The 72,089-nt window shown below is 35.8% G+C and overlaps 4 protein-coding genes across 4 annotated transcripts; 2 read left to right on the top strand and 2 right to left on the bottom strand.

Moving 5' to 3' along the window:
* The first annotated feature begins 16,480 nt into the window (after positions 1-16,480).
* On the top strand, positions 16,481-32,549 carry LOC132543634 (carbonic anhydrase 2-like). The gene is made up of 8 exons (XM_060207149.1): positions 16,481-16,804; positions 24,480-24,564; positions 27,723-27,872; positions 28,262-28,455; positions 30,425-30,517; positions 31,178-31,259; positions 31,721-31,857; positions 32,391-32,549. Exons 1-8 carry the CDS (start codon positions 16,481-16,483, stop codon positions 32,547-32,549), a joined length of 1,224 nt encoding a protein of 407 aa, XP_060063132.1.
* A 5,647-nt stretch (positions 32,550-38,196) lies between these two features.
* Positions 38,197-48,680, bottom strand: LOC132543663 (transcriptional regulator ERG-like). Its single transcript, XM_060207177.1, has 5 exons — positions 48,323-48,680; positions 42,850-43,053; positions 40,873-41,019; positions 39,773-39,820; positions 38,197-38,642 (listed from the first exon to the last, which is right to left on the bottom strand). Exons 1-5 carry the CDS (start codon positions 48,678-48,680, stop codon positions 38,197-38,199), a joined length of 1,203 nt encoding a protein of 400 aa, XP_060063160.1.
* A 12,146-nt stretch (positions 48,681-60,826) lies between these two features.
* Positions 60,827-62,990, top strand: LOC132543632 (uncharacterized). Its single transcript, XM_060207148.1, has 2 exons — positions 60,827-61,475; positions 62,563-62,990. The coding sequence occupies exons 1-2, from the start codon at positions 60,827-60,829 to the stop codon at positions 62,988-62,990; spliced, it is 1,077 nt and encodes a 358-aa protein (XP_060063131.1).
* Positions 62,991-67,515: 4,525 nt separating this feature from the next.
* LOC132543631 (uncharacterized) lies at positions 67,516-68,777 on the bottom strand. Its single transcript, XM_060207147.1, has 2 exons — positions 68,723-68,777; positions 67,516-68,171 (listed from the first exon to the last, which is right to left on the bottom strand). Exons 1-2 carry the CDS (start codon positions 68,775-68,777, stop codon positions 67,516-67,518), a joined length of 711 nt encoding a protein of 236 aa, XP_060063130.1.
* Between the last annotated feature and the right edge of the window lie 3,312 nt (positions 68,778-72,089).

Genomic DNA, 72,089 nt, shown 5'->3' with positions numbered 1-72,089 from the left:
AGTTTAGAATTAGATACAAGGATTCATATAAAAACTGTTTTAAGGGGAGTTTGTACATTTAAAAATGGTAAAATTGAATTAAGGAAACACGTCCATGCAGACCACTTGTTTCAGCATCAAAAATGAGTTATTGCTGTTTTTAAAACATTGGTTAAAAAGATTACCTTTATGCTGTTTGCAAGATAAATACAAAGTAAAAGGAACATTAAGATATCTGGAATTAAGGGAAAACGGAGTGTATAGAAATGTTGAAATACTCTTGAAATAACAATATCGAGCTACAGGATAAAATAGTATAGATTGATCACTAATTCCATTCCCATACCCTAGGTGCCGGTGACTTTTCCTTTTCCTTTGCTGAAGAAAAAATCTCAAGTAAAATTATAAAAACAGTAAGATACTGAATACTGTAACAAACTAAAAGAAAATACCAAGATATCCATTTTATCATAATCCAAACTCAAAATCAATCAAACAAACGGAAGATTTACACAGACACTCTTGAGAAATGAGAAAAACAATACCAGGTGTTCCGGAAGTGTAAGCGTCTTCTGCTTCTTTGACGACACCTGCCATGTAAACCATGGTCATTACATGTAAGTAATGTCATGTTCTCAAATGAGAACAAGGCATACAACAACGGAACCAACAAGAAAATGAGAATCAAGCACTCCCCGCTTCATATTGCAAAAAGATCCTGCCGTTTAAGAGTAAATATGAAAATCTAACGTTCCGGAAAACTCCGTAAAGGTGTCTTGTTTTACCAGACAATGCCCCTGTTCATAAAGCCTGTTTCACATCAGCCTTACGACAGCCGTACGGAAATTTTTTTTGACAAATCGCAGGACTTCTTGCGAGCTGGTTTTTCAACAAGCTCATTTTCTTACCGATTTCTTTGCGATTTTTGGAGTTCGCACGGCACCTGTACGGTTGCCACACGGCAGCCGTTCGGCTACCTTGAGACCATCGCACGTCAATCGTATGATTTTATACTTGCGTTTGTCTTGCGAAGGCTGCACGGTGATCGTAAGAATATCTTGCGGCTGACTTGCGAATGTCTTGCGTCAGGTGAAAGTGTGTCTAAAGACTGCTGCGGAACGTACGAACAACATATAGATTCGCATGGCTGCCCCGCAAATGCCTTGCGAAAAGCATCATCCCTCCTATTTTAAAATGTTTGTCTGTCTTGTTTGACATCAGTCGCTGTCGAGATTTCAGGAAGAGAAGGTCATTTATCCAAAACAAAGACTTCAGAATGGAAAGGGGAAGGTTCCGGTTGCTGAACCTCCCATTATTTATTTTACAACAATTGCGAAGCAAGTTATGTCAACTTATACTAATCACTCTTGTTGGCCCGGATGTAAGCGCGCGAGGGGTCTTATTGTGGGAGGAAACTGGAGTACCCGGGGAAAACCCACGTGGTCGCGCAAGTGACCCCTTACCTTTTCACGTCCGTGACGGGAATCGAAACCCGGTCGGCTAGGTGAAAGGCAGTGCGTTACCATTGCGCCACCCGACCACCCATTGAACCCGAGACAACCGAGGTACCACCTACCCAGGATTCAGATGAAGAAGGCACGTGGTTGTACAGGAGTGACAAGTATGCCTTTACTTCACAGCAAGAGAATATACTTGTGCAGTGGTTTAGCGAACATCCAGAGTTTTACCAAAAAAGTAATCGGAAATACACCGACAATCAGTATAAGGACAAGCAACTAGAAATCATCGCTGCACAACTGAATGAGCCCATGAAGGTCTACTGCAGAATGAGGCTGTTGCTGCATACCATTGTGTATATATATTCCTCCTCCTAATGGCGATCGCACGAACACCGTACAGCTGTCTTGCAAATTCGTCCCATTGCTCGTCGCGCTAAATAGCACCTGGTGTTGTCAGGTTGTGTTGGTGAAGATGCGGTGCGTTGACAAGTTGCAATACAGAGTCTATGTACCGTTGAGCTGTTAAAATGCCTTCGATGACTACCAAAGACACTTTGCGGTCACTACAGATACCACCCTTCACCATAAAACTACCACCGTCAAATCTGTTGCATTCCATCATGTTGTTTTCACTATATCGATCTCCACGACGACAAAAACATGCCGACGTCTATCTGAGCGGTAAAGTGTAAATCTTGACTCACCAGACAAAAACATGCCGACGTCCATCTGGACGGTTCAGTGTAAAATCTTGTCTCACCAGACAAAACACGCCGACGTCCATCTGGACGGTTCAGTGTAAATCTTGACTCATCATACAAAAACATGCCGACGTCCATCTGGACGGTTCAGTGTAAATCTTGACTCATCATACAAAAACATGCCGACGTCCATCTGGACGGTTCAGTGTAAATCTTGACTCACCAGACAAAACACGCCGACGTCCATCTACATATCAATAAGGAAATAGACAAAGTTTCTATTTGTCTTAATTAATTGTAACACATTTTTAGCATAGAAATCTAATGATTATCATGTAAGATTATGTTTAATTAATAAATAAAATTAATAAAGTCACGGTGGTAAGGCGTCTGTCAATGTTGGCGTATTTCTTCTTCCGGGGTTGAATGGTGCCTCCTGCATCTCTCTGATTCCGGCTGATGTCATTCGTGTTCTGTATGTCCTTAAGCGTCTAAATGATGGTGTAGATGTTGAGGTGGGCATGCAGTACCTTCTTCTTCAGTTTCCCGTGCCAAGCTTCAAGATGGTTGGTAGTCCGGGGTCCCTCTGTTGAGAAGTGCTTCCAGGTTGTTTGATAGATGCTCGGCCAGGTTCTCTGATGTAGCGAATGCGATCATCCTGTTGTTCTATTCACCGTCGTCAAAGAGGGAAAATGCTTGCGGTGAGCACGGTAGAGAGACGATTTGGCTGTGTAGAATGTTGGCAGTCGCTGGACCACGGCATTGGAAGTGTCATCCCAGTCGTTGTCTCGGAGTTGGTTGAGCTACTTCTCAAAGATGGACGGAATGGGTTGGACAGATTCTGCGCATTTATTGGTGATCTGGTCCATGATCTGTTTAGCTACAACACTGGCTGGGTCTGAGGTGTGGTTGTGTGGATTTCTTCCAAAGTTAGCTGGTATGTTTCTACTGTCGAGAGGGATGCTGAACATCTCCAGAATGCCCTGGTACCGTTCCTTCAAATATGTCTGTAGATGAATCCATTATGCGAAAGGTTCTGCCGGCCTCTTCTGTTGGTGATGAACTTAACGTTGATCTGGGCGTTAGCTATCCTGAACTTGTATCAACCGACACAGAAGATAATATCCCTCAAACTAAACACACTTTACACTACGCTGAAAAAGTACAATATTAACATATGTGACAAAAGTCAAGTAATAAATGAAGCAATGAGAAATTGATACTTCAAAGTGCAGATTGAAATATGATTATTCTCCAAAATGTGTTGAGACTTTCTACATTTCCCATTGAACAGCTTGGGATTGGAAGAGTTTTAACAAATATATTTGATTCCTTTATTTTACAGTTATTGACAGTTTTCTGAACAGTTATCAGAACTTGATTATCTGATTTACATGTAAAAGTTACCTGTACAACAATTCTGCACCAGACTGTAAATGTTTATTTTGTTTATTTAAATAATAGGTTTTACATGACTAATTTTGCCCAGTCCTTTCTCTGTTAAATTATCTTTTTAATCTTGTAAGTTTATCTCATTCAGTCTGGGTAATACTTTAGGTCAGCTTCCTTTAGTCACGTGATCGATCAGTGGTTATTGATCCTTAGAGGGGTCTCCAATTAGGGGCATGCGCATCGGTCAGTTTTAATTAGTGTAAGAGATTAACCACTAGTCTCTTTGATCTTTGCACCAACCTGCCGCCCCTGCTCCAACATTTTTTATTTTTTGTTTTTTGTTTGTTGTGTTATTATCAGTTTTGATTTGTCTTTTTTGTACATGTATTATTTTATTGTATTGTCATTACTTGTATCCATGATTTTCTTGTTCAGGTACATATCATATAGCTATAGGTTAAGGCCATGAGACAACATTCGGCCGCATTGGGTAAACCTACCTCCCTGACCCTTCTGGGAAGGTTGGGGTAGCCAGCTCGCAGCACAGTTTCTTCTTGTTTTGTTGCTATGTGATATATATGGTTTTTGCTCCATTCTCTTCTACATTTATAGTTTTTGGGCTGCTTACTTGCTAGTTATAGGTTTACTTTATTTGTCTCATTATTATGTTCATGTTGTATTTTATATGCAGATCATATTGTTATAGCTTTCACTATTCTGTGTACCTGCCGGGATTCATCCCTGTAAGTCACGTACATGGCATTTAATTCTGGGGAATTATACCCCCAATTCATTTTATGTTTGTTTTTTGTACTTACATTTGTTACATCATTTTATTTTCATGTTGTTCTCAAGTCTATGTACTTGCCAGGGCTTGCCCTGTAAGCCACATGCATACACTTTACTCACAATGAGTTATTACTTACACAATTCCGGGATCGCTCGGTGACTCGCAATGAGTTCTTACTTATCACAACTCCGGGATCGCTCGGTGTTGCAGTGGGATCGCCCACTTCACCTTATAACCTTCAGGGTCGCCTGGTGGTTGTGTTAGCTTTTGAGGTTGCTCGAGGATCGCCCCACTTTCACTTAATTATGTTGTAAGTAATTTTGCTTATTTGTAATTAGATAGGTTTTTGTATCTTTGCTTTGTACCAGTTTATATTGTTTTTTGTAATTTTAGTAAGAGGGTTAGATAGTGAGCAGCCCCTAATATTGCCAAAACCTAGTTTAGATTTTTATTTCTATGTCCTGAACAAGGTAAAGTTAGAATTTTGATGTTTTATAAATTTTCATTTTCTCTGTCAACTCCTGTTTGTGTCGTGTATAAACTCACTATCATCACAACTGACCTCCTATGTAAACATGTTGTCATAGGCAGAGTTGGTGTTCAGGGAAGACCCCGTCTCGCGAACACCAGAACAGGTAGCGGGACGGCGTTTAATCAACCGTGAATTTCAAAGGTATGGCAATGGTGCGTTAAAGTGACATACAACAATTCCAAAAACAAATTAAAATATTAACATTTAATTGGGATTGCGTGTCAGTATACTTAGTTGCTGATCAAACGTAGACAGGAAATATCGGGAAAATCTGATTTGTATACTAAAATAACTCTTAAATATATTGTCAGAATTTGACATAGTGACGTTTTGAAAGTCCCGTTTTCAGACAAAGACACTCCCACCGTCCTCCATCAGATGTATTTCTCATATTGGTTTCATGAAATCGTCTATGTGGGTGTCATTTGCATACACGGTGCAGTTGCACTTACAATTCAATGCAACGAATAAAACTAACATATCGATAGGTATTTGTAATTACAATAACCAATTACGCAGCAATATTTTTGCAAAACGATATGGAGAAGAAATATAGGGAAATTTTGAAGCTGATAGGTTCTGGTGTAGCGGATCTGTTTTACGTTTATCCAATATACGTCACTTATCTCGTGATACACAAGGATGTCATCTAAAATTAATTAAACGTTTTAAAGCATTCGCTTGATTTGATCATGAATCGTGAAAACAATAAAACGATAAAGGAAATTTAGACACTTTATAGTAATAAATGATGTTTTGTATTCACACATACACACCCTCACACCCTCACACACACACACACACACACACACACACACACCCTCACCTACACACACACACACACACACACACACCCTCACACATACACGCACACACACACACACACACACACCCTCACACACCCTCACCTACACACAGAGAGAGAGACAGAGAGAGAGGGGAGAGAGAGAGAGAGAGAGAGAGAGAGAGAGAGAGAGAGAGAGAGAGAGAGAGAGAGAGAGAGAGAGAGAGAGAGAGAGAGAGAGAGAGAGAGAGAGAGAGAGAGAGAGAGAGAGAGAGAGAGAGAGAGAGAGAGAGAGAGAGAGAGAGAGAGAGAGAGAGAGAGAGACACCCCCACACACACACATACTGACAGGCGGACAGAGTGACAGACAGACAGACACCATTGTCTGTTGTTGTTTATGAATATGCATTATCCGACCGTCGGAGTACGGACCTTTACAGTATCGGACCTTTTGAATAAAAGATTTTCGACATATATAAGTCGTTCACGTTCCATAGACAAAGGGAGGAATATGAACATTTTTTTGTTTTATTGTCCTGACTTATGTAACCACATGTTTCCAATGACACGTGACATTGAAGTCAGTTACATAAATGTAATGATATAATTATAAATCCGACAACCTCGGTGACTTCTCAAACGTTTGATCTTTTGTTAGATGCAACAAAATACCGCATAACAAGGTGTCAATTGTTTAAAATAAAGATATTTTTGAAACAATGCATATATCAATAAACCAGCGAATCAATCAATGCGATGTGCTTATAGATTAACACCTTTTCATTTCCGTGAACTTCTTTCATGTTGCCTGCTTACGTAAGAATAGATTTAAGTGTTAGTGTTTAAATCGTAATAACAAGTAAATAATCCTAACGAATATAGAAACCTTTGAGGTGTTTATGGGAACTCATTAGTATAATACATATTCTCCTGATGTGGCCCGTTTCCCAAGAGAACAAGTACATGACATCACAAGGAACAGAGAGGTGAAATGTACTATATAAGTATGTTAAGTGAGTAAAAAACGATATCATTTCAAAATATAAATGATTTTATTCAGCTTACAGATGTTTCTCTTTGGCAGGTTCACGTCTTTTCGTCATTTCGTTTTTTCGTCTTTTCGTTTTGGCGGATTTTCGTCAATCGTCTTTTCGTTTTTCGTCTTTTCGGTTTTTTCGTCATTGCGCTTTTTCGTCTTTTCGTTAGTTTGTTTTTTCACCTTAGCGGGTTTTCGTCTGTTCTAATTTTCCTCGTTTCTCTTTTTCGTCTTTTCGTTTAAACCAAATATTATCCATTTTAGTGTTTAGAATAATTTTTGACAGGGTTTGAGCTCGTTGATATAGCTCTATTCTAACACAAAGTGAAAATATTTTAACATTTAGCGGGATCCGAATTCTACTTTGAAATAACTGGATTCTATTAATTAGAAGCAGTACTTTCAAAAAACATAGTACACCGATCCACACAGCGTATATTCCAGATAAAAATATGTCTCTTCAGTATAACGGTACCATTCGTTTCGTTGGTAACAGAATGAGTCTTAGATTTATCTTCAAATTATCAATATACAACACAATACCATATATCTACATATATATTTATTTATGTAGATATATGGTATTGTGTAATATTATACACTTATTTTATCAGGCTGTTACATATAATACATAAAAAAGGCAAGAAAACGAATTAACGAAAAGACAAAAACTCATCAAAGCTAATGAATGAAAGACGCCAAATCGGAGCAAAAAATGTGACATTTTAACTTAACGCTTTAGCGGCATTTTTTACTTTGGTTTGGCTCGTTTTGTTAATTTCACTTCGGCGGATTTTCGTCTTTTCGTTTTTTCGCTTTAGCGCGTTTCCGATTTTTGTTATTTCGTCTTTTCGCCCGACGTTTTTTTCGCGGGCAACAAAACGGAAAGACGAAATGTCAGTTATAAGCCACAATATGAAAGCGACACTACTAGAGATATGTTGAACTGCATGTACAGTTCATGTAGATTAAAATGTACATCCGGTAAGGAACCCGGACGGAACATGCGGTACGGAAATATTTGATAGGACACAGGACTATTGCCGCATCCCAGGGAAAGTGAGGGACATCCAGCTACGTTGGAGGAATATATCTGCTTAATGGCAGAAGTTGGGGAAGGGAATTGTGACATGATGTACAATTTCTGTAGTGGTTTGAGTGATGGCAATGATATGGTCACCGGGGCAGGGAATAGGGAGACAAGGGTCCAACTCGGGACAGGATAAATGGAGACGACAAGGGTCCCACTCGGGGCAGGTAAAAGGAGACAAGGGTCCCACTCGGGGCAGGTAAAAAGGAGACAAGGGTCCCACTATCCAGAACATATATCAGGTAGCCACCGAGAAGAGGATTTATGGACGATCTAACGACCTCAGCGACTGCGCATGTCATTTGAAGGTGGACATTGACAGCACAGGAGAGCATTGTATCTTTGGCCAGAATGAAACTCAAACTAGCTCAATCCAGATGTCTCGTTCCGAATAAGGGTTGTATGACGGCATAATTTTGCTTGCGAGTGCAAAGATAGATCAGGCAACAAGATGAAGATGGGGAGTAACAGGAGAAGGAGGAGAGGAAGATGGACAGAAACCTGGAATATACACACCATGACAGCTACAGTTCAATCTCCGGGATCGTTATGATGAGCTCTCAACCTCGGCGTCACTTGGGGGTAAAGGCGTTTAGCCGTCTTTATCCATATTCATGGCTTTTCTCTGTGTACTTCAGCTTTCCTCCGTGAGACGGTAGGAAGCGGCTGATATTTCTCAGGATGAGACGGTAGAAAGCGGCTCATATTTCTCAGGATGAGACGGTAGAAAGCGGCTCATATTTCTCAAGATGAGACGGTAGAAAGCGGCTCATATTTCTCAGGATGAGACGGTAGGAAGCGGCTCATATTTCTCAGGATGAGACAGTAGGAAGCGGCTCATATTTCTCAGGATGAGACTGTAGGAAGCGGCTCATATTTCTCAGGATGAGACTGTAGGAAGCGGCTGATATTTCTCAGGATGAGACTGTAGGAAGCGGCTCATATTTCTCAGGATGAGACTGTAGGAAGCGGCTCATATTTCTCAGGATGAGACAGTAGAAATCGGCTCTTATTTCTCAGGAAGAGACAGTAGGAAGCGGCTCATATTTCTCAGGATGAGACAGTAGAAAGCGGCTCATATTTCTCAGGATGAGACGGTAGAAAGCGGCTCATATTTCTCAGGATGAGACGGTAGAAAACGGCTGATATATTTCTCAGGATGAGACTGTAGGAAGCGGCTCATATTTCTCAGGATGAGACGGTAGAAAACGGCTCATATTTCTCAGGATGAGACAGTAGGAAGCGGCTCATATTTCTCAGGATGAGACAGTAGAAAGCGGCTCATATTTCTCAGGATGAGACGGTAGGAAGCGGCTCATATTTCTCAGGATGAGACAGTAGGACGCGGCTCATATTTCTCAGGATGAGACGATAGAAAACGGCTCATATTTCTCAGGATGAGACAGTAGAAATCGGCTCTTATTTCTCAGGATGAGACAGTAGAAATCGGCTCTTATTTCTCAGCATGAGACAGTAGAAAGCGGATCATATTTCTCAGGATGAGACAGTAGAAATCGGCTCTTATTTCTCAGCATGAGACAGTAGAAAGCGGCTCATATTTCTCAGGATGAGACAGTAGAAAGCGGCTCATATTTCTCAGGATGAGACAGTAGGAAGCGGCTCATATTTCTCAGGATGAGACGGTAGAAAACGGCTCATATTTCTCAGGAAGAGACAGTAGGAAGCGGCTCATATTTCTCAGGATGAGACAGTAGAAAGCGACTCATATTTCTCAGTATGAGACAGTAGAAAACGGCTGATATTTCTCAGGATGAGACAGTAGGAAGCGACTCATATTTCTCAGGATGAGACAGTAGAAAGCGACTCATATTTCTCAGGATGAGACAGTAGGAAGCGGCTCATATTTCTCAGGATGAGACAGTAGGAAGCGGCTCATATTTCTCAGGATGAGACAGTAGAAAGCGACTCATATTTCTCAGGATGAGACAGTAGGAAGCGGCTGATATTTCTCAGGATGAGACGGTAGGAAGCGGCTCATATTTCTCAGGATGAGACAGTAGGAAGCGGCTCATATTTCTCAGGATGAGACAGTAGAAAGCGGCTCATATTTCTCAGGATGAGACAGTAGGAAGCGGCTCATATTTCTCAGGATGAGACGGTAGGAAGCGGCTCATATTTCTCAGGATGAGACAGTAGGAAGCGGCTCATATTTCTCAGGATGAGACGGTAGGAAGCGGCTCATATTTCTCAGGATGAGACGGTAGGAAGCGGCTCATATTACTCAGGATGAGACAGTAGAAATCGGATCATATTTCTCAGGATGAGACAGTAGAAATCGACTCATATTTCTCAGGATGAGACGGTAGGAAGCGGCTCATATTTCTCAGGATGAAACAGTAGAAATCGGATCATATTTCTCAGGATGAGACGGTAGGAAGCGGCTCATATTTCTCAGGATGAGACAGTAGAAATCGGATCATATTTCTCAGGATGAGACAGTAGAAATCGACTCATATTTCTCAGTATGAGACAGTAGAAAGCGGATAATATTTTACAAGGATTAAAAAGTAGAACAGCTGGTATTTTACCAGGATAGGAGAGTAGAAACGGGGTGGCTCTTTAACCAGGATGACCCAGTAGGAAGCATTTGTTTTTAATCAGTATTAGTAGAATGCGGCTAGTATTTTTAACAGAAAGTGAGGATTATATAGTAGATATTAGCTGGTATTTTATCAGAATGAGAGAGTAGGAAGTGGATGATATTTCACCAGGATGAGGAAGTTGGGAGCATTTCTGTTTTTTCACTAGGTCCATATGTTTTATCAACACTTAAACCAATAAACCAATAGAACGTAGTGAGTATTCCATTTGTAAATACGTGACGCATTATTGTGTTTTCGTAAGACAAATTAATTTTAGCCATCACTATGTGATAATTTTCAGTGGCCAAACTGGCAATTTTTTTTTTCTTGATTAAAAAATATTGAAAAATTGCTGTTAACAAGTTAACAGCTCCCCTCAGGACACAAGTACTAACGTAATTACATCGATGCGCAAATGTCTGGGAATGTTTAAGATGAATATCGAGATTGTGTAATACAAAAGATGATTGTTATTAACGTAAAACTATGCTTATTACGTAAAGTTAATTAAAAAAAAAATTCTTTGTGGTGAGTTGTCATATATCGCTTTGAGATGAATATCAATTTTCTTGTCATGTTAAGTTTTCAGTTTTAGAAATAAAAGAAAAATACAAACTTCAAGAATAAAGACATGTGGTTGTTTATAAGTTATTATCTGCATTATTAATAAGAATAGTGTGTATGAAAACAAATGTGATCGAATGTCACATCTTAGAAAAAGAAACTGATATTTAGGGGGGGGGGGACTTATAAATTGTACGGGATTTGTTTTATAGACATAATTAATATATATGAAAATAAAGCATTTTTGAATATTTATCACGTCAATACAAAAATATTCAAGGTTTATGAAAACCATAATTATAAAAATACTTGTATTTTAGTCTTTGTAGCCTTAGTTACATCATTAACTACAAAATATAAATTTTACTTTATAGCAATGCTCTGAATTATTCAAAACTCTTATGCATTTTTCAGTGAAACACATTTGATTTTCTAATCATCAATGCTACCGAGCCCTATTCTAAACTGATTTTTTTTCAGAGAAAGGCAAACGGTGGTAAAAATATATGGTGGTAAACTATATTGAAAAATAATTTTTGAATATAGGTCCGATTCCTAGCAGAAATATACAGAGGATGATATCATTAAAGTGATCGAATTCGGACTGAAAATATTTTTGTTGAGTTTGGCGTTATGAGACTGAATTTGTTGAAAAGCTTACCAAAACAGGTCATAGATACCTTGCCAATTCCTTCAATTCACAATCATATAAATTGATGACGTCTTGTCTTTAAATATTAAAAAAATATATTGACCACTTCTATTGTATATACCCAGCAGTATTAAACATAAGGACACAGCAAATTCTTCTATATCATCCGCCTACCTCGCGCTATTCATACAATTATATCAACATGAACAACTTTCCACCAAGCTGTGCGATAAACGTAATCATTTTTATTTTCTATTTGGATTTTTTTTTCAATCCTGAATCACCAACCTGCTGCATGTGTCACAGCTGATTCGATATTCAATGTCTTATTCTAAAAATCATGACTTTCATTCAAGATATCAGAAAATGCCAGACAAACACATAACACAGAGTGTTGATAGATACAAGTCTTCAGAGTGATTTCATTGAGAAGTCATTTTATTTTCTTGTATTATGAGTGATGCAGTAAGACGTGTGTGGTGATTCTTAGTTGCCTGGTGGCTCCGTTATTGTTTGAAATGATCTCATTCGAGAACATGACAATGGTGACTTGGATTGATTTACATCGCGGGTATCATCGGTGAAGCAGAAGACGTTTACCCTTCTAGAACGTCTGGTCCATATCAGAACATAGTAGTCGTTCGCCAAGAGTTACGTCCCCTTCACATCTCCGTCGTAACAGGCTTCCCATTAGAAAGATACGACATTTGGCATGTTTTTATTAAAGTTAAGGTACAAATGGTTGTTGCTACATCTATTACATTTCGTGACAACGACACAAGGATGTTTTATGCATGCTCCAGTAGTTATAATGAAAAGCAATCAAAGGAAACATCCGTAAAATTACTCGAGTTCATCTTGCAGCTTGCTGCTATTACAACGTGAAACACCATGGCGGACGAACGGGTTTCCCCAAGTTCAATATAGGTTGCTATAAATATTTATCCAATAAGCTATTACGCTCGATATGACGCATTAGGGATTTAATCCCATCTGTCAAATGAAATTGGTCAACAGAAAATCTATTTTAAGCCCGTAATTACCGGCATGACGATGCAGTGTTGATGCAAATAGACGCCTTCAGAAATAGTTCCGGGCCAAGGAAAAACGGACCAATGACAACAAAATTGAAACAGTAACTTTATTAACAACAATAAATTGACATTCCTTGTCAAATAAAGCATATATCAAAACTAGATATACATATATCCATTATCAAAAGCCATCACTCCACAACTATTTTTTTTATTTAAAACGAAGTCAGAAACACTTGCATATTTATATGTAGCCACAATGGCTTGTCTAGATAATTAAGATAATAAAAATAATTTCGAAAAGTCCCTGTGATTTTGCTACTTCTGGTTATTAATTTTGTAAATATGCTTTTTTTTCTCACATGATGTACAAAATATTGCCCCATTAGGATATTCTGACAAGGTGAAGTTAACGACGCCATCAAAAGACCATGGCTGCAATAGTAATAATGGTATTGACTTATCTGCAAATAAATTGGCAACCATACAACTTAATGCTAGAATCACTGTAATTCCTCCACCAGTATGAGTGATTTACATTATTCTGATAGTGTAACAAACAAGCTCTGTCCCGTCAGTTTATCCTAATAGGGATCTATGAAGGTATAATGGAATGCTGACAATATTCATATATTGAACAATCATTTTAATTTGTCACACGAAAAAAAAAAAAAAAAACAAGAGCCTGTTTCAGGTCACGAAATACGCCTGTGATTTTGTCTGACTATCACCTACACTATTTATGCTGTATATAATATATTGCATTTGTTTCAATGGTAATTGCGTAATACTTTGCAAAGTTATTGCACCGACATTGAAAAGGTTACAGACATTAATGGGCCGTAACTCTAAAAGTTGTGGATCAAAAATCATGGAAATCAAACTCAATCTAGCTTTGATTGTACTTAAGCTTGCAATGAAAGTTAAAAGAAATCTGTTAAGGCTTAATAAATTCCAAAATCGCTGGGACATTGAAATGTTTACGAACAGAGGGACATACGGACGGAAGATGGACGGATGGAAGACGAGAATACCATAATATGTCCTGTCATTTGACGGATGTATAAAATACATAAATATCAAACAAAAAAAAGAAGTAAATAAATGTAAAGATCATAAATCTAAAATAATAAGCAAAATCACTTGAGGTACGCATATTGTGCATAAAAATACATTGAAAAATTGATTTAAGATTAGAAACAAGAGGCCCATGGGCCTTATCGGTCACCTTAGAATCAATCACTTCACAAGCAATGGTAAGAACTGACAGTATTTCTGATATTGATTTACATTTATTATTAACAGCTAATAGTTGTCTGCTGTTTAAAGAATTATAAAAAAAATCATCACATGTTTTGTTTTTTATTTGTCTATTTCATTATATCTAGGAACATTTATCTTATAGTGATATAGTGACAGCTGTCAGTTGCTCACTTATTATGAGTCCATACTAGTTTATGGAGAAATTACTGAAATTAGCATGTCTATGTGTGCTTGATGATGAAGATAATGATGTTGACTGTGTCTAAGAATCTGCAGCATCCTTATGCATGGAAGTTAAAGTGTGTGAAGAAGCTGATAATGAGGATGTGTGATGCTGCTGATGTTGGTATATATGATGATGTTGAGGTGTGACGATGCTGATTTGGTATGTGATAATGCGGATGTGTAATGCTGCTGAAGTGTGATGATGCTAATGTTGATAGGTGACCATAATGATGCTGATGGTATATGATGATGCTAATGTGTGACGAGGATGATGATTGTATATGATGACGTTGATGTCAGATGCTGATGTTGTTTGTATATGAAACAATGCTGGAGTGCTAGTATGGCTGCAAGTTATAAATATATGTTTAGAGTGATTGTGTTACATAGTGTCTATGATAGTTAAGATATAGTGTGCAACTCAAAATGCTGTGTGTTTAGTGGTGAAAATGATGCATGACTATACTCTGTAAGTGTGTGACGATGGGAGTTATAGACTGATAGTATATATGAATCTATTTATTCCTCATGTGTTTTTCGATAAATAAAAAATAAACAAATATATATAAATAAATAAAAATAAAATTGATATTATCCCTGTTAATAATTAACATTTAAAATTACTTTTGCTAAATGATTCTCTTGGCATGTTTAAATGGGTTAAAATTTCCCTTGCACCGGTTGCAGTGCGCTTCCATAAAATTCTACAACGATACTACGCGATCTCTAAAAACTACAGCTCAAGCACCATTTCATCAATTAAATAATATTAATGTAATACAAAAAGAACTATTACTTACGCATAAGAACTCACCACAGTTCCCCTGTAAGCAATTTCTTTCCGTGAGGTGCGCGTAATACCCGCCATGCTTACATAAAAATAAAATCAAGTAGGAAAGCTCCGTGCGGGGAGGTAACTCTGCACGAACGTCAAAAATATTCTGATATGTTATTCTCCTTATAAGACTTTCTCTCATGTTCATATATTGCTTTAGTTTCACCTCATTTTGGTTTGTGTAAAAATACCTTTGGCATGTTGATATATATATAAGTTTCTCGATAATCATAAAACTTGTTGGAAAACTGTCGCTGTTTGCTTTTTCACAACGAAAGATCGAATTAAGCGTCTAATGAAGAGAAATACTAGTGCATGTCGTGTCCGTAACTGGTAACTTTGGTAGGTATGTACGATATGTAGTCAACATGTACCTTAAAGTGAAATTAAGGAATTGGCAGATGTAACAATATCTCTAGATGTCAGTATTACAAACATCACCAGAATGATGTAGTTACCGGGGATTCCTTGATTGTATGTGTTGACTAACATGTAACACATCTGCAGTAGAAATAAAGATGGCTACAGGATACAGACGCTTTTCGTTATAGTCAATTAATCGTCTCTTTCTGTAGTTATGTCAAGTAGGAAGAAAAGTCCACTAGCGACGGTAACAGCATTGAAAGGACAATAGACTGTGTCCGGCAGTGACGATTAAATTCCACGTATCTACAGACATAATACATTTATTTTTATAAAAGTGAAATTGAATGGAATAACCAAGGTCTTTTTTTCACGTGTGGATTTTTAATTTTATGCGGGAGCTTTAATATGTGAATCTGCAATGTTAAATGTTACAGAAGCGTAGATCTGACTATCTTTTTGATTGAATATGACAAGTATTTAAACAAAATGTCCAAAACCTTTCAGTAAAATATTCAGTCACGTGTTTGTTGTGCAAATGCGTTAATTCTAGAAAAAAAATCCCTTAAACAATTAATATATACAGTTTACTTGGTAGTAATGTAAATAAATTTTAAGGAAAAGGGAAATTAAATTCTGAATGTTAAAAATTTCAGATTTGCAAACTGTCAGGTGTTTAATAATCACACTCTTTTACATAAGAAACTTACTAACGTATCGAGAACAGATTATGGTTGTATAACAAATGTAGATATTTATTGTGAAATATATCATTAGTAAGTATCCGTAATACCGAAGTCATATCCTATAATTTATTCATATCTATAGCATCAATACTAAGTCACCATGATATAGAAATCAGGCCAGATCGTGTTCACGTGATGGTCGAAGAGTGCTGGCCAGGTGTGAAACGCGGGTGTACATATACATGATTTAACGCCAATTATATAGACAATGGGAAAAGTCCTGAATATGTCAAGTAGGTCATGGAATCGTCGTGTTGATAAATTTTGTGTGATAATCGTCATGAAAGTGATTATTTGTGACATTCTGCTGAACTCCTTTGTTACCCGGTGCTATATTCAGTTACATACAGGTATGACCTATTCGTACTGGTGAAATTTTTGATACACATCCTTGTGACGAGAGAACTTTTACATTATATTTATCAATTATCATGTCAAACTCAAAATCCAATACTCCTAATAACTTTGATACTCCAGTTATTACCAAACACCAGGCAGTCATGTATTGCTCACCAGTGTCCAATATGATGAACAGTGACCTTAGACGTAAAGGACTGTGTAGCCCTATATCTCTCGATGATCATCTATCTACACAACCCAAACGTCCTACTGGTGAATCTTTATTGAGTTCTCAAACTAACGTGATTAAACTACCCGAGAAATCTCCAGACCCCTCCACTGATACCCCGTACATCGGCCCTGGGTTGCGTCCAGTGCTAGATATCATGTATTCGCCTAAATTCCTAGATAAACTCGTAAGTGCATTGGTACCCGCAGTTGCTTCTATTGTATCTTCAATAATTGAAAATATCCTTGTGGAACGCGCCAAGCCGCAGATAGAATCAACTATAAATGAACTTTATGGCCAACAACGTACACTTAAACAATAAGATTGAACGTAAACTGGACGCGGTTGTTTCCCCTCTACAAAATGTTATCCAACGACAAAACGATAAACTTACACAGACCAAAACTCAATTAGCTACTACACAGCGTGAACTCAGGGAACTACAACAGTATTCCCGACGGACAGCGTTAAAATTCCACAACGTACCAATTCCGGAGGGGAGTCAAAGAACTCGACTCATACCGCGTAGTTACGTCGATAGCTAGCGACATCGGAGTCCATATCGACAGTAACGATATTTCAAGAGCCCATGTGATCGGAACACCTAAAAACCATAGAATTACTGTCATCGCGCGATTCGTTCGTTATTCCGACAGACAACGTGTCTACGAGAGTAGATTTCGTCTGGAATCTCACAGAGATCACATCCTCATCACAGGGAGCCTTACAAAACTAAGACAGACATTGGTTTCGGCCCTCAACAAGCTACGCGAAGATGGTAAGAACTACTCCTTCAGGACAGTAGAAGGCCGCATCTATTGCAAAAAAACAGCAACCTCCGGCAAAATAGAAATCCATTCACAGCAATGTATTGCAAAACTTGAAAACTCCACATCCGGTCAATCTCTTGTACCACCCGACCATCAACCCCAGATTCTCCCGACTGCACATTTGTAACGTTTGCTAATGAAACATTAATTAAATAATGTCTATACTTACGATAGATTGTATTATAACCCATGTTTGTACTTGTGTTCATCCACATTTTTTGAAGTGTTGTAGTGGTCGTTCTTTTTAATTGAACACCCATGCTCACCATTGTTTAAATAATTATTTGTGGTTAATTCAATGTCTTCATTTTTTTTTGCGGTTACAAACAATCGGGGATGTCTTAATGAAAATTCCGTTCATACACACCTAGCTGTGCCATTCACGGTCCAGCTAACTATCGCTGTCCGAAACCGTTTCTAGTCTTAGACTCCGACTTCGGACGTATATTTACATCCAAACAAGTCGTGAATTAAATCGGAAATTATTTTTCCTGACCCCTTTCTTGTCTATCGCCGTTTTTAGTCTTTCCGTCCGCGTCTGGTGTACAAAACCATATTTATATAACTCATGATATGGAAATCCGTTATACTTACCACATTCATGTCCGTTGCCGTTCTATCCTTTCGTATCGGACATACTGTAACAATGACTATTTAAAATAACTTCTTTACATCTGTCTCTGACCATGATGACCCCGATGACGTCAGACCCTACTTTAACTTTACAATTGACTCTTCTCTTACTGGTATTGAAATAACAGAACAAGATGTTTTAGACACTAGTAATATTCTAGACATTAACAAAACAGCTGTTCCCGATGGCATAAGTCATAAAATGTTAAAAATGATATCTAGTGAAATAGCTGCACCTCTTACACTTCTATTCAACGAATCGTTTCGTACTTCCGTTTTTCCTGAATTGGCAAATAACTACAGACCTATTTCTTTACTTAGCTGCATTGGCAAACTTTTTGAACGAATAATCCGTAAACATCTTTATAACTATCTTTTCACTAATAATCTTCTATACCAATTACAATCCGGCTTCTTGCCAAATCACTCTACGACTCACCAACTTATTAAATTCTACCATAATATACTTTTAGCGCTAGAGAATCACGAATCTACAGCTCTTGCTTTTGGTGACTTTTCTGAAGCGTTTGACCGAGTCTGACATAAAGGTTTGTTAATTAAATTAGGAAAAGACAGGATAAGGGGTAAAGTCTTAGAATGGATAAAAAACTATATAAGCAACAGACGTCAGTCAGTTGTCCTTAAAAAATATTGTCTCTCGAGAAGTATGTATTAAAGCCGGGGTTCCCCAAGGTTCTGTTCTAGGCCCTCTTCTCTTACTTGTATACATTAACGATATTTCAAACACTTTTTTGGCTATTACTAGACTTTTCGCTGACGATACTACATTAGCATACTCTTCTAAACATTTACACGATCTAAAACAGGTAATAAACTACGACATGGAACAGCCGAATCTTTGGTCTCAAAAATGGTTAATGAGCTTCAATCCAACTAAAACTGAAATACTCCTGATTTCTAACACACATATACTTTCTAACCCACAATTTCTCTTTGACAACACACCCATTCCTATCGTTAACAAACACAAACACTTAGGAGTAGTTATAAACAGCAATGGTACTTGGAACTCTCACATTGATGACATTTTGACAAAAACTGCTGAATACATCGCAACACTTAGGAAACTTAAGTACATCTTGAACAGAAAAAAAAAACTTATAAATATATCTTATTTTCATCAGACCACACTTTGAATATGCCTGTGAAGTTTGGGACAATTGCAATACCACTCTTTCAAATGAATTAGAAAATATTCAGTATGAAGCAGGTCGCATAATTACAGGATTACCAGTACTTATTAAAATAATTTATTTACAGGGAGCTAGGCTGGCAATTATTGGCGGATAGACGTAAAACTAGGAAGTTATCTATGTTTTATAATATTTTTCACAATGATGCTCCTTCATATCTAAAATCTCTACTACCACCTACTATGTCAAATTCTACAAATTACAATCTTAGAAACAGAAATAACTTCCAAACTCCACTCTATATGCTTCAACTTACACATTCATCCTTTATACCAAGCACTTCAGACTCCTGGAATACTCTACCTATCGAAACTAAGTCATCTGATTCTACCAAACAATTCAAAACTCTTCTACCTCATCTTACTATCCCTACAAATATTATATCATTTCTTGAGTACGGGCCTAGAAAAGTAAATATAATACATTGCCAACTCCGCAACCGAAGCAGCTCTCTAAATTATGATCTTTACAAAGCACGTCTTCGACCCAATTCTTCTTGCAGTTGCGGACATCATCCTGAAGACTCTAGTCATTACTTGCTTTTCTGTAACAACTTTGATAAATTAAGTAACATAATGCTTCAGTCTCTTTACTGGTACAACGAAATAACTGTGGAACACCTTCTATTTGGGGACGAAAATCTCGATACTAACAAAAAATATTGTCATCTGTAGGTCTGTACAATAATTTATATCTAGTTCTAAACGTTTTAACATTTAATCATCGATAACCAGGACACCTAGTATGTCAAAACTACCCCTTCCCCACACCCCTTCCATTCATCCAGTTTCATCCTTTCCTCCCAACACCGACGGCATTGTTTTATTTATATAATTATAATGTTTATTTAATACATACTTCGTAAAATATTCATATTTTACCAAAACCCTTGTCGGCAAAGCAGGTAGAGTACGGTATCGTAGACGGACAAGGAGTGATCCAGGAGAACGACAACTAAGGCATGGGATGTGACTGAACATTTTAGATAATTAGAACGCAATGTGTGTACAGTAAAGCGTCAGTTCTTTGCCGACTGGATTAGGAATTGACAGTTACCGAAACCACAGAATTACCCGTCGGTGACCCCCAACCCCCCAACCCCTAACCCCCTCTTTACCCCATTTTTGTTTTCTTTTTCTCATTTTTAAGCCTATCTTTAACTAAATGATATGAAATGTTCCAAGGCTATTTCGTGACTATCTTAATTTGTATGTTTTAATTTTTAAGCCTATCTTTAACTAAATGATATGAAATGTTCCAAGGCTATTTCGTGACTATCTTAATTTGTATGTTTTAATTTGTTATGGAAAGGGCGTAAGTAAGTTGTTATAACTTTTGTCCAATCCTGTGGTATTTTGTTTGCAATAAAATTGATTTAAACTAAGTATTTATGTCTATAGAATGAGTACTAAGTCATGATATAGAAATCAGACTCGATAGTATTGATATCTATAGAATGAGTACTAAGTCTACATTATATAGAAATCAGGCCCGATAGTAGATATGTCTACAGAATGAGTACTATGCTTGATACTGAGTACCCAGTCTTGATATTAGTATAGAAGTCAAGCGTGATAATATTTTTAGCTATTATACTTATATATATATAAGCTGTGTATACGCTATATCTGTAATATACTGATATTGTCCCAATTAAACAAATCTCGTAAAGATCAAATGAATTGATGAAATGCTTATGATGGTAGATCATGTAACGAGAACAGAGGATTTGTCTTAAAGGAGCAAGGGAGATAATTACTATCATAGAATGACCAGGTCTAGCGGTCAATCCCAAAAGCGTGTGTGCTGGGGAGTAATTGTCAATATCAAATTATTTCCATAGGAAGATGAGTATGCATACAATTTGTGTATTGCGTTTGGGAGGGGAAGGACAGCCACCAAGAATTATACAGACAGATGCTTTAAATTTATAGTTTCAATCCATAACGAAAGGGAGGCAATCAAAATTCATTTCATGTCCTTGGGTAAAATTATTTCTGTCTTTTCATCTGTTTGTAGTTGATTTGTTTATCCTCCTTATGTAAACCATGATAGTTCATCATTTGATTTAGTTTCACCCACCATATCACTGTATCAACGGTTCTAGTCACTGATGTGTTTTTGTACATATTCATTGTTTTCATCCAAGCTGATATCTCCTTTACACTTTCTGCGGTAAAGGGCTTATTCTTATTTCTAATGAAAACGTGTCAACTAAAAAACCAAAACAAAACGTTTACGGGAACCTACAGTTTACGATGTGATTGGTTGTATACAATATAATTTATGTATGACGTAGTGGTTTAGGATAAACATCCAGTTTCCAGGCAACAGCAGCATGCGCTTATTGGTAAGAAGCGAATGATACACATGTGCAGATATTTAATCTATTATGACGGACATTGTTACAGCGAGTGGAATGGACATGGGTTCAGCACGTGTTTGATAATTACCAGTTTTTAACTACGTAGTCAGTGCGGAAACTCACTCAGTAAGATACATAAATCAAGTTTTATCTTTTGTAGACTTTCAAGTCCAGTGCACAAGTGGCAACATATTAATGAAGGTGTTGATATTTTTCTTGACAGTTCATATAAAACTAGAACGTACAAATTGCAGTAGACTGAACGAAGAAAATTCTGATGAAGGTATTGCGTGCGGAACAGTAAATATTCAATCAATCAATGACGACTAAAACGTGAAACTGAAACAAACAGTCATTTCTCATATACCTGCCGAGAGATACCTCGGTACATCAATAGATTGAAGTTTGCTCCCTCACCCCAAACCTCATCCTTTGCTTATTGAAACCCTAACTTTAAAATATTTGTCCGAACATAAATTTTTAAAAACGAAAACCAATTTTTATGGTTGAAAATGTCTTTATGACATGAACAATTATGCTTATCTCTTTACAGGTTTACGCATTGTCTACTGACAATGTCACCTTGATATACAATATACTCGGTAAGGAATTATTATTGTAAAACTGTATATACGTCTACTTTGCCGACAGGGTTACATACCAACTTATTACTATATTTTTTAATGATAAATTATAAGGTTTATAGAGCCACACTGCATCCCCGTCCCACACTGATCTCCCGTCCCACACTGATCTCCCGTCCCACACTAACGTAAAGGATGGGTCGCTGGTCTGACTTTCAAATGATTGTCTCCCTTGCACCAGTCTGACAACTAAACAATTTTCCAAAAGGTAAATCTCTCGATTCAGGATCTTCACAAGATTTGGACAATCTCACTTAGATCCTGATATACAATTTATAAATAGGTGTATATAGTAAAGGACACGTGACTTCTATGTGATGAAAACGTGATGTTCATCGTGTGATTTCCTTATATATATATTAACATCTACACTCATTGTACAAATGTAACGCACACTCAATGTCATTAGGTCTCATATCTTAATGAATGATAATGATAATTACCATGGTTATATCAATTGAGAAAAAATCCTTTCACAACAATCAAAATATTTTCGAATATGAAATTTCAACGGAATATGAATACGTAATTATTCGTGAGAGGCAGGTACGTATTAGACATTTTGTGTTTAAATTCATTTGAAATTTTGTACATGAAAAGTCAACTTGTTTTGATATATTTTGTTTTTACAAAATTTATATTAAAATGCATAAATCAATCATTTGGACAATACACAATCCTTCATATTTTGTTGTTTAGTGAAAATTTGTCATTTTAATGTTTATTTAATAGAAGTGTATAATTAACACCGATGTCTTTTCGAAGCTATGTCACCTTATGTACAAAACTAATCATACTCGGGCATTTAACAGGCAGCTATATATTTGCGAAGATTGTGCCTTTCCAAGGATTGCTTCTAAAAGCCTCCAGTTTTATCAATGTACAAGTATTTATTACCTTATACGGTAGAAGATATCATTTTCTCATTACAATCGCTATCGTTGTGTATAACAGACCTCTAACGCAGAAATCTAGGACTTTACTGTCAGTACAAGTAAAACTAAAAATCTGGTTTTTCGAAATGTTGGCATTTTGAGGAATGACGAAACCTAGAAATATGACTGGTGTCAATTAGATGCTGTAAATGATTTTTATTATTTGGGTATGTTACTTAATTGTAATGGAATCTTTAGAAAAAACTCGACAAAAAATCGAGGAGTAAGAAAGAAAAGCTTTATTTGCAGTGTTAGACGTGTGTCGTAAAAAATATTTTAATATTAAAACCCAATTATCGATCTTTGACACATACGTTAATAGCATTCTAAGTTATGGGTCCGAAATATGGGGTTTTCATACAGCGTTTCTACCTTTAAGAGATGGAAATAATTTGGGCATGTTAATTGCGTGTGAAAAAAAGAATTGATATATAGACAAAAGTAAATAACTGACAATTATGATCAAAGTTTCCTGTATCAGAATTGTACAAATATCCTGCAGTATCTAACATTTGTTCGATCTAGTGTAGCAACATATAAATATCAAACGTGAATTTTAATGAATGAAAACGGTCGAGCAATATGACATCTTTGAATTTGAATTATAAATAATACGACAGGTAGATTTATAAACAACGACGAAAAATTGAAAAAAAATGAATAAATTAATCATCAATAAAATATCAGATTGGAAACAATACAACATGTAGCATCTGATGTTTATTGTCGATACCTGTACCACACAAAGTCTTGATTAGAATTTGTTTCTATTTCATTAAATTCACTTTACATGCATATGTTAATTTAACACCACCTTACTGACACAATAAGAACAATAAATACACAACATTGGAGTATTGTTATGATGTTAACTATTTGTAAGTGAATTAATAAAATGCTGATTTTTATTACAGGTCGGCAGGATGTATGATCCTCTATAATGTATGGATGGTAGTGACTTAAACAGATCACCATGTATACAAAAGAACAGATTTTTTAGACAATCCTCGGTTCTGACGATTCCGACCTGATAACAACATCATGTCACATGCTTTTTATGTGTCAATCAATTGTAAACAAACGGAGTGGGAGTGTCTAAAAACAAATAATACTGCTTTCTAAACTATATAAGGTCCTATAGTTGTGTGTGAAAGCTGACGTTTCATCTTCTCATTATGTGTTCTCTTGTGTTTCTCATTTCTGTAAGTTTGTTAAGTGTTGTAGAATGTTCTTTTTATCAGAGTGTGACTGGATCAAAGGACGACCAGTGGAACAAGTGCCCCTCCATTACCGGTTTCTTCAGTTACAATCCAAATTCACCATGTGGTAAGACATTTACTTCTATAAAACATTTTCATTTTGCCGATTATGTACAATGCATGTTTAATCATAGGACTTCTCTATGCCTTCACTGAATGTAATAGATTATAATTTACATTAGGAAACATAAATTCAGACTTTTTATTTGTATTTTTGTCATTTGAACGCATATATACTAGTACAATAAACCATTTCTCTGCGCTGGCTCTATACTCGATGACTTAATACGTTTTAGCTGATAGCTATAAACTAAACTCCAATGTCGCCTCAGATTAGTAGTGGTCTATTACAAATTGATAAATTCAATAGTTTTCCAAATAGTTACAACATTTTAATATATATATATATATATATATATATATAGCCTCATTAACTTTCATCTATAGCTACTTATTAGAGTTATACATCCAGTATTCCTTGGGCAATTTATAAAAAGAAACGCTAAAACGCATCTTGTCTCCAAACCGTTTAATAAAGCCGTTAATAATGTGGTGTATTTACAGAGCACACGTTCACTCCTCAACAGACAGGTTATTTTTGACAATGAAAAACGTTTTCAACACAAAAAATGGTAGAAGTCATCTTATTAATTAAATACAGGTGTAAATGAATGTTCATAACGCACATACTTTATTTTTGTATCTTTCTCCATATATTTTTTCAGACTGCGTGTAAATCTTTCTTTTGTTCATATTTATGCTCTAGTTTCGTCGAATTTGAATTTGAATTAAGATGCTTAATGTTTCATGTTTACCTGTCTATATTTTCCTTTTTTTTAACAATATATGTTATAATAAGTGTTAATGTTGATTTTGTCTAAAATCTCTATCGTATGTTTTAGTTTAACTCAATGTAAAGCTCGCAAGGTGTCTTCTAACAGAGAATTATAGAATATGAACATATAACCTCATCCTTTTGGCGCTCCTTTTTAATTTACAGTTTATAATAATGCTTACATGCGCAAATTAATTATTATTCCTTAACATGTTGTTTTGAGTCGCCCAGCTGTCTTAGTGACAAACCTACGTTGACACTACCGTCATATCCAGCTTTTTCTCATTCGTGCGTGTTGTTAAATAAAATTGCATGTATCTGAATGTCCTTGAATTGTCCAAACGACTTTACGGTATGACGAACAGGAACGTCAAATGTCATCAAGGACAACTTACCTGTATATATCTACAACGTCACAACTGACCTAAACTACACCTTTTCGTGATACTGTATAAATATACATATTGTAAATAGCCACAACAAAATATTTACTTTCAAATTTTGTATTTTTTTTTTCTGGAACCACATTATATTTAAATTTCATTGTCTGGCCCGGATGATGTTCTTAATTTTATAAATTGATAGATATGTATTATATTAGTTTTGTTCAAGTATACAAATTTTGACCCGCCTCGGTGAGGTTAGAACTGTCACGAGGGGCTGTAATTTTGGACAGCTGAGTGGCACTTCAGACATGGTTATTCAGACATTTTATTTTCCTGATGTCGAGGTGAATCACACATATTAAACGCATTAAATTTTACATATTTTACACAGACAGACAACAACAACAAAATCTTCCTCCTCCTCATTACCACCACCACCACCACCACCAACAACAACAACAACAACAACAACAACAACACCATCATCATCATCATCATCATCATCATCATCATCATCATCATCATCATCATCACCACCACCACCACCATCATCAACAACAACTCAACAACAACAACACCATCCTCCTCCTCCTCCTCCTCCTCCTCCTCACCCCCACCACCACTACCATCACTACCAACACCACCATCAACAACAACAACACACACGGTTCGATTATTTGTGAATCAATAACTCAAATGAAACCATCATACCATCAGTAAGATTTATGTTGTTGCCACGTGTCTAACGCCTAATGTGTAATTCCCTTATATGTTTGTTCTAGAGTTATCAGATATATGACAATTACGTATTTGATTGAATTATGAGATTAGTGCACCCCGCTATGTCGGGTTAGACTATTCTTTCGATTACTTTGGATTTTCCTCAGTCACCTCCTATGCTTCAAATGTTAGGCTCATAGCATCAATGTAGAGTCTTAGAAGATGAAACAGATGTATGGTTCAGTTTACCTCATCGGTTTGCCCCATTGTATCTCATCCTTTGTATAGAATTTTGCTATTTATTTGTGGGTCTTTTTTATCCTTAAACGTTTATTACGTTTGTCTCTGGAAACGCCTTAAGATGCATCGACTATTATATATCTATATATAGTATCCTAACGCATTCGGACATATTAACATCATCATATTATTATTACAGATAGTTCCGCGGTGTGAAATATACATTGTCATTTAATATTCATTCAAATCAAATAGACACAATTGTGTCATTGTTTGAAATGTTTAAGAATAATGTTAAGGTCGATTTAGATCAGCTGTGTCATTGTTTGAACTGTTTAAGAATAATGTTAAGGTCGATTTAGATCAGCTGAATTTCTTTGCCTGGTTTCCTTACTTTATCATCTTTCAGGGAAAAAAAGCTCCAAAATATCGTTACATCTTATTATTTGGCATATCATGTACCTGTTGCTGTACGGATACATTTTTTGAGTGTCCTTCGCAAAAGAACGGATTCTGTATGCACTCATACTTTTACAATGCATTTTGATGTCAGATATATACAGTAGTATGAACTACAGTGTCTAATGTTTTACTAACATGAACTACGGCGGCGTATAAGGGTCACAGTTTGATTTATCGTGTATGTATAGTATAGGATCTAGACTTACAAGGTAAGGTATACATACATGTACAAGATTAATAGAATCTTTCACCCCTGTGTATTATAGACAGGGTTATCTCAAACCGAGGGGTATTTTTCAAAGTTGATAGCTCGAGGCTTGCCGGGACAGATTTATCTTTCCCTACTCAAAACGAGGATAACCTTGTGAAGTATGGGAGAAATATGTTGAACGTAAAATACAATAAGTTGTCCTTAGCAAAGTTGTACATGCGAGATTAATATTCAGACAAGATTGATGATTTATATAGTTTCCTGTTAACACCACCGTAGAGTTTTCATTCACTAAATGTCATTGTTTCTTCAGAATTCTCGAAAATTGAATATTAAAATATCCGAGTTAACAACGCAAAAATACATTGCAGGTCCACAACACTGGCATAAAAAGTATCCGTTATGTGGAGGTGACAAGCAAAGCCCTATTAATATCCAGACTGGTAAAACCGAGCGAGCAAACATCAACCGTGTTTATTATAGACGGTCGAAAACAGTAGACGGAATATTTGAGAATAATGGTAACGTATTCCTCAAAACTTTAAGGTTAAATTACAATCAACGTTATAGTAGACCTTGTTCTCATCAAGTGACGTGTATGTTTTAATATAAATATTTATATGACAATGAAGACGCTTGACCTTCCGGAACATATTGTTTTATTTTCCTGTACTATTTCGAGGGTATGGGTGGAAGTCTTTCTTTCGTTCATATTGTACCATGGTTTCGTCTATTTAGAGTTTGAATTTTAATTCACAAGTCGGAGCTATTTTATATAATAAATACTTTCCTAATAATAATGATAATTTCAATTCTGTCGGCTATATCTGCTGAAAACGATGATATTATACAAAAAAATTACCACCGATTAGAAATACTGAACGACTCATTTCACATAATATCTTATAAGGTTTTGCACCAAACTTCGAAGTCCATGGACATCCCAAAACAAATATACTGATTGTCGGTAGGGAGGATGACGACGACGATGGCACCTCGTATGTATTCAAAGAATTCCACTACCATATTGGATCAAATGAATCGTCGTATGGATCGGAGCACGTTGTAAATATGAAAGGCTACAAAGGCGAGGTAAAGATCATTTTTCTTTAAGATTATCACATAGGCCCGGTATGTCTCATTCTAATGTAAGTCTCAGAGGTTTGCTCCTTGGTGACTGAATTATATTTTCTAAATTTGTCGAAGAGCTTATCAAAACATGCCACAATGACTTTCCAACGTCCTCCGTTTTTACTTTCACATATGTTATTGACTTTGGGCGTTAAATAATTAACAAATCATTGATCACGTCCAATCGTATATACCCACCAGAATTGGAAATCAAGGACACAACAGACTCTTCTGCATCACCTGCTTATCTTAATCTCTTCCTACTACAAAACCAACATGGAAATTTTTTGAGTTATATGCATGATAAGCGTGATGATTTCACTTTCCCTATTGTGATTTTTTCCCATTTCTGGATAGCAACATCCCTGCACACAAACATATGGTGTTTACATGTTGATGTCGAGTCAATATTCCTTGGCCTTTTCCAATTATCGTGGTTTTCGTGGAAGCAGTCAACTGACGAACACACGCGTTACGGAGGGTTTCAAAAGATTCAGGTTAAAGAACATTATAGGGAAGTTTTTTTCATAGTGATCTCATTGCGAAAATTTAATTTCTTTGTGCGGTATTGAGCTGAACGTGTTTGATGCTCATTAGTTTTATCTGTTGGTCCCGTTGTTGTATACCCTGTTCTCATTTGAGAACGTGACATTACTTACTTGGATTGACCAAAGTTTCCAAGGTGGATTTCATCGATGAGGCAGAAGATGCTTACTCTGCCGGAACACCTGGTTTCCGCTTAAATCTTTCTTCTGTAAATATTTCTCCCTTGCTTTATTGAATATTAATGTGGATTATTATTGTGTTGATATGTTGGTGTTTTCTTGTTGTCTTTTTGCCGTAATCTTCATTTCAAGTTTTCATTTATCCGGAAAATGGCATGGTTTAGAATACATACATGTATTTGGCGTTTGAAATTAATCAGCAGTTTTGAAACGTCTCTAACGAACCCTAGAAGGATGAATGACGAATTAAGAGGTGTTCTTGCGATTAAAAAACTTCATGTTCCTTTTGAAATTGTAATTTCATTGCATGTTTCTTCTGCTGTATATTTTGATCAAACATGTTTATAGTGGTTCTTGGCCTTGTGATACTGAAAGAAAGTATTAAAGCCCCAATATACGTAAAATCACTACGAAAAACAAACTTTATCTTATTTTCCCCGTAATATATGTAACAAAACAAATACTTTCCTTTAATTAAAGAAAATAAAACTGACTGTTTTCAATTTAAATAAAAATTAAAACAATCGGAAAATAAACAATATGGGACCCACAATAATTCATACATTACCGCTCGTAGCGATGACATTGTGCATGCGCATATTCCGCGTGTGTAAACATGGCAGACACAGTACAGACGTTCACCAGTCGCTTCCTTTTTTTCCAATCATACATCAGGCCAGTTCTGAATTTTTACGTTATAATTGTACGTCGTATCGTTTCTAAACTAATTATTCCTTCTAATAATTTCCCAAAAACTGAATGTTTATCACAGGAATACCTCAAGTCTACGACAAGACTTCGCAAACAATGTTTGTAAACAAAATCTTACTGTAGACATATCTTCATGTGCTTCCTCTATAAGTAGAAACCTCAACTCTCGCGAGACCAGGTCATGAACTTTCCGACATGGTTCGGCAACAATCGTAATTTCGATGGCGGCGTGTTTAAAATGGAGGTGTGTTTACAAATAGCGAGTTTCAACTGCTCATATATCGATACTTTATGCACAAAGTCATGGTAACTATTGTTTGAATAACTTAATTCTAACTATTTCTTAGAGAATATCTCAATAATTATGTGTGATTCTACACTAAATTTTTGGTGAATGTTACGTATATTGGGGCTTTAAAGTGATTTAGTGATAGATAATGATTTCTAATGTCCCGTGTTATTTCATTCTTTTCAACATCTAATGTAAACAAACATTTCTTAATTAGATACATCTGGTACACGAGAGGAAGACTTTTACTGGAGACGATGGGGGAAAGACAGGTGGACAAGACGTTCTGGTTGTAGGAGTGTTCTTCAATGTAAGTCCTCTTCCACCACCTCCTCCCACTCTTAGGGTGTTCTTCAATGTAAGTCCTCTTCCTCCTCCCCTGTGTTCTTCAATGTAAGTCCTCTTCCTCCTCCTCCTCCTCCTCCTCCCACTCCTAGGGGTGGTCTTCAATGTAAGTCCTCGCCCTCCTCCTCTGAGTTCATCAATGTAAGTCCTCGCCCTACAACACCTGTACGTATACAAATATATACACCTTACAAGAATTAGCATGGTTTTATATAGTGGTAAAAACATATAATTCATCAACCATAATTCCAAGTTGTGTATCATCAAATGGCGTCGCAGTGGTGACGTACTCGCCTTTCACATAGCCGTCTGGGATTCGATTCCTGAACCGGACGTGAACACGTATGGGGTCACCTGCCCGACCACGTGGGTTTTCGTCCGGTACTCTGGTTTCCTCCCACAGTAAGACACCCACACGCTTCCATCCGGATCAACAAGAGTGATTAATATAAGCTAGCAACTTGTTTTGCAATTGTTGTAAAATAAACCATATTTATATTATAATACCAAATTGAAAACAGAAAAACCGGCAGTGTATTGAATGTACTACTCCTGTTCAGACATTTCCAGTATTGAAAATTTATACTGACAGAATTTTTTTCTATTTTTTTTTGTTTATACCCAGGTTGTGGAGAAATGTGGAAGCTATGCAGATAAGATGATATCAAAATTTATAACTAAAATCCCGAACTATTTGGACGAGACAGGTAATATAGTTTGATTGATATATCAGATAGGTTAAATAATACTTACATGTAGATATATTACTATCATAAGGGTGTATGAGCAACAGACTTTTAAAAACAATTATTTGATCAAATGCTACGACGAACATGAGTTGGTTTGTGTTTGTATAGTTTCGCTGATTTTTGTGTTGTGTTTCATTGTTTCATGATGATAAAGACTTTACCTTTGGTGTTTAGAATATTGTTCATTAGTATTTTCATGTGTTACAAGTTGATGTACAGATATCCAGGTTATCTAAATAAAATCATCGTGTTGATAGAGAACCAGGTCACAACAATAACGAGCACTTGTTCTCAGTAAAGTTTGTATTGATCTATTGGCTAGAATGTATGTTGTACGTTTATGGAAAAGCTTAAGTAAATATTTTATACAGTATAAACTGATAGAAAGTAGTAACAATTAAAGATGAAATGATTTGTAGAGGCGTATGTCAAGCCAAAGCGGTTACTACCCAAGGATGGGAAATTTTACACCTACATTGGCTCTAAGACAACGCCCGTCTGTACTCCTGATTACCTGTGGATTGTGTTCAAGACTCCGACAACTGTCTGTAGGAAGGTGGGTTTTACTGCCTTGTTCTATATAATACATTGTCCGAAGTTTGAGTAATTATCAGAGAATATCAAATTTGTTTGTAATGTATATGTAATGTTAACCAATGGTTAGCAGACTACTGATTAAAGTAATATGATTGTCTCTATATTTTCACTTGATGCTTGTGGCGAATTGTGTTTAGAAGAAAGTTACAGAATGATAAAAAAATCTGCGGCAACCATGTTATAGAACAACCAAATCAATTACCATAGCAATTGGTGTTTGTGAGTACAGGGATATCCCGCGTAGTATCCCATCCTAGGGCTGAGGTCCTGTAACATCCTAACGTCGGCTAAAGCCTCGGTAGAGACTATGTTACAGGGTCTCAGCCCTCGACTGAGATACCCCTGATCTCGCTCGGTTACAGGTAACACATTTTATTAATGTGGCAAACACTTCTATACGAGATTTGTGACATGTGTAGTAGATTTTAACTGGTAAATACATCAAACAAGAGTCCAAAAACCGTTCTGAATGAATATATCTTATCTTTCCAGAATTTCGAGGTCTTGATGAACTTGGAAACATGGGAAGCCAATAATCCGCCATTAAGTAAATTTGGTAATAACCGTCCCATCCAACGCTTCGATGTGAATAACGTCAAAACTAATTTCAGAAAAACGAAACGTCATATTCGATCATATCTTATTCCGTGAAATAAAAGTGAATTTAACTCTAATAAAGCTATTCCGAGATGACGTAATTCGTCTGTGAGGTTATGACAGGTGATGTTGTCTGTCTGTCTGTGTGTCTCCTGCCAAGCGAGTTCTACGCTTAGTAATGCGTGTACATTGTATATGATTGATATATAGGTACAATTTACATATCTGAAAACATTTAATAAATCCATTTAATGACTTTTCTCTATTAATGTTGTTTTGATTCATTTTATAATCTAATTACCTCAAGGTATCATTGAACAGATCAGTTAAGTTAGACACCATGCAGACTTAACAATGTCTTCCATTTATCTTTACTTCTATTAGGATAACAACCTCGACAGTTTATAATTTCACACTTGCTGTACATATTAATCGATTTCAAATGTATTTCTCATAAAATAAATGATTTTTGTCTGTGTTTATAGTATCCCTTCTTTTCCTAACTCAAATAAATTTAATGTTTTAAAGAATGCGACGAAACTAGAAATATTTATAATAATGATGAAATAAATATCCATACACTTTGGGAACCCGAACACAATGTTACCATGGTTACAAGAAGGTATATTACAGTTATATATACAAATTGTTAGCATAAACAATAACAATGAACATGTTTGTTGTTGTTTACATTGATTTCATCAATGGGTTGTTTGATGTTGAAAAACACACAGAGATCTAATAAAAACATTGTTAGAGATTCGTTATACCAATCTGGCTATTTTTAGTCATTTCTTTCTTTCTTTTTTTGTTTTTTGTTTTGTTTTTGTTTTTGTTTTTTTGTTTTGTTTTGTTTTTTTTCTTTTTTGCCTTTTTTACAACCCTTTCGGGTAACAGATCATCACATAATATTAATTATTATTAAGTTATTACTTGGGTAATAAGAATTGGACAGAAACAATGGTCACTGCTGAGACACTCTCATTTATTACACGTGTGTCTTAACATATGTATGTATGTATGTAACGTACGGGATGACGTCATATGAACGGGACGGCGACGAGATTACGGTGGAAACATATGGAATTGCTAGTATTTCATATATACATGTACATTAGGTGTTAACAATGGATTTATCCACGTATGAAGTCGCTTCGACTACACTTTATCTAAAACTGGTCCCAATTGTGCGCGAATTTATGAGTCCCTTCATCCCGATTTATCACATTGTTTCAAAGACCTGCCGTATGAAAGGACTGGTTTTTTTTTATCCGCCACTAGAAATTGTCCTAGAGAACGAAAAAGATCTTAGAAATTGAAAAGATCTTTAGGTGCTGATTTGTTAGATCTAGAACGTATTGTTCCATTCCTTCATGCCTTCCTAGGGTTCCACCTCACGCTGGTGTTCGCCAAGACACATTCAAAATCTACCAATTTCACTGATATCAATTAACACCTACTTACGTAAACCTTCATTTTAGCACCAGCAATTGGGTCTATATCTGATGAAATATTGGGTGGTCGGGTGTCGTAGTGGTAATGCACTCGCCTTTCACTAGCCGTTGATGCATGATGCAATTTACTTAATTGTTTAGCACTTCTGTGTCTTATCCGAATTTGTGCTAAATGATTCTGTTCATTTGTGTCGTTTTATGTTATTAGGTTTACAGTTGCCCGGATGATCTGTAATCTTGATTGAAAATCGCCGTAACAATGATCGTGTTAAGGAACTTTTAATGGATGTACGTTGATTTGCTTATGATAGAGGTTAATTCTTTTAATATTCGAAGATTATCCGTTCTAGAGATTTTGACGTTTTCAGTTTTTCCAAAATTTTGAACATACTGTTGGGATCTTTCATAAATGTATCTATTATATTAGCCGTAGTACAGTCTACACTGGGAATGTCGTCCTCTAATTCTTGTATAAATACGGAAGTGAAGAAATTCGTCAGCACCTCTGTTTTTCCCTTGTCACTTTTAATGACTTGGTCATTTTATATAAAAATGATACGTTATTTCTTGTTTTTGTTTCAGTGTGAACAAAACTTCATTACTGACCAGCGTCCTAGATCGATAGTGAAAATGTGGGAGCCGTTTGTCCGATCACGTGGTTTTGTATAAAATCTAGAGAAACCATGTTAGTGTATCAAGCAGGTGATAGGTATCATGGTTTTAATGTTATTTAACTTATTATTACGGTTTTTGCCATTTCCTTCGGCCAATTTGGATTTTGGTCAATTGACCCTTACACGATATACGAATTTAGTTCTGCGTATTCCTGAGCTAGTGTGCTGGATCAGCGATAGATAATATAAGATCGAGCAGTTTCCGGGAGTTAAATCTTAAATGTGGTATGGAATAGTTATAATGCGATGTGACAGTCTGTCCCGTATTTACGGTTCCTAAAGTGATACCAGGGTAACTGACAGTCTGATATCCACGGTTCCTAAAGTGATACCAGGGTAACTGACAGTCTGATATCAACGGTTCCTAAAGTGATACCAGAGTAACTGACAGCCTAATATCCACGGTTCCTAAAGTGATACCAGGGTAACTGACAGCCTAATATCCACGGTTCCTAAAGTGATACCAGGGTAACTGACAGTCTAATATCCACGGTTCCTAAAGTGATACCAGGGTAACTGACAGTCTGATATCCACGGTTTCTAAAGTGATACCAGGGTAACTGACAGTCTAATATCCACGGTTCCTAAAGTGATACCAGGGTAACTGACAGTCTGATATCCACGGTTCCTAAAGTGATACCAGGGTAACTGACAGTCTAATATCCACGGTTCCTAAAGTGATACCAGGGTAACTGACAGTCTGATATCCACGGTTTCTAAAGTGATACCAGGGTAACTGACAGTCTAATATCCACGGTTCCTAAAGTGATACCAGGGTAACTGACAGTCTGATATCCACGGTTCCTAAAGTGATACCAGGGTAACTGACAGTCTGATATCCACGGTTTCTAAAGTGATACCAGGGTAACTGACAGTCTAATATCCACGGTTTCTAAAGTGATACCAGGGTAACTGACAGTCTGATATCCACGGTATCTAAAGTGATACCAGGGTAACTGACAGTCTGATATCCACGGTTTCTAAAGTGATACCAGGGTAACTGACAGTCTAATATCCACGGTTCCTAAAGTGATACCAGGGTAACTGACAGTCTGATATCCACGGTTCCTAAAAGTGATACCAGGGTAACTGACAGTCTGATACCCACGGTTCCTAAAGTGATACCAGGGTAACTGACAGTCTGATATCCACGGTTTCTAAAGTGATACCAGGGTAACTGACAGTCTAATATCCACGGTTCCTAAAGTGATACCAGGGTAACTGACAGTCTAATATCCACGGTTCCTAAAGTGATACCGGGGTAACTGACAGTCTAATATCCATGGTTCCTAAAGTGATACCAGGGTAACTGACAGTCTGATATCCACGATTCCTAAAGTGATACCGGGGTAACTGACAGTCTGATATCCACTGTTCCTAAAGTGATAGCAGGGTAACTGACAGTCTGATATCCACTGTTCCTAAAGTGATAGCAGACTATAGCGAGAAATCCGTCCAAAAAGTAAAAGGATGATATATGCTTTAGTGGGTAAATTCGTGGATGCAGAATTACGACGTGATAAAAAAAATGATAATTATGAAATTGAAAGAAAAAACACGGAAATTTGATCATTGTAAAGTGAGTATTAAACAAACTCACAATATAACAGTGATGTCCAATATTGACGATTTAAAAAAATCAAGGTTATATATTTACAAAATCTCATTTTATTTTACGAACATTTAGAACAGTGTTTCATGTGTAACAGAACGCATCAAAGACAAAGGAACAATGTTGACGTAGGTCTCAGGAATCACAATCCGTTTAGGCACCAAATCGACACAGAGATCAAAATAGGTTATTTAGGTCTCCGGTCCTCACAAAGATTATTGGTCAGATAAGAATCATGTGAGTTCACTTATATGTAGAAAAGCTGTAGTATAAATAAACATAAACAAAAAATATCAACATTGAAATTATCGAGGTCATGTTGCTCTAGTTCATTCTCTCATCGAGTCAAATGCTTGTTATATTTCACAAACAATCATCTTTTTCCAGAAACAACAAGAAAACCTCAACATATGAACAAAATTATAATCCAAACACGAATACAATAAAACTAGGACAAATATGAAATTTACACGAGAATCCGGCAAAATACCATGAGAATAAGACCAGGGTTTTCAGAGGAGTAAGCAATGTTTCAATTTACTGCGATATATAAACACCATAGATTGGGGAAGCAGGGTGTTGCTATCTAGAAATGGAAAATCCGCAACAGGAAAATTAAGATCATCGCGCTTATCATACAGCGTGTTGGTAAGTTGTCCATGTACGTATGTAGTAGAAGATGGAGATGAATGATTTATGTGAAAGAGTCTATTGTTTCCTTGATTTCCAATTCTGGAGGTTATATACGACGGACGTGGTCATTAAAACTCTTGATATCTACAGACATGAAATCATTAATAAATCTGAAAGCGAAATCAGTTGACTTTGCAAGATGTTTGTGGACTGTTTTCATAAGCTATTCGATAAATGCAGCCTCGTATAAAACCAAAATAAGTCCGCCATGAGAGGGACACTTACTTCGTATAGGTATGGCAATAATCTGCTGATAGATCTTACCACTGAACTCGATGAAAACGTCAAACAGAAACTCATTTTATATGTCGTCCTCGTATTTCTTCTTTCACTATTTTCCACGAAATATGCTTCAGTATAGTTCATCTCCTTGTACCACTGTTCACCTTTCTTGGAAAAGAAAGCTTTCACTGCAAGAAAACGAGGGCGTTCTGGTGAACAGAAGGAAAATTCATATTTTCTATATAGAAGAACAGTTTATATATTAACCAACCTGAAGACAATGTTTAATTATGTATTACTTACGAGGCTGAAAATCGCGAGATAAATAATTTTCCTTATCAAATGATAAATTGCTTTGTCCCATCAGATAAATCATTTAGAATTCAGAAAAAACATAAAAGTTCCATTCATGGGATTAAAATATTTACCTGTTGTGTCGTCACTAACGATATCACCAAGGGAACGAGTTGTATAACGGTGGAATACTGTAGTTGAGACAGGTGTTTAAGAATGAAGTGATTCCATATGTAATACTACTCAGTAAGACACATACATAAGCTTAACGTTGTATTGGTGTCGACAGTTTAGTTGAATGAAATAGTTCTTGAGAAAACATGAACTTGACATATATGGGTATCATTCTGACAATGTAAGGAATAGGTTTCCCGCACTCGATGGAATTTACTTCATAATTACAGCCAAGTATGAATAAGACACAATCAGTCGTGTATTGGGAGATATAACATAATATATATGTAAAAATAGCCAGTTATAATTGAACAATATGACGTCAAGCTCTACCAACAGATTTTCTTTTTTCCTGTAACTATCTTAAAAGGACACATTTCTGGTAAAAACAGTCATAAAGTGCAAAGTTAACATTTAAAACAATGATTGTTGCAGACCATAACTGGTTATCTATTTGGGTAGGATCACTATGACCCTATGACCTGCTGATGAAGTAGGTTTAGTTTAATCTAATTGTAGTACTGAGAGGTAACGTACATTACAGGTGAAACTATTTCAGAATTAACATTTAAATGTCTCTAGCAGTTATTTATTTCTGATTGGTTGAGATTTCCATGAGGTAGTGAGTTTATGAATTTGCCGGTGTATTCCAGAAATCCTTGAGGTAAGCTCCTTGAAGTTCTGTGCTGGTTCACATTTGATGTAAAAAATCCTTGAGTGTTTACGAAGTCTGACTCCTGTGTTTGTAGTATATTAGAAAGACTGTTAAAATTAAATTTGTAAGTATATCTTTTCCCGTGAATTTTGCTCATAATGTGTTTATCATAATAATAACGGATGGCTCGACTCAATTTATCATAATTCATATTTGGCTTTGACTTGCGGTCTCCCCATCTGCGCGCGACTTCATCTGGGTCTACAAGCTTGAATTCGCCGTCTGTTCCGTCCCACGTGATACAGTCAGCATTAGAACTTGATGACAGAAGTTCTAAGAGGAACTGCCAAAGCTGGATCTGACCGGAACCTGTGGAACAACAAACCGGAAATGTCATTTTGTATCCAACAGAAATGTAGAAATTTACGTTGGTGTATTTCCTGTCACAAGGTATTAAGTTCGTTACATTATACCACACCAGTCAAAACCAGTGGAGTTCGGAACCAGAAGGTAATGGGAATCCGTGTATAATTTTTTAAATTGTCCCTCTTTCTTCGGGCCCTACCTGGACCATATGATGAGGACTTATAGAGCAAATTATCAAAATTCTGAATTTGTTTATTATGACAAGACAATAGATCATTTATTCCAAGTAGAGTGTAGACCCTCGTTTCACCAAAAAGCCACAAGATCTTATCTAATTTATCATTTGTGTCTTATTTGATTTATATCAGATAACTTATAAAATATACAAGTTATCTGAAAACTATATATCATTTAGAATCTAGCTCTCGTTTCTATATCAGAATGAAAAAGAAAACTCAAATCTACCCAGGCGTCATTTTGAGCACCTTGGAATATGCGATCGATGGCGGAAAGAAATACTCTGCTCGACGAGGTGGAGAAATGTATTGAGAGGTTGAACTATATCTTATCCACTAACGGTTCTTCAGAAGGTATTATTGGTTGCATCGTGCAATAAAAACCTGATATCATTTGCTGAAAGATCATTACGATTTCTCGAAAGACACATTCAATCACCTTATTGTGTTCACAGTTTGACAAAATTTCGTTCCTGGAGAAGACAAGACTACGCACTATAACTTATATATCCGATATTTCGTCCGCTGAAAGACCGACAAGCCCTAATATTGGACATTCATTGCGTTAAAAGAAAGCCTAAATGAGAAAATTAATTGAGGTAGTCTATACAGTATGTGGTGCAATTTCTAAATAAAATATATGTTGTATAACATATCTTATATAATTGAAATTAAATATACATTAACTTTTGGATAAACATTTTGTTAATACCTACAATGTACAACTATCAAACTCAGCACTCCAGTAGAGAGGTATCACAAATGTTTATACATAAAATACATATATTCACATCAAAGGGAAATAACTCAAGCATACATGTACCCGATCTTATCTAATTAGTGATAAAAGCAAGAATTAAGTTTCAGTGTAAGACAAGGGAGCTAACTCCGACTTACCTGAGTGACATAACTTCCGGCACACGTTACTGAATATTTTGTATGGATCTGAAATAAACAGAAACACGACGTATGGAATCAAAATGATTTGATTTAACCAATATTGTTGTTGTTATTTAGTGTTTTCTGGTATATAATTCCTACTTGGTGATCAAGCGGATATGGTGGGTTTTCTAACTTAATCAATTAATACCGGAAAGCCATTTAGATTAGTATACAGAAATATAACCTGCCTACCTGTGTATCTTAAAAAAATAAATTCTTATTTAACCACTGGACCATTTACGTTTACTGACAAATACTGAAATGACTATGTCACCAAAGCTGGTATAATTATCTTAACATTTCTCCAAAAACCATCTGCCGATATCAACTGTTAGATGAAGCAATGTTTTACCCGTCAGTTAGATGTGCTTTGTGCGTCAGTCAGAGGTGTTTTATCCGTCAATACAAATCGTGTGCGTCTGTTCTGTCAGTTACTAAACAAACTTCAATATATTGACGAACATTTCAACGGAATCAACTGGTGGGTGACAAATATATAATGATACGACAGAATTGATGCTTTACGACGTCTAGCATTCGTCTATAAAGTGGTAGAAAGGCAGATACCGACACTACCAATTGCCACTCAATTACTTTGCAAAACCAAACACGTAAATTCAAGGCAAAAACATATGATAATTGTAAAACATCCAATATTGTTATATCATCAGTTAGACTTTTAGTAAATCAAAAGTCACCCCTTCTGGTAAAACTGAAAAGTTCAGAAATTCTTTCTTTGTACGCACTACAGTGGACTGGGGCCTGGAGGACAGCGCCATCTCGAATAATTTCTAGCTGGCCTTGCAAGGAGCCGTGATTAAGGCGATCTCCTTCCGTAATATCTTAGCCCTGCTGCAAAGCTATGACGTACCATTACAGATACAGACACATACGTCAGTGCTGTAGTGGGCGCGTTTGTTAGATCACAAAAGGTGAAAACATATAATTTTGTTTGGCTTTGTTGTGAATATTACCGAAAAATTTAAGCCCGATAAGCGGATTACGTAGTTGTTTTTGGCCTTAACCAGGACGACTAAGAGAGCTCGTGCACGTACCACTGTCGGCACCCGACCGGAAGTCGAGGGTTGGCGCACGGTACGGCTGAGGCCAGAACTCGCACGTACCCGGTTTATACGTGGGCCGGGTACAGTAACCTTCTGGTTTAGATTTGTAGGCGGGGCCTTCCGGTATGAAGACTCTATCTGAAAGTGAATAAATGTCACAATAAATATTTACGTCATTGATTATAAGTACTTAAAGAAGACGCCCTTTTTCCAATGACAGTTCAGCATAAAGAAAGTAATTACCAACAGCGATATCATTTCATTTAGTTTTTTTGAAATGTTTCTTAAACGTTCATGTCATTTGAATCCTATCAATATTGAGAAATGGTATCAAATGAAAGGGGGAAAACGTATATGATTTAAGGATATCTAACCTGGATAATTACTCTGAGGTAAAGAATGTATGGCCTAGATAATTACTCTGAGGGAGTGGATGTATGACCTGGATAATTACTCTATCTGAGGGAGTGGATGTATGGCTTGGATAATTACTCTATCTGAGGGAGTGGATGTATGACCTAGATACTTACTCTATCTGAGGGAGTGGATGTATGACCTGGATAATTACTCTGAGGGAGTGGATGTATGACCTGGATAATTACTCTATCTGAGGGAGTGGATGTATGGCCTGGATAATTACTCTGAGGGAGTGGATGTATGAGGGAGTGGATGTATGACCTAGATAATTACTCTATCTGAGGGAGTGGATGTATGACCTGGATAATTACTCTGAGGGAGTGGATGTATGACCTGGATAATTACTCTATCTGAGGGAGTGGATGTATGACCTGGATAATTACTCTATCTGATAATTACTCTGAGGGAGTGGATGTGACCTGATGTGTGGATGTATGACCTAGATAATTACTCTATCTGAGGGAGTGGATGTGTGACCTGGATAATTATTCTCTCTGAGGGAGTGGATGTATGGCCTGGATAATTACTCTGAGGGAGTGGATGTATGGCCTAGATAATTACTCTATCTGAGGGAGTGGATGTATGACCTGGATAATTACTCTGAGGGAGTGGATGTATGGCCTGGATAATTACTCTGTCTGAGGGAGTGGATGTATGACCTGGATAATTACTCTATCTGAGGGAGTGGATGTATGACCTGGATAATTACTCTAGCTGAGGGAGTGGATGTATGACCTGGATAATTACTCTATCTGAGGGAGTGGATGTATGACCTGGATAATTACTCTATCTGAGGGAGTGGATGTATGACCTGGATAATTACTCTATCTGAGGGAGTGGATGTGTGACCTGGATAATTACTCTATCTGAGGGAGTGGATGTATGACCTAGATAATTACTCTGAGGGAGTGGATATATGGCCTGGATAATTACTCTATCTGAGGGAGAGGATGTATGACCTTGTTAATTACTCTATCTGAGGGAGTGGATGTGTGATCTTGATAATTACTCTATCTGAGGGAGTGGATGTGTGACCTGGATAATTACTCTATCTGAGGGAGTGGATGTATGACCTAGATAATTACTCTGAGGGAGTGGATGTATGACCTGGATAATTACTCTATCTGAGGGAGAGGATGTATGACCTGGATAATGACTCTATCTGAGGGAGTGGATGTATGACCTAGATAATTACTCTGAGGGAGTGGATGTATGACCTGGATAATTACTCTATCTGAGGGAGTGGATGTATGACCTGGATAATTACTCTGAGGGAGTGGATGTATGACCTGGATAATTACTCTAGCTGAGGGAGTGGATGTATGACCTGGATAATTACTCTATCTGAGGGAGTGGATGTATGGCCTTGAGAATTACTCTATCTGAGTTAGAGGATGTATGGACTGGATAATTACTCTGAGGGAGTGGATGTATGACTCGGATAATTACTTTATCTGAGGTAGTGGATGTATGACCTTGATAATTACTGAGGGAGTGGATGTATGACCTTGATAATTACTGAGGGAGTGGGTGTTTGACCTTGATACTTACTCTGTCTCAGGTAGCGGATACTTTCCATAAAGACATCTGCGTGCTGATGACCAACAAGTTTACACCATAGGTCACGTGTAAGGCAGCAGAGATGTTTTCCGTCAAGACACCGGAAGTAGTCCATGTTTACTTGTTTCATGTTGTACTCGTGAATAATCCATTCTAGCCATTTCCGGACATCCTCGGTCCTCCATAGCAACGGATCTACAAGCAGCATAAATCTTTTTATACTTAATGAGCATGGCTGTATTAAGTTTCTCTCTCGCTCTCCCTCCCTCCCCCCTCTCTCCTTTCTCTAACTTTTTCTCTCTTTCCCTCTCTCTCTCTTTCCTCCCCCTTTTTTCTCCCCCTCCCTCTCTCTCTCTCTACAGTTCCAGCGGCGTAGCATTCAAATGTTCATTGAAAAATAAATGGAGAAAAAAACCTTGCACGCCAGTAGATATCTGAAAGTGAATAAATATCACAATAAATATTTACGTTATTGATTATAAGTACTTAAAGACGACCTCCTTTTTTTCAATGACAGCTCAGCATAGAGAAAGCAATTACCTACAGCGATATCATTTCATTTAGTTATTTTTAAATATTTTTTAAACGTTCATGTCATTTGAATCCTATCAATATTGAGAAATGGTATCAAATGAAAGGGGGAAAACGTATATGAATAAAATTTAAGGGTTTCTAAGGAAGTATTGTATGTACATTGTAGATGTACTAACATACTGCATTATTCAGTACTATATACTTGTTGGTATTTATTTGTGTACGACATCAAGTTGATTATTTTGTATCTACTGATTAACACTTGATAATTCAAATCGACCTGCTAGTTGCTTCAGAAAAACCGCCACATTGTCTTCACCACATTAAAAGGGGACATTCAGTAGATTCCCGTTAAATACCATAGATTTTACGAGCATGTCACAATATCGCCACTTCTATTGGTCTATTCTGTTTAAGGAGACACAAGCAATACCAAGCAATGTAATGCAAGGAAGGTCAAAGGTTATACATGTGAGTTCAACTCGGCGTCCATAGTGGAGGGGTCAGGGGCATTAATATTTATATATCTGAAAGTTACACACGGTGAAACCATCACTTATCAATAAAGGTCGCATGGTGTCCATGAAGGTCAGAAAGGGCAATCCTATCGTGGACGTAGCCGTTTCCGGGCTACATTTGGTGACAACCTGCTAGTAACGTACGTGTTGAACCAGAGTGGAATGTATTGGAATACCTCGTGGGGAGTACTGGCTAGACGACGGCACGTCAGGGACCAGTCCTGTTCTGATGTATGGCGTGCCGAGTCCCGGCGGCGGTAAACCTCGGTCGCTTTCACCTGCTCTCAGTCATTATATATATCCGCGTCACTAAACGAGGCTCACGAAAGGTTTCTTTAAAATGGTGTTAAATCTGTATCAAGTCCAAAAAGGATTGGGGGTGATTTTAGCTGATCAATGAATGATTGATTACAAAACAAACATAGAAAATGGTTCTGAAATGCAGCTGTTGGTGTTGTAGAGTCAAGGGCCTTTGTATCCAATCAAAGAAGCAGTAAAGAACACGAAGTATTCTACTTAGGAATCATTTGAGAGACCAACTGTTCTTACATCAAATGTATTGAAGAAATCAAATATTCTACTCATGAAGTATTCAAGTGAGATGTTTGTTGAGGAAATATTTACAGACCTCTTGTTTCACTTGATGATCAGTATTGATAAGATCAATGTATTCCACTTTGGAAGCAATGACAATATCAAAGTATTTTACTAAGAAAGTACATTATATTTGACATATTAAAGCATTCTTCTGAGAAGTGTTTAAGATATTAGTACTTTACTGAGGAAGTATTAAGGATATCAAAGCATTCTAGTTAGGAAGTATTGTATAGACCACAGTATTCTATTTAGGAAGTATTGTACAGACCACAGTATTCTATTTAGGAAGTATAGGACAGACCACAGTATTCTAGTTAGGAAGTATTGTACAGACCACAGTATTCTATTTAGGAAGTATTGTACAGACCACAGTATTCTAGTTAGGAAGTATAGGACAGACCACAGTATTCTATTTAGGAAGTATTGTACAGACCACAGTATTCTAGTTAGGAAGTATAGGACAGACCACAGTATTCTAGTTAGGAAGTATTGTACAGACCACAGTATTCTAGTTAGGAAATATTTTACAGACCACAGTATTCTAGTTAGGAAGTATTGTACTGACAGCATTATTCTGTTTAGGACGTATAGGACAGACCACAGTATTCTAGTTAGGAAGTATTGTACAGACCACAGTATTCTATTTAGGAAGTATTGTACAGACCACAGTATTCTATTTAGGAAGTATTGTACAGACCACAGTATTCTATTTAGGAAGTGTTGTACAGACCACAGTATTCTAGTTAGGAAGTATTTCACAGACCACAGTATTCTATTTAGGAAGTATTGTACAGACCACAGTATTCTATTTAGGAAGTATTGTACAGACCACAGTATTCTAGTTAGGAAGTATTGTACAGACCACAGTATTCTATTTAGGAAGTATTGTACAGACCACAGTATTCTAGTTAGGAAGTATTGTACAGACCACAGTATTCTAGTTAGGAAGTATTGTACAGACCACAGTATTCTATTTAGGAAGTATTGTACTGACAGCATTATTCTGTTTAGGACGTATAGGACAGACCACAGTATTCTATTTTGGAAATATTGTACAGACCACAGTATTCTATTTAGGAAGTATTGTACAGACCACAGTATTCTAGTTAGGAAGTAAAGGACAGACCACAGTATTCTAGTTAGGAAGTATTGTACTGACAGCATTATTCTGTTTAGTACGTATAGGACAGACCACAGTATTCTATTTAGGAAGTATTGTACAGACCACAGTATTCTAGTTAGGAAATATTTTACAGACCACAGTATTCTATTTTGGAAATATTGTACAAGGAGAGTATTCTATTTAGGAAGTATTGTACAGACCACAGTATTCTATTTAGGAAGTATTGTACAGACCACAGTATTCTAGTTAGGACGTATAGGACAGACCACATTATTCTATTGATAAAGTATAGGACAGACCACAGTATTTTATTAAGGAAATATTGTACAGACCACAGTATTCTTTTTCAGACGTATCGGACAGACCAAAGTATTCTATTTAGGACATATAAGACAGACAACAGTATTTTATTAAGGAAATATTGTACAGACCACAGTATTCTTTTTCAGACGTATCGGACAGACCAAAGTATTCTATTTAGGACATATAAGAGAGACAACAGTATTCTATTTAGGAAGTATTGTACAGACCACAGTATTCTTTTTCAGACGTATCGGACAGACCAAAGTATTCTATTTAGGACATATAAGAGAGACAACAGTATTCTATTTAGGAAGTATTGTACAGACCACAGTATTCTATTTAGGAAGTATTGTACAGACCACAGTATTCTATTTAGGAAGTATTGGACAGACAACAGTATTCTATTTAGGAAGTATTGTACAGACCACAGTATTTTATTTAGGATGTATAGGACAGATCACAGTTTTTTTTATTTAGGATGTATAGGACTGACCACAGTATTTAATTTAGGATGTATAGGACAGACAGCAGCGTTATATTTAGGAAGTATTGGACAGACCAAAGTATTCCATTAAGGAAGTATTGTAGAGACCACAGTATTCTATTTAGGACGTTTAGGACAGACCACAGTATTTTTTTTTAGAAAATGCATATTGAAGAAGACTTAGCTAGTTTTGAACAGGTCAAAGTGTCCTCTTAAGTGGTGTTCAGGAAATCAAATTTTGTGTATTGTTCCCAAAAATAATAAACACGTCTTCCTGAGGTCCAAATTCTACCTTTATCGACAATACAAGCACGTGGACTTCTGAATAGAAACCACATTGTATGTTCATAGTCGATTCAAAATCTATTTGAGCCGACTTTTTTGCATGAAATTGTATCACAATTAAGATATTCCATTTGTTTTTAAATGTTGAAAATCAAAGTAATAGTTATGCCTTCATGTCATAATAGTCACGTGACTTTGGACACGTGCCCCATCAATAACCGAGAGTCATACGTGATCGAATGCAATCAATGGTGGTTTAGCTTGGAAGGAAATCAAATGAAAGCATCAAACTTATTAAATGTCTTTTGGAATGGAACAATTTGCTCTGGAAGATTTTTTGTATCCTAGGAATATTGAACTCATACTACAAATCGATCAGAATTGTCTTGCACGCAATCGAGTCATTAAGATATTTTTTCTACTAATTAGGTGAAAAAATGTTCCTACTAGTTTGATTCCATCTATCTCCTTAAATGGAGTCACCTGTATTCGAAAAGACAATAATAATGCTTAAAGAATAAAAAAAATTCCGAATAATCTTCTTGACTCTTCATACCGATTATTTCTTAAGTAAAATTTTCAATGCAGAGAAGTATAAGATTAACTATCATCACGCGCTACAAAACAAAAAACAAAAACAAGAGATAATATCACAAAAGGCTGATTGATGTTTAATCAAGGCACACGTGCTTTCCTATTGTTTTATAGAAGGAATGATGTCGGAACCTAGTTAACCCAAGTATATAGAATCAACGCATTGTCGTCAACACTGGCGGCAGATACTGAAGACTTAGGCAATACAGTCAAATCTTTAATTTACAAATCTTACTATAAAAGTGTAATCCATACATACAAAATTAAGTCGTTCAAGATCTTTCTCGGGGTTTTTTTCCCGAAAAGGAGATATTGGAAGATTTGGAAAATATTTATACAAAAGATACACGAGTGAACAACACCTTTTGATACAACTTTAGAGGTAGATGCAGTTGAGCTAAATAATGAATAAAACTGCATCATACAGCCGTTTCGTCCATCTAGGACTCGTCAGTGATGCAAGGGCTTAAAAAGTTGCATAATGAAGTAAAAAGAAAACATTTAAGAACTCTTTTTAACAGTTATATCTCAGTAATGAAAGGCGTTACAATGATTGGTTGTCAGGTCAAATGTGTTTCATCGCAATATGTATCAGAAATTTGAAATGAAAATATATCAAAATATATATATCTTAAGATAATGAAACTAGGGAATCGATCTACTTTTATCACATCGGCACATTGTGAAAAATAGAAAAGTGATGTATTGTATTGAGGATGTATACCGACCTTCTTTAATAAATAGAAAACAAGGTTAGAAGGTTATATGTTGATAGGTGTTGTCCTAACTTACAGGACACTGTATTTAATCGTGACTGATTTTATTACGACTACGGATTGTATTTAAGGTGAACGCCATCCGACTGTGACAAACGAGAGTTGATGCTATTTGCTACCCACATTTGACTACCTTTTCTAATGAGTTTGTACTTGATGACGAATGTTTAAGAGATATATTTTGATAAAAAAGTTTTCGACAAAAATTTCAAAATGTTGTCAACTTGCTTAAGATACACATTTTACTGACCTGTTGGTATATATGACGGTAAAGCTCCGGGTCTACATTTCATTTTTGCTTGCTGACTCACGTGACCCGTTGGAGTGTAGGACTGGTCACATGACCAAGTGTCACGTGGGAACATTCTCATGGTAGGAACTTCATTATTAGATCCTTCATTCCAGAACGTTTTACTGGGCACATATTTCATCCTAGTTTTAGCGATGTAATCTTGTCGAGAAGCATTTGGTATATAACACACTGGTTCCGCGCCAAGTGTTTTAGGTGGAAGTGGCTGCAGCGATGATCCTTGCTGCAAGTTGGGATACAAGGAGTAAACCGGAAACTGTACGGATGGACTTCCGGGAGAATAAATAGCCTGGTCCATTGTAGTATGCAAGCTACTCTGTAAAAGTAAAGGTTGAATAAACATAATGATTGAAATGAGAACGTTCTAATGGTTATACTAGTAATCATATCACACTCTGCCGAAATCTTCTTTTATCGTGGTTTGAGTACAGACCGTATTCGGCGCAGTGTATTCAATTTTTAAAAACTGAAAAAAATCACAATCATTTAAAGTAACATTGTTAATATTTTTCATTTCAACGGTCAAGTGATGAGTGAAAGGGACAGCTAGTTACTTTTTTTCAATATTCACGTCTGGAAAACCTAAACATGCCGAAAAGCAGTGCATACCAATATATCTATATTATTCATAGTTTATCTCGTTATATGAGCAACTTTTCATCGCTATATTAACATATCTCTCACAACCAAAGTTTAAAGCCATGTTCACACTTTCCATCACTAGAACCGAAGCGAGGCATAAAGACCACGTGATCTTAGTCTTTACGTAGCACGAGTTAATTCTAAACTGATAACATTAACATAGACAGTTTTATATTGGATATCGTTATTGAGTCAAGGTTACTTTCACACTGGAAGATCTTGTTTACGATCTTTTACCACTTACCTGTTCATGTCCTGCTAATTTGATTACTAACCCTTGTTTCCATAGCTACACATATGTACAAATTAATTCTTGCTTTCGACGGCGATGTTGTATCGTTTAATTGAAACATGGTACGCCGTCATAACAATGAGCCCTAGTGGCGCTGTTATTAGAATTAGTTGAAATCATAAACATCTTCTTCAAAAAATGAACTACTTACAATGGCAATTTTCCACACGGTAATTTGTGATCAAAAGTGAAATTTTGGGTTAATCTTCAATATCTGTCCGACATCCTTTGTTGACCGAATTATATTCGTTTTCGTCAATAACTACCAATATTGATATTTTAATTAGCACGTATATGTTTGTAAACTATACAATATCGTGACACGGAGATACATACGTTTGTCCTGCTATTGGTAGCATTAGCGATTAGATATTCTCAAACATTTATAAAGTATGTTTCTCTTTTGATTAAGAATCCTATAACTTAAGTAAAAAAATAAATGAAACGTTTGTAGAAATACAGACTTGAAATTGACCTTTTATCGACTGTTTTCTTACGTCAATAATAAAGCCACCGTTGTTAAGGATGTAAACACGTAGTGATTATCAGTTCTAACCAAACACATTTAAACCTACCGACAAAGGAAACAAAGTATCAACTCACTCCGAGCACGTTCTCTCCCAGTTTTATTTATAGAGATTTCCAAGTTTGAGACAAATTAAAATCGAATTTAAGATGGAGAAGAGTAGATTTACTGTACATACTTCAGTGATATTTACGATATGTTACTACAGGAGAACAGCATTACAGATATTTCCGTGCTTCTATATATATATACCCCAATTAAAAAAAAAATATTAAAACTATTTTTGGCGGAATTTTGGGAAAAACAGAAAGTCTTAAAATTAATTCCTGTCAATTTTTGCTTTGAAGAACCAAACATAAAGGTCCCGGAAAAAAGTAATTAAAACAGTTTTGAAAATGTTCATTCCATATATCATTATTCAAAGTACATCTAATTATATATTTTTACACGTTTTCACAAATCCCACTTTGTACTTTAATGATTACTCTCATTGGATGTTTTGTTGATAGTTAATGTTTGTTTAACAATCAAGCTATCACGTGACTGAAACTGATCATATGAAACAATAAACAAATAAAGTAGCATACCAACAATACATATATTCCTATTTATAAGTGTCAGGATAATTGTTCCGAAAAGTATCAACAGGCTCTTGTTACGATCCGAAAATGTCACATACAACACAAACACTTGACCGCAGTTAATAAAACAAATGATCACTATTTTCTGAACATGAGTCACGTATTTCGTAAGCAGAGTGTAGAAGATATTGTTATGGTACGAATCAAATCATTTCGAATTTATTTCCCCGGTGTTTGGAAGATCTATTTTCTTGGAAACAGAAGATATTGTATAATCCTTGTTTAATGTATTGTCAGAACGGCTATCTGTATACAAGAAGGTGTGATGTTCAACATGATTCCGCCGTTACATGTTATAATATCATTTAATATCTAATGGAATCTGAGCTTGAATTATGTTGACATTTTGGTTCAAGCTCAGCATATTTTCGAAAATATAGATGATTGTATGTACATGTAAGGAATGATATGAAGAATGTTGATCAAGACGGAATTTTCATACAAACATACAGAAGCTTTAGTTTAGTTTAGTTTAGTTTATTACCAGTGCAGGATCGTTACGATCCTCTATACCGGTCTCAGTGATACAATGATAATGTTTATAATTATTGTCATTTGAGACGTCAGATCCAGGAACTACAGAATTTCTGCTTTATAATTATATACCAGTTCTTGATTTGCCCAGTGTTTATTTAATCTATTTTTGAACGAGTTTGAAAGAAGCTTGGTGAGATAGGTGATTAGATTCCTGTGACGTTTACAGGTACATTTATATGAGTAATGAAAAGTTATCTTTATCAAATCTTTAAAATAGTTTAAACTTTCGAGATCAAATCTAATTATTTTTCGACATGTACACTGATTTTCTTTAAAAAGAAAATTTGACCGTTTTTATTAATAATATTTTTTTGTTAATATTTACAACCAAAAACGTGAACATTTTGATTATATCTAATATTTTACTACAATTGAATTACTCGCATTGTAGATGACTCTCTAGATGACACAAAACATAAACAAATAAAGATAATATATAACAACAAGGACCCATTAAATCTAATCCAAGATGACAAACCCCATCGGAATTCCTTTAAATACTCTCACCAAATTAAGTTACAGTTAGAAATAAATCACTCAACCTAAGTAGAATCGGTTAGTGACAATATTCTCACCTAAATAATTAAAACCATGTGATGACGATGAATGTTTGTGTAAAATACGTATCATTTTAATTTTCGTTTTATATTCATTTTGTAAAATCAGAGCTTTTATTATAACAAGAATATCAAAACAAATCAAAAATAAAAATAAAAAATGCTCTCTCCTCGTTAGATAGGTCGTTAATTGCTACCAAATCATCAATAGACCATTTGCATTTTCATTGTTATCAATGACTAATCTAAATAATGATATCAATTAAAACGTTGTACATAATATTATATAAATATATATTTAGATATATCGAAATCTATAGTGCACGTTTCCGTAGAAACAAGATGCAGCTATATGTTACCTGAGGAAGTTTGTCCATTAATTGAGTGTTAACTTCCTTACCTTTAGCCCGGGGACTTCCTACAACCTCTGCTTCCGACTCCAGATCAACTCATCGGAAATTCCAATAAACCCGGGATGCCATTAGCTCCGGATGCTGAACCGTCAATCATCAGGGTGCCCTTGTCTTGGAAACGGAAGCCACGCCCACTTCATCCATTACCTGACACGTGCGGTTCACCTATTAATTGCTCAATATAATTACAATCATGCCATTTCGTCTTTTGATTTGCTAATCGTTTTATTTAATTGTTTCCTTTCCTGATAAAAAGATTAAATCTTTTTAATCAGAACATTTAATGAAACATAGACATGAAGTGATTAGCTATATACAGACCGGCCTAAAAGTCTGGTTTGAATTTGCACAGTGTTAACAAAACAATGCTCGATATTATAAATCATCCATTTTTTGAGGGTTTCAAACTAACTTTTCCTTGTACAAAAATTTAACACACATAGAAATCCTCATAGACATGACATTTGTAAGGAATCTTATTTTGAGGTAAAAATATTGATTTTTTTTTTTGTCTTAAAATTGTCAGTATCTGATCATTACTGATAATGAGAACAGTTTGATATTAATGTTGTTATTCATGTTAAAAAGAACACCTGTTTGTAGTTAGCGAATCGTACAAATCGATTTCTTTATTAAGATTCAGATGGGAATTTATCATGATAGAGATCAAGAGAATAAAACTCAGGCATGCATCCGTCGATTTTATCAGTAAAAACGTTCGAAATTAAATCGAAATCAAACATTATTTCATTTTCTTTAATAGTATAATTTGTTACTACGATACATGTTTAGGACATATTTTAACTTATTTCTATAATAAGCATCTTAATGATGGTACCAACCTTAGAATCCTACAATTGCTTTGAAAATGGTTGAAAATGACAATTTCCTATTTCCTTGTATAACAAATTACTTTAGCGACTCAGGACATCTTCATTAGCGTGCGCCTCCAGCTTCCGCGTGTTCAGCTATCGGCCACACATCTCACCGTAACACCCATCTCGCCACGTAACTCGTATAGATTATGAATTATCTCGACACTTTCCATTTCGGAAATGTTCAACTTTAAAAGTCACGGAATCTATTTCCGGCTTAATGTGCTCGCTGAGCAGGTGCTACGTTCTCGTGCCGCCTGGCTTCAAAGGGACAAACGCGATGGCCCGGCTCCATTGTCTTAGACAAATTGCTTCATTGCTGTCGTTATCGCGGTCGCTTCATGTCTATCGTCAGTGACAATGAATATTTAATGAGGAATTGTTAAGATGTCTATTTGGTCCCCTTTTAACCTGTCCCTCCTCGTATACCGCAATATACGGGATACAGCTAAGAGAAATGGTGCGGAAAACGTCATCGGAAATTCTAAGGATTGAGCGATTAAGACTGTAGATCCGTAAATACAGAAGAGGGAGATGATAGGAGATGACACTAAAAGATTCCCCACGAACTTTTATATCGGCCGTATTAACGGTGAAATGGTTTATGACATCACGTGATCTATTAAGTTATCAATTGAAATCGTTTAATGTTGGAGTGTCGGCTCGTCGCCATTGTCATTTGTTACCTTTGTTGTGGTACTTAGCTCGTTACAATGATGGTAAGGATCAAAGGAAGGCGTGGTCTGTCCATCCATAACTACCCGGAACAGATCGAAGCGTAGACAAGAAGAATTCCCTTCATCCATGTAATATGTGACTATATTTTCCTCAAGACCCTCTCTCCATCTCTGTACTTTACAAAAAAGAGACTAGACTGAACAAATTTTAACTGATGTTGATTTGTCAATTAGTAAATATAACTCGGAAGTTTACGGAACGACTTCATATTTAGAGTTACTTATCAATCAACTATGTCGCTTTCTATGTGTTTTATTTTCATTCTCTCTTTAAAGTCACATTTGAATCTGGCAAAGATTACATACGAACACCTAGGAACACAATATAACCCAAAATACAGAATCAAAATTTCAAAGTATTAACTACATAGCACCCACGCACTTTTAACGTACGGAATCTCATTTGATAATCCAATGTAGTTATAGTGATACTTCCTCCGGGAAAACCTATTTTTATTAGCGGAATACATATGTCATAATTAAACAAATCGCTATTCAAATCTCTTGTGTACAATATCCGTGTACAAGTCTTCGTTTTTATTAAAGAAAACGTAATGATGGAAATCCCGAACATGTTATAGTCAAATTTGCTAATAAAAGGGAAGGGACGCCGTTTTTCATTTGAAGTCATCACTAAGCTGTGATAAAATCCAGTAGACACCAAAAGTCAACGACAGACGTAGGATATTGAAACCTTCCTATAGTTGAGGAGACACGGAAAACGATTTGGCAGAAATGAGGGACTAAGCGGTGACAAACTTTTCATAGACGGTAACTGGCATGTACCTAATGACCTATTATATCGTTGATAGAATATGCCAACCAGAGAACCGGACAACTCCAAGGCAAGTTCACAGGACAGGACATCATCACTAACTCATAGGTGTCTAAATCAAGCGACACCAACGCCCGTGGCGCGAGACATCAGCAAGTTAAGACACTGAACCGAGTCAGACCTGTGTCGGAACGCGCTCCAAGAGGTCAATCCCATGGAATTAAAGACACATTACTTAATAATTGAATATTGAAGCACACGACCTAAATTATAAAACTGGACGAATTATCACTACCCAAAGGGTACCAGTCTTTTATACAAAGACATAAGCGAATAACACTTTTTAGTATAAAAGAGTTAGATAAATTAGATATAAATAAATAATTAGACTGCATCAAATAAATGTTTCGTCCTTCTAGGACTCGTCACTGATTTCCATAAAGGGGAATAATCCATATATATAAATATTTGTACGAAATCTATATAAAACGTGTACAGGTTAGAGCTTCCGACGATATCAAGTCATCTTCTAGTGAGGAAATCGATGAAATCTGGAATGGACTGTTAAATTCATCAAATAACAACCACGTGGTAACATTACTTGTTGATTACAATGCAAAAATAAAATGTTAATGAGTATGTTTTACTAGACAACAACTTGGCTATGTTGGTTGATGTAATGAATAACTAACGAATCAAGCAAATATTTATAGGATTCTGATCGAATTCGACAATTCAATGTTCTCTTAGAAAGACACAGTGAGCACACTTATAGACCCAGTAACTTTGGTATCAGGTTGTTACATCTCTGTAGGAATCTATATATATATATATATTGGTAATGGTAGATTGGGCAAAACACGCTTATTAATAAATGCACCAGTAACGTCTGTTGATGTAGCAAGGTCTGTTGATGTAGTACCAAGGTCTGTTGTTGTAGAAAGGTCTGTTGATGTAGAAAGGTCTGTTGATGTAGCAAGGTCTGTTGATGTAACAAGGTCTGTTGATGTAGAAAGGTCTGTTGCTGTAGCAAGGTCTGTTGATGTAACAAGGTCTGTTGATGTAGCAAGGTCTATTGATGTAGAAAGGTCTGTTGATGTAGAAAGATCTGTTGCTGTAGCAAGGTCTGTTGATGTAGAAAGGTCTGTTGATGTAACACGGTCTGTTGATGTAGAAAGGTCTGTTGATGTAGAAAGGTCTGTTTATGTAACAAGGTCTGTTGATGTAGAAAGGTCTGTTGATGTAGAAAGGTCTGTTGATGTAACAAGGTCTGTTGATGTAGAAAGGTCTGTTGATGTAGCAAGGTCTATTGATGTAGCAAGGCCTGTTGATGTAGCAACGTCTGTTGATGTAGCAAGGCCTGTTGATGTAGTAGCAAGGTCTGTTGATGTAGCAAGGTTTGTTGGTGTACCAACGTCTGTTGATGTAGCAAGGTCTATTGATGTAGCAAGGCCTGTTGATGTAGCAACGTCTGTTGATGTAGCAAGGCCTGTTGATGTAGTAGCAAGGTCTGTTGATGTAGCAAGGTTTGTTGGTGTACCAACGTCTGTTGATGTAGCATGGTCTGTTGATGTATTCGCACATGCTAATAACGTTGAGGTGTTGTACTTTGGTTTCTGACATTCATAGAAGATTATTTTTATTAGACAAGACTTATCCCAAGTTTAAAGAATTTCGTAAAAAATTTAAGAAGATAGATTGTGTAAAACAAAACAAAAATAGCACACACACATAAAACATATTTTGAGACAAATAGCTGTAAATCTATTTAGAATGACTTGATACTAACGAATCATAGGAAAATTAAACTACCTAGTGATAAATCGTGTGGTATAAATAGAATTATAAATGAACTTGTCAAAATACGTCACGTGGACTCTCACCTTTTTTAATGTATATCTGTTAAGCATTATATAAGAAATGGGTATTTTACCAGACTCTTGAATCGGAGTAGTTAAACCCTATTTATAAAAACAAAGGTGATCCGGCAAACTTGATCATCTTGGAGGTATTACACAGATATCGTCCCTTGATAAGGTTTGCAACCGATTAAACTTTATTTACTTTACAACAATTGCGAAGCATTATATTAATCACTCTTGTTGGCCCTGATGGAAGCGCGCGAGTTTCCGGGGAAAATCCACGTGGTCGGGCAGGTGACCCCATACCTTTTCACATCCATTCCGGGAATCGAACCCCGGACAGCTAGGTGAAAGGCGAGAGCGTTACCACTACACCAACCGACGACCAGATTGAACCGATTGAATAATCCAACAGAGTGAAAACAATTGATTAAATATAATTGCCCAATGCGATTTTAGAAATGATCACTCAGAGAATTAAACAGATAATATATCTTACATGTACTAATAAGTTTATGTCTATCGGGTGAAAACTATACTGTGCTTTGGTCGATCTTAAGAAGCTTGATTCAGTCTCGGGATATGACCTCTGGTCAAAAGTCTAAATCATTAATAAAATTGGAAATAATTCAATGTAATTCATTACATATATAAAGATACAAAATTGTTTGTGAGGAATTGGCGAGAGATAAATATCCCCTTTTTATTTTCACTGTATCTTAATATCGTAAAAAATTGATACGTAAGTCTTCCTGTAGACCCGAAATTTAAGCTATTTGATGCTTTGGTACAACCAATATTGTGATATTCATTTGAAGTATGGGACTTTTTGAAAAAGGATACACCTTTTTTAAATGTATGCTGAACGTTAGGAGAAGCAGTACATCTTGTATGGTTTATGGGTAATCCTGAAAATTTCTGATTACTGACATATAATGAAAATAATTGATTGTCACTGGTAAAAGAAAACTATCAGGGATATTGTATGACCTGATATAAAGTTACCTTAAACCATTATTGGGAATTTAATTGGTTGAAGGTTGTAAAGTCATTTTCAAGTGAAACAGGCGTTAACTTGTATTGATAAACCGATGTGATAATCTACTAAATAGAACAGGATTGAAAGCTACTTTAGAGCAGAATCTCTGCAAGATCATTATATTCACAAACGATAAAGATCACACATCTAAAGAAAAAATGCTTATAAGAAAATTTTGGTTGTGAGCAGTATTTGATAAAAATCATTATAGAAAATAGAAATATTTCATGAAAATTCAGAACTTAAGCCAATTTCTGTTGAAGCAGAGATATGGTCAGACATAACGAGGAAATAGACGGAAATCTTTTTCTTATTTGTACGTAAAAACCCAGAGGTAAAAATAAATAGGAGAATATATATATATATAAATATGTATCAAATTACCATGTTATATAAGTAGGAATACTAGGCTGAGCGCTTTCCTTCCTTATTTGGAGAGACAACCTGGCTCTGACGACTGTTTCTTTCATCAGCTCTCCTGGTGTTGGAGTATTCAGCTCCCAAGAGGTAAGGTAATATAATAAAACTTTATATTAACGGAAGTATAACACTTCACAATAATCTGTTCAAATCTGTTAGCTATTTAATCTCTTGTTTCAAACATCGGAACGACTGGGTGCAATTTACAAATCTTGACAAATTGCTTTCTGTTATGTAAGAGATGTGAAGTGGTTTCCGTTGTCTATAATGACAACTCTATATTCAGGATACAAAAGTCTTCCTTACTATTGAAATATAGGAAAATGTTTCGGTAACCTTTACAATTTTGCGTGCAATTTAATTAAAACGAATCTCGCCGACATAAGAACAACACAATAGTTTTAAATTCTAAGCACTGTAGATTGCCAACAAGTTTTTTGATCTTGTCCTGACCAGTGTTGCGTACGGATTAAAAGTCAGGTCCCGTGTCAGATTGGTACAAAAAATAAGATTGGGAGACTAAAAGGTATAGAGATGAGTATGTTAACCAGTGTCTGAAATGACGGTAAGATGACGGACATTTTGGTGAACTTTCTATTGACCATATGTGCGGCCAGTGCATTTAGTTATACTGCTGGAAACTTGGCTCCTACGATACAACGCCCAATCTGTTGGACCGTGACCACGAGAATTCCGCTGCAGTGGGAGGAGTTTGTCAGCTTTGTTTACATGAGGTTTAAGGATATGGAACGTCTATTGACTGAAAAGGATAAACGCATTGATGAAATGGAGTCGGACATCACTAGTTAGGTGATTGAAATTAATTTCAAAATGATATAACGTCACTCGAACAAAAATTATTAAAAAGAAATGATGTTTCGACAAACTAGAGACCATGTTATCAGATTTACAGATAAAAGAACCGTTCGATGTCTTTTCAAGTGAACACAATTCACGACGAAATTCTAGATATCACTTTCCAGGAACCGAAAGTAACAAAGTTGATGATAACCTTGACGAAAGCCAAGGCTCTGGAGATAGTGAAGGTGAGATTACATCCGGGCACCTCTCCGTATCTAAATCTCCGAACCATCATAATGACAGTGTGTTTTCGATTTCCTTTTAACATTGATGTATAAAATTATGAAGACTGTCTTCTGAATCATTATGACTACGCCGATACTGTTGTACACAATAAGAAACCAGAGCATGAGAACTTCCGAAGGCAAGCTTCTCTGTATTCCAACATAAACGTGAGTGTACAGAAATACAGCAGGGATATCTAAAGTAATTCTTGTAAGTATATATTAATACTATATACTGTCTAATATGACCTTCATTTTCGTTAATATTTGACATATTTGCTTATTTTATATCTGGAAATTGTTGTATAAGTCGCAAAATCTTACTTATTGTACGTGAAGAGATAAACATCCTACCAAGATTGTGATTAGTTAAAAGTAAGAAATTTCCTTATCATGTGTTTATTACTTCACAGGTCCATTTTTGAGTTTGTATCATTCTTATATTGATATGTTGATGTTTTCTTGTTGTGTTTTAAAATCATTACACACAGAAATAAGCATCTACTAGTGTATTAGAAAAATAATATGGCGATGTCCTTTAAAATATGTTATCTTTCTACTGCTGTCCTCTACACGATTACGACTGTGTAACGCAATACAATAAATAAAAAAAATGAACACTGAAAATATTTTTGAAAGTTTTTTGAAGTTCGGCTACTGCACAAAAGTATGTTAAGAAATAATTCTGAATTGATAATTGGGTCTAGAGAGTCAGACAGTTGATCTATCTAGGAGAAGGAGTGTTTGAAATAATAGAAGAATGGGTTTAGCTACAATGTATACTAGGTTTTGTCTAGGTATCTTGTAGTTGTCCAGGTAGTCGTCCTAATCGATACCAGTATCATTTGTTTACTCCGATCAACACAACATGAACGCTTTGGTTACAAACAAGAACAAAGACAAAAATTAAATGATTGGATAAGTACACTTGTCTCTTTGTATTTCAAAATGTTATTGGTCGATTTTGAAATTTTCTAATTCATTTTCATATGTTTCTGTTCTCTAGTATCATAACATTGATGAGGACGAAACCGCAACGCGTTGCAGATTTTATTAAGTATTCAATTGATAAACTGCTCTTACTAAATTCAAATATTAAACAAACTTTTTTTTGTGGATATTTAAAACATCCCTGGTATGCCGATTCGGTGTGATATCATTTCACACACAATAGTCTTTTTGATACCAGGGAACAAACCATTAATTATTTCACATGGCATACGTGTTTGCTGAAACATAATTAATGAAATATATAAACGCAACTGATGGAAAGTCATGATTTGAATATTTTGGCATATTGTTATATAAAGACAGTATTGGTGTTAATAATGTAGAGAACAATGTTACTGTGTGTGGTATATGAAGCATTGGTAACGGCATAGCACTCGAAACAGAGGCTCAAGACTTGTTTAGTCAGGCAGCCACTTTTCGTTTCGTTATATATAAATTTCTGTTGTTTTCTATCTTGTTGTACAAATCTCTGTTGGTTTCGGTACGTACAAATCTGAGGTTTCGGTACGTGCAAATCTCTGTTGGTTTCGGTACGTACAAATCTCTGTTGGTTTCGATCCGTACAATTCTCTGTTGGTTTCGGTACGTGCAAATCTCTGTTGTTTTCGGTCCGTACAAATCTGTCTGTTGGTTTCGGTCCGTACAAATCTCTGTTGGTTTCGGTACGTACAAATCTCTGTTGGTTTCGGTCCGTACAAATCTCTGTTGGTTTCGGTATGTACAAATTTCTGTTGTTTTCGGTACGTCCAAATCTCCGTTGAAGTGTGTTCATTCAAGAATTAACCAAACGTCAGTTGTAGGATGTTTGAGTTTTGGTTCACATTAAAATCTATGCGCTACCTATGACTTTCCATATTGACAGATAAGGTCTCCTTATAAGGTTTCCTTATCTGTAGAATATTACTATACATGTTGAAGTCTTATGTGAAACTTGTATAAATGAAAGGATTATTGGTGTAAACACGTGTCAGCAGAGTGGGACTTTAAGAGAGGATGGCAAAGATGCTTATACATTTTTTCTTGACCGCCATCATGGCCTTTTCGTTCGGAAATACGGATAGAAACTGGCTTAGTCTTATCAACCCACCTGTAAAATGGCAGGCCTTTGACACAGGAAATCAAATACCACCATTACAGAACCTTGACCCCGATCAGTCACCTCAAAAATGGCTAGAACTTTTCACATTGATTTACCGTAAAATGGAAGGTATGGAACACCAGATGGTAAGAAAGAACGAACGCATTGACCAACTAGAGTTACACATCGCTCGTCAGATGACTACTATAAAGCGGCTAGAACAGGAGATGTTATCAATGAAGGATACGATGTTAGAGAAGGAAGTGACTACAAACGATATCGCTACGAGAGTATCAGACTTGGAAACGTTCCTAGCTCTCAATTCAAGTCCAGGGAACAGTGCATTTAAACAAACCTCTAAACCTTATCAGAATTCACGATACAGACTAGGTAAATTATCAGACTCCATATCTAGAGTTGTGAACATGTCTTCCTCACAAGCCCTTACTCTTCAGGCTTCCAATCCTCAAAATGACGGTATCATGCCGCCTAGATCTAAACAACATCTCCGGGATGAGGACAACCACCATCCCTATCAACCCGATGACCACAGTAATTATACAATCTCGGGAGATTTATTGAAATCAAGATTCAAACCAAAAGGTAAGTTGAGAATCTGAGAAACAAAATTCGAATATAGACAATAGAGATAAAGACTTATAGACTATCCATGGAGCCACTTGTCTGATTAGTTTTCCAATCTCATATAAAGTGGTAACAGATTAATCATTCTTTTCATCCCTTGAAGTTTCCATACATTGCAGAAAAGGTGTTTTTTCATTATTCTTGAAGCTATATCAAACTCTGGTCTTATTGTTATGTCATCTTATATAAGAATGTTTGATGCCATGTTATAATAAAACAATGTATGATGTCATATTATCATAAAACAATGTTTGATAAATTATAATATAACAATGCATGATGCCATATGATAATATAACAATGTTTGATGAATTATAATATAACAATATTTGTTGTCACTTTATCATAAAACAATGTCTGATTTAATTTCTTGTTTTATCTCACGACGACAAAGTAAGTAATGCTATAATATTTCGTAAATAAATATGTCATAAGGTTTATTGACTTCAAAAAAGGTTTATTTGACGCAAAGTTTAAATAACAGCACACGGAGCAGAGGTTCACGTTGCACAACAAATAAAACATTTGATTTGTTGTAATGGGAAACATTTCTTTGTTTCTCTGACGTTAAAGCGGCTAGTAAATAAATATGGAGAAGTCAAATAAGTTTTACATTTATACATATAGGTAGATATCAAAACATGGAACGAAATGAAAATATAACATTGGACTGTCGATTCGACACCTCTTCGTTATGTATGCTCAATACCAAACTGGTCCCACAATGTGCATTCACATATCACAAAAAATGTTCGAGGCTCGATTGCCCCAACGGACATGGAATGTTTGGTGGTCACCTGTCGACCATTTGGGTTTCTCCCAGGTACTCTGGTCTCCTCCCAAAGTAAGACTTTTCGCGCGCCTCGCTGTGGGTCAACAAGAGTGATAAACTTGTTTAGGTATTGTTGTAAAATCAATATTTAAATAACAAGTTTTCAGTATTGTTTAACTCTGAATCCATAGCTGAATGGAAACATATTTAAAAAAATATATCAAGAACGTATTTTCAGTTCATATTAAACATACAATGTATCTTGTATTGTAGGAGCCGCTTCGTTCTCTCTTCAGGAACCAGTTGCGTTTCATGTGTTTCTATCCAGGGACGCATGGGTTGTTAATGATGACGTAATAATGTACGACCAGGTGGCGCTAGATCAGGGGGACGGATACGTCCCGAGACTAGGAATCTACGTCGTCCCAGAGTCCGGTACATATGTCATCACTTGGACGATGTATTGTTACGGACAGGAACTTTTCCGGACTCTCCTTTTGTTGAATGGAGATGTTAAAGGATCCTCATGGACAGATTCGGAATTGTCCAAAGATATCCATCAAAGTTCCGCTCTCGTCGTCCTCACGCTGAACCAGGGAGACCATGTCTTTATCCGCATGGGACCCATCTTCGGAAACGCGACATTATTAAGTCGAAACGACGTAGCAGTGTCCACATTCTCCGGCTGGAAACTTGGCTGAACAATTGCGGAACATACCTTATATGATTTGGTTCGGATTCAATCATTGTCACCGCTAATTAAACATTTCTGATAACGAAGTGTTCCTTTACTAATAAGTTAAACTGGACAAAAGACTCGGCATCTTATCCCAGTAAGTATATTAACCAGTGTTTGATGAGTCTGTCAGGATGGTATAGAAGACTCACAAGTGAATAACACTTTTCGATATAAATTAAGAATTGAATACAGTGAAGCAATATAACTAATTAAAATACACCGTGCTGCTGCTGCTGCATGCTTCGTTCTGTAAGTACTTGTAAGTGATGCTAAGCGCCTAAATTTTGATACCAAGGAGGTGACTGAGGAAAACCAGAATTGGCCGAAAAAAGCAAAAACGTCAAAGTCTAGATTTGGAGGTGCACCAGCCCCATAACTAAATTAATTTCATAATTTTCATAAATTTGATCTGAAGGACGTCAATTAACAGTGTCAATCCTCAATGTCGCAAGCGGTTTACGGCGAACGCCCTGGATAAGATGTCAAACATCTAATTTTCAATAAAAGTTTAGAATTACTGTAGAGACAAATAATTTCACAACGAAGTTGTTGCTACCTCCAAGGAATAGTAAGTGATACTAAGAACTTCTTTTATTCAAGAGTGCCGACGAAATCAATAAAAATGGAAAAAAACACAACTCTGTGGAAGAAACTTTCAACTAGTATACTCACAATTTTGTTTAAAAATTTGTTTTTTGTTTGTTTGTTTCTTAACTTGTAACATTGCTTGATATTATGAAGAAAGTATTTGATTCGCATGAATTCGAAATAAGATTTGTGAATAAAGGGAAATAACTCTAAATAGTAAAACAAATTTTACCCTGTCGTTTAAGATAAGATGCCATGTCCACGAACAATTCAACCAAGGTATTTATACAAAATACTCAGTATTATAAACCAAGTAATGTATACATCATACTCAGTATTATAAACCAAGGTATCTATACATCATACTCAGTATTATAAACCAATGTATCTATACATCATACTCAGTATTATAAACCAAGTAATGTATACATCATACTCAGTATTATAAACCAAGGTATCTATACATCAAACTCAGTATTATAAACCAAGATATTTATACATCATACTCAGTATTATAAACCAAGTAATGTATACATCATACTCAGTATTATAAACCAAGGTATCATACATCAAACTCAGTATTATAAACCAAGATATTTATACATCATACTCAGTATTATAAACCAAGTAATGTATACATCATACTCAGTATTATAAACCAATGTATCTATACATCAAACTCAGTATTATAAACCAAGATATTTATACATCATACTCAGTGTTATAAACCAATGTATTTATACATCATACTCAGTATTATAAACCAAGATATTTATACATCATACTCAGTGTTATAAACCAATGTATTTATACATCATACTCAGTATTATAAACCAAGGTATTTATACATCATACTCAGTATTATAAACCAAGGTATTTATACATCATACTCAGTATTATAAACCAAGATATCTATACATCATACTCAGTATTATAAACCAAGATATTTATACATCATACTCAGTATTATAAACCAAGATATTTATACATCATACTCAGTATTATAAACCAATGTATTTATACATCATACTCAGTATTATAAACCGAGGTATTTATACATCATACTCAGTATTATAAACCATGCTGTTTATACATCATACTCAGTATTATAAAACCAAGGTATGTATACATCATACTCAGTGTTATAAATAACATTTTAACAGGCTGTAGTCTGTCAGTTTTATCGGATAGATGATTGGATGATGATAAAAGAGAGCTACCAATGGTTCATGGTAAATGATATATATAAATAGAGAATAAGTTTAACAATCAACAAATCACAGATGGTTGTTCTCTCCATCAAGGTTTCTTTAGATATGTTGTATTGAATACAGGAAGGAAGTTTAACGATTGGCCGAACCAAATAAAGACTGTGGAAGTACTACCTTATATTTAAATCGATGTCGTGGTTTCACTATTCAATACAAAATACATACAAGTGCATTGATATCGTTCAACACAAATACACTGATAAGTATCTTACAGCTGTTTCATCCTCCCTAAGTATGGAGCCCAAGGTGTGGAATTCTGGAGAGACTGAGAAAATCATTGGTGTGACAGTGTTAGGCAAGTTTACCTATTCTTTGTAAATTACATTTCATTGGAGCGTATTTTCAGCAATGATTTTTTTATTGTTTTTATTGTAAGTTCAGACGATGTTGGTTTAGCAGTGGTAGATATAATATAACAGTTGTTTCTTTATAATAAGACATAGAAGACCTAACATCCTTTAGGGGAACTTACATTCATTACTGATACAACAAGACCTATTCGATCAAACTTAAAACCATCTTATTATTCTGGTACAAACTATGCAATGTTTACTTACATTTTGCACCGATAGTAACTTTATCTAAACTAACAAAGAATATTAACCAGCGACTGATAAATTTATAAAGTGAACAATTTTGATGGTGAGCCGTCGTTGTTTAATGAGAAGAATATATAGTTATAATGACCTTGTAGTGAAGACGGGCTGGATGGCATTGGTCCTTCATTACTGTGTTGGTGTTTAGCATGGCATGGAAGTCATACTATAACAAATTGTTTAAAATTATTAATTATGTTTTCTTTAAACGGAACCAGCCAACTTCTAAGATTATTTCCCAAACTATTTCAAATTCCGAGTCAGTTTTATAATAAGAACCTGCGTTGATTTTTGATAGTTTACAATCCAAATTTGTTAGCGTAACAAAAAATCAAGAGAGTATCAACATGGCAATTTCACCTTTCGAATACTTGTTAAACGTGTGAATCTTTTATGTGTCTTGCCTTTGTTTCGTAGATATTGAGTTTTTTTTAATTAAGATTTTGTTTAATTTTTGTTTCCCCATGCATCTCTTGTGACCAACTACTTTTGGGCTGTCTATTGTGACGAACTGCTTTCGGGCTATCTATTGTGACCAACTGCTTGTGGGCTATCTATTGTGACGAACTGCTTTGTGGCTATCTATTGTGACCAACATTATTTCGATTGTAAGTAATTTCTTGAATAAGAAAAAACATAACCAAAATATGCAGAATAATTTCAACAGTTCGTGTACTGAGTGATGTAGAAGTTTCAGTATTGAATCACACAAGGTACATCTCAACAACAAAAAACTCAGAAACACAATTGGAATTCAACACGTGACATCGTTTAATTACTCACCAATCCAATTACTCGCCAAGGTTGTCAGCGATGTAATGGTTGAAGTGAAAAGGTGTGGCGACAGAAAGTGTAACAATATTAGATTTTGTCTTTAAAACAAACTGAGACAGCAATTGTGAAAAAAATAAGTAAACATATCACATTCTGTCGACATAAGACATCACATTCACCACAGACTTTCTCTATCACACTTTAATTAAGTATATTGAATTGATCGTTAAAATGACATTTAACTCAATATTTGTCATGTTAAGGTTAAATTAATTATTGTCCACACAGGCGAACGCCCTGTAAAATGTCGTAATATTATTAAACAACGCGTCAAGCGTTGTTTTAAGTGAATGATATATATGCACTGTAAACAAAAGGTAATCTGGTCTGTATCAGGAAACACTTAAGTATACATACTGCTCGCACAAATTATATCAGACATATCAATCATTTTATAATCAATATATCACTCAAAATGCCATTTTTGATTCCATGCATAACTCAACAAACATTTTTACATACAAAAACTTTGTATTTACATCCATATGGCATTGTTACAGTAATATAGCCTCCACATAAAGGTTGTGACCTCATTTATCATCATAATTCCTGACAGAACAAGGAAGCATTCACATCATTTCATGATAAACGCTAATTAAGTGGAATACTCAGGGTATTCATTTATCTCTAACAGAGCGCTAATGAATTCTTCTGTAGAAGTCAAACCCTCAGCGTTGAGTACGCAATCCGGCCATCCACATTACATGTCTATTATTTGGAGGAAAAGCCAATGGTTCAACATTGAAGACGAAGTCCGAACACCCACGTATGGGACAATTTATTGAAATATGTTATACCTCCTTGGTCTGGTGAATTATTACTGTCAAAATGACATATATTTAGGCAATACTGGTTTTATTATCACAATTTCAGCTTCTAACACTAAAGTAATCTCGCTCTGACAATCAGGTTCAAGTCTAGTTTTGACTTTCCTGATAAACTTGTATTCGTCCTCCACAGTTTTTCAGATTTATTCCATTAATACTGATTTCTTGTTAGAAAATGTTTGGATCAATGTCCAGAATTAAAGAACAATCTATAGTCAACCAATTCTGGTGATAGTCTTGGTTTCAATCCTGTCCATGGGAAGAATAATTCGGCTACGTTGATCCGTTGATGTCCCAAATGCAAATGAGTAGAGAACACATCAGTTTAAACAGCAGTCCTATATCACTAACATTCTAGGTTCTTGGTTACATCAAACTTGAGCCCCTAACGTTGAAACACTTTGAATCTCCATCACATTTTTTTCTTCTTTAAAGGTCACACGTTTATCAGGAGATGTTGCCTGCTTTTTTGACCCACCTTTATCAGTTTTCTTCCCTGGTGTCTTTGGTGGCGCAAGAGATTTTGCAGGTTTTTGCGAGTTCTGTGTTTTTGAAGCACCTTGTTTCTTGGCCTGGGCAGATATTGTACTGTCGTGAACTTTAGAAGACGGCTTATTTTCTGATCTAGGGGAGTATTTATCGTTATTTTTGTTTGGGTTTGGAGCCTCTCCCACATTGATTACCACACTCCTCTCTTTGTTTGTATTATTATTGGTCGGTTGTTGAGAGTTGGATTTTTTGGCTTTTGCTGACCAGACCTGAAGCATGCTTATACTATTCTTTTTAGGTCTATCTTTCTTTTTCATCTGTATGATGGCCAGTCGAGCCCGGATGAGTCCTTTGGTGTGGTCACTTATGTCACTGGCATCATCACGGAGCACGTGCCGATCGTAACACATGTCGGCTATTTTTGCGACCACGACGGAAATGATGATGGCGGCGATGACGATACAGACAGTTGCGATGAGTTTGATCGAAGCATCGTATGCTGATCCGGAAGAGCTAGACGAGGACGTCGTGTTGTTTCCTATAACAAAAATACAATACTGTTTTATCGTTCTTGCAACAATAAGGCAAATGGTACTAAAATAGATATTAAGCATAGGGTATTATATAACACACATTATTACTTCACAACGCTTAATGATGCAATGAACTAGAATGTACTAAACAGTCGATATAGATCTGGATGACAGATAAATCTACCGAAGTCATCTGATAACAGGTCATTGCTTACTATCATATATTCGTGTAATGTTTTTCTATCTAAAACAAAAAAAACTTTGCGTTTTAATTCCCCCCTTAGGCAAATACTGACATCAACAAGTTCAAATTCAAAAACAACAGATATGATTTAATCACTAAAATCGTAATATAGTTTTTAGTGTGTAGCGACATTCTTTAGAGATCCGATGATTTACTCGATTCGTTTAAGATAAAAATTGTACACACTGATATGTAATTAAGAGGTTACGTGGCTCTCAATCAGATTTCATAGAGACCCAACAGAAGTCTCTCCTGCAAACGGGGACAATGATTACAGGAAGGTTTGTTTGTAACAAGATTCCAAGCACTGACTGTCAGATCGACGTCTAGCAGTCAAGTTGACAAATTTGGTAATTTCGAATGTCATGACGCTAATGATGAATTAATCGGACTAAAGGAAATTTTGTCTTAACTTTTCATTAGCTGTAGCATATTTGGTAGTCTCTTAAGACATAAAAAAAAAACTTTGTCTGGTTCGTGCATGTTTGCATGCCGAAATTCTAAATGTATCAAAAGTTACCGTCTTACAATTTACAACACCCTTAAGTCTCCTTGGTATCACCGGAAACATTATATAGTCAGTCATTTGATAACAAAAGTAATTTTCCTACCAAATTACTAACGATGGTAACAAGAATTGCCCCCCTTAAACAACATCTCATATATACGATAACTTACAATGGTAATAAGGATTTCCGTCTCTAAACAACAGCCCATATATAGTACCATGTATTTCAATGATAACAAAAGTTACTTCCCTTGAATAACATAGGACGCATAGCAAATCTGACTAATAGTAAATAGTGGAACAGGTTTGGTATAGCGTCTTATTCGAGACAAAGTCAAAATAAATGTGGAAACTGAACTTTTCTCCAACTTACTCCACAAAAAGATAAAAAGAAAAATACTAAAATCAGGACAGAATATACAACAGAATCGCAAGCTCGACATCATCATTGTCATTAGTGTGTTAATGATAAAAATAAGATTTGATTTAATTAATTTATTTACTATCATTTTAAATAGATATATCTCAAATAAGTCTTAATTATATGCTAATAGATATTTTAATAAAATCGTAAATCGTACATGCATCGAATGTACTATAGGCCCTATAATCCGACTTACCAATACCATTTACAGGTCATTAACATAGAGCTTAACCGGGGAAATTTCGCCTTGTATTGTCAGGATTACAGATAGATTCTCGGAATGTTTTATTTAAAAGACATGAGCACTAGTTTCGTTATATAACTTGAATACCGAATCAGGTATGATAGTAAGAAGGATAAGTCAAAACAGTATAACTAATTTGGATTTTAGTGAACAGACTTGCGAATATATTTGATGAAATCTGTTGTCTCAATTTTCTCGATACCTACTTCATACATATCGAATCTCATAAAACAACGACAAAGACACATCGAGCTTGTTGAAGTCATTTTCCATTTACTTTCTTCTCATTAAAACACTACGTACCGATTGACAATTCACTAATATAATGTTGTCCCTTATATTATAATCAGGTTAATCAAGGCAGAGGTAGTATAAGGAGGGTTAGGTGGTAAGGTCGAGAGAAGTCGTCATTGGTGTTGACAGGAAATATTTCTGTGTAAAATTGAAGCCAGTCTGGAAACATCTCATGCAAGTGTTTTGATAAATATTCTATTGTTAAGTGTTAACTAAGTAAGCTATTCGATCTCACTGCTGAAAAGGCATTTACTATATTCTATATAAGACCAACGTATTTTGAATTGACATTATAATCGAAACACATTAACTGTGAGTTTGCTGAATAATTGCCTTTTAGCAAACAAATAACTGTTTACATAGTCACGTTATCTACGCTTTTGTCTCTGGTAAAGGAAAGGGGTTAGAGTGGTTCGAGAAATGCATGTGGATGAAGTCTGTTGGAAAGTTTTTTGGTCATCATAATGATTCCATTTGTAAATTTTCACTTTCCTAGCGCTATAGGAAGTAAAATGCGTTCGGTGCTCATTTCGAGAACATGACATTAAATTACCTAGATGTACATGTCATTATTGAAACAAAAGACAGGTAGCCTCCAGAAACATACCTTATCATATTTTTACTATTTCTACTCCGAGTATAACTCTCCTTCTTAAAGACATTTCTTTTGTAAATTTTTAATCAATTTTAAGTTTTAATTATAAATTTCAAGACATGACGCCAGTTAAATGATGTAAATTTTGCTTTGCGACTTAGTGCATTAAAATAAAAGATAAATAAAACATTATGTGTTTAGATGATACTATGTAGACGTAGAGAAGTAAAGATCTCGATATATTACGTGTGATTAGTTTTACGAGATCGACATAATCAAACTTTTTTGTCCAGTTGGTCGTTATAAACAATGTAGCGATGTTTCATTTATGTATCAAAGAAATGTTATTTTGTATTCATTGTCACTTTTATCATATTCTTTTTTAACCTGAAACATCTTCCTCTGGTTTATGACTTAATATTGAATTCCTCGCGAATTACAGACGGATAAACGAAAGTAAACTGTTAGACGACAATAACAAGTAGTACAAACACGACCTCATTTTAAACTTAAAATCGCTGCAACTGTAGCAGATATCAACTATAATAACACGAACACTCTATAGGTAACAATAGCATTATACTGAATCGATAGCGATTTCTGAGTCAAATCTAAATGATTGTTACATCTTATTTAGCCAGAGACTCCAACCAAATATGAACATAGATGGTGATAAACCCATGAATATTTACTAAATGATGGCTATGTGGAAAAGAAGTTTAAAAAAAATTGTTAAAATATTGACATCCTGTGAACTGTCAGGACGATGTATGGACGGGCGTCCAGGTGGACACCTACTTGAACACAGAAGAATATGCCTTAAATCTCGATGAAACTACATGTAATGAAAAATATCGTGAAAAAGTTTTAAGTCCTAACTCTTATGCAAATACAAAGGTAAAAATATGGTCAGATGTTATATATCTAATATGGTGCCATGAAGATGATCAGACTTTCTTCTGATGAAGGAGTTTTTTAGAGTTTACATAATACTATCACCTTGCGGAGTCTTCTCACCAAGGTCTGAAAACAACATTCAGCTACTGTCGTAATCGGATTTTTAAAATTCTGTACTTCGCTCAATATGTTCCATAAACATTCCCTACTTGATACAATCTATAAAACGCAGGCATGAATAGAAATTAATCAATCTGGTAACGATTTTAGTCGATCTAAGTCACGACCTAGAAAGGCCAGAATATTTGGTAATCGGGTTATCAAGTTTAAAACCCTCAAATACATACGGTGCAGGATATGGAGCCTACAATGGGTTGTTTTGTGTGAGACAACTTGTAAACCATTTCACGGTAGATTCACATTGCTTGAATATATATCAAGTAGCAAAACCTTTGAAATAATCATTAAAATAAATGAGTTTATCTCCCTTTATCAAGTTTTTCCGTTATTCATACGTATCGTAAATTGACAAAACCAATAACTGTATCATGTTTTATTACTTAAAGAGAGGATACAACTTGATGAAAACTAGGTATTCAAGCTGCAAAATTCTTTTACAAACTAATAAGTTCTTTTACAGGCAATATATTCTCTATTTGAATGTTTATTAATTTAATTATTTATTTTGTTAGGTCTTTTGCACCGTAAACAGTTACA

This window comes from Ylistrum balloti, unplaced genomic scaffold (assembly GCF_031769215.1).
Source record: "Ylistrum balloti isolate Yb309-2 unplaced genomic scaffold, AGI_CSIRO_Ybal_v1 Utg369760, whole genome shotgun sequence".
Classification (NCBI taxonomy): Eukaryota; Metazoa; Mollusca; class Bivalvia; order Pectinida; family Pectinidae; genus Ylistrum; species Ylistrum balloti.
The sequence above is the reverse complement of the archived record's forward strand: the minus strand, read 5'-3'. Positions and strand labels throughout refer to the sequence as shown.

Coding starts and splice junctions, on each gene's coding strand:
- LOC132543634 (XM_060207149.1), top strand. CDS start 16,481: ATGTCAAACTCAAAATCCAATACTCCTAATAACTTTGATACTCCAGTT. Junction 24,565..27,722: donor CAATCCAAATTCACCATGTG/GTAAGACATTTA, acceptor AATACATTGCAG/GTCCACAACACTGGCATAAA. Junction 30,518..31,177: donor TTGTAGGAGTGTTCTTCAAT/GTAAGTCCTCTT, acceptor GTTTATACCCAG/GTTGTGGAGAAATGTGGAAG.
- LOC132543663 (XM_060207177.1), bottom strand. CDS start 48,680: ATGGACCAGGCTATTTATTCTCCCGGAAGTCCATCCGTACAGTTTCCG. Junction 41,020..42,849: donor TATCCGCTACCTGAGACAGA/GTAAGTATCAAG, acceptor ATTCACTTTCAG/ATAGAGTCTTCATACCGGAA. Junction 38,643..39,772: donor CCGGAAGTTATGTCACTCAG/GTAAGTCGGAGT, acceptor GTTGTTCCACAG/GTTCCGGTCAGATCCAGCTT.
- LOC132543632 (XM_060207148.1), top strand. CDS start 60,827: ATGGCCTTTTCGTTCGGAAATACGGATAGAAACTGGCTTAGTCTTATC. Junction 61,476..62,562: donor ATCAAGATTCAAACCAAAAG/GTAAGTTGAGAA, acceptor CTTGTATTGTAG/GAGCCGCTTCGTTCTCTCTT.
- LOC132543631 (XM_060207147.1), bottom strand. CDS start 68,777: ATGACATTCGAAATTACCAAATTTGTCAACTTGACTGCTAGACGTCGA. Junction 68,172..68,722: donor TGCTAGACGTCGATCTGACA/GTCAGTGCTTGG, acceptor TTTTTGTTATAG/GAAACAACACGACGTCCTCG.